This window comes from Ambystoma mexicanum, chromosome 3q, assembly GCF_040938575.1.
Source record: "Ambystoma mexicanum isolate Mex_15411 chromosome 3q, UKY_AmexF1_1, whole genome shotgun sequence".
Classification (NCBI taxonomy): Eukaryota; Metazoa; Chordata; class Amphibia; order Caudata; family Ambystomatidae; genus Ambystoma; species Ambystoma mexicanum.
The window spans coordinates 818,628,569-818,700,657 of NC_090926.1; positions in this window are offsets into that span (position 1 = coordinate 818,628,569).

Below are 72,089 nucleotides of genomic sequence, written 5' to 3' on the forward strand. Positions count from 1 at the left end.
GCATATTGATCTTATTCGTACCTTACCCTTAGCGTTTGATCTTGCAAGAGCAACTCTCAACCAATATCAGGGCTTTTAGAATCGGGGCACGACTCACCTGATCAATTAGTTCATCTCTCAAGACGCAATTCGTCCGTATACAGATGCAACCAGGAATTGTCGTGACTGCATATCTGGCTCAATCTGCTTTGTTTCGGGACCCTCGCCTCAATGCTCTCTGGACACTGCGCGTCGATCAGGGATCGGCTGTGTACAGATCTGCAAAGGAGTCTCTCATCACTTTTACAGGGGTGCCCCGAACACCTTTCGATCCTGGCTCGACGGCCTCGTCCTCGATTCGTTTTCACCCTTCTTCAAATTCAACGTACACAATGGAGCAAAAGGGGGAGGGTCCCTATTCGGGTGCCATTTTTTGCTAGGCCCTGAAGACCCTGCGCATATGGAAACAAGGCATAATCACCATACACTAGTGATACGACAGACACGAAGTTCGATTTCCAAGTACTAGGGTTTATTGCAAAGCAAATATATTCTCAGTCAGCCGACTGGGTCTAACGTCTCGCAACGTGTGTCACCCAGACCTCGTGAGACACAAGAGAGCAAACATTTTACAACAGTCCCATAAATAAGAAAAGACAATCATACAATCTCTTTGTGACACATCAAAACCGCCCATAATGTATCTTCTTGAGCTAGGGTTCGGTGATTGACAATCATGACAAATATGACACATTATGACACACTTATTACCCAATCTATATTACTCGTTTTATCAACAGTTGCAATTTGCAGTAAGCATACATATTTCTTTGTTATGAAGAACACAAGGCACTTGTTCAGCGAGGATACAGTGTTCGTAGGAGAGACACATTCCAAAGCGTGTTATCTACTGGTATCTATTCGTGAACTAAGGGTCAGCCTGATCTAAGGAGAGCCCCAAAAGGGGGCTGCTAGGAAAGTATAATTCATGCTTTACCGGCCTGTTTGTACAGCTTCGGTGAGACTGGCTGGCACCTGGGCCGCTGCTTAAATGCCTCTCTGCTCGCCTTCAAGGACTTGTGAGGGAGGAAAACAATGTATTTCTGTACTGTTTGGCATTTCTGTCTGGGCCGGTCTCTCAACATGTAAAACTGTGGCCTTGCTCCGTGCATGAGCTTTCGAAATAAAATACATTTTGCAAAGCGTTGAACAGAAAGCAAGGGAAAGCAACTGGCGGATGTTACAGCAAAAAATGGATGCCCTCTGGCTATGCTGACGATTCCCTATTGGCGATGTAAGACATATGATGCGATTGGTTTTGGCTAACATAATATACCTTCTATGTTTCTATGCTTTGGTAGGGTAGTTTCTAGACTTACAGTATGGAGGAAAGGGGACGGGACGTAGGAGTAATAATAAGTTACTCACCGTAGTGACTAACATACATCCAACCATCCTCCCCCCTAATAAAACTGGTATTATTAGGCAATGGTAATATTGTTGATGAGTCAATGGTGACTGAGGAGTGGCGCTGATGGGCGGAGTCAGGGGAGCGCATGCTCCCAGTGCCTCGCACCAGCGCGCCTCTAAATTTAAAGGGGAAGAAATGTTTTTCTGGTGAAAAAGGTTCCATCTTCCCTTCCTAGTGAGGGACGCCCTTACAGTATGGAGGAAAGGGCTCTATTGACTAGGAGTATGCTAGTCACAACGGTGAGTAACTTATAATTTCCCTATGATGTACAGTCACCATAGAGCATCTTTTGGAGACTTAGAACATCCCCTTTTCACCCATAGCTCCCTTTCCTCCTGTGGTGCAGCTCCTTACAATTCCATAATCTGAGTATCCAGTAGGCTGTTGTACCCATCCCTCAACACCATGTTTTTCACTCCTCCTGGGGCACCTGGTCTCTTCTTCAGTTCCCCATAGTACACTGCGCAATTTGCCTCATAGTCTGCTGCCTCAGTCCCCTTTGAGATAGGATCTTTCCCTTTTGTGTGGGCCTGGCATTTCACTAGTGTTAGCTCCCTCGGGTATGCAATCAAATCAATCAGTTTGCGTAATAGGAGGGCATGCTGCACCGGGGTCCCATCTGCCCTTCTGAACCCCTTCCTTAGTTCATGCACTCCAAACTATTCCATTCACTCCGTGTTATGCACTCCAACCATTTTGTGCTCTCAAACCATTCTATGCACTCCAACCATTCTGTGCACTCCAACCATTTTGTGCACTTCAACCATTCTATGCACTCCAACCATTCTGTGCATTCCAACCATTCTGTGCATTCCAACCATTCTGTGCACTCTAACCATTCAATGCAGTCCAACCATTCTATGCATTCCAACCATTCTATGCACTCGAACCATTCTTTGCACTCCCACCATTCTATGCACTCCACCATTCTATGCGCTCCAACAATTCTATTCACCGCAACCATTCTATGTACTCCAACCATTCTATGCACTCCAACCATTCTGTGCATTCCAACCATTCTGTGCATTCTAACCATTCTGTGCACTCTAACCATTCAATGCAGTCCAACCATTCCATGCATTCCAAACATTCTATACACTCCAACCATTCTTCGCACTCCCACCATGCTATGCACTCCACCATTCTATGCACTCCACCATTCAATGCACTCTACCATTCAATGCACTCCACCATTCTATGCACTCCACCATTCCATGCACTCCACCATTCTATGCACTCAACCATTCTATGCACTCCAACCATTCTATGCACTCTAACCATTCTATGCACTCTAACCATTATAAGCACTCTAACCGTTCTATGCACTCCAACCCTTCTATGCACTTTGATCATTTTATGCACTTCAGATCACTCCATGCACTGGAATGATTTTTGTAAGTATTCATTCCGTGCCCTCTATCTGTTCTGTGCATTCCATACGTTGCATGTTATGTTATGTTATGTTACTTTGCATTTATATAGCGCTTTGTGTACCGTTGGTATGATCTCAAGGTGCTGGTAGGTTGAACGCCCTCGGGAACCGTAGTTCAACCGACCCATGCATTCCAACCGACCTGTGCACTCCAACCGTTCCGTGCACTCCAATACGTACCTCCGCCCCACACATTCTTCTTTGGCCCTACACATTCTTCCTTGGCCCTACACACTGTTCCTCCGCCCCACACACTGTTCCTCCGCCCCACACACTGTTCCTCCGCCCCACACACTCTTCCTCCACCCAACACCCTCTTCCTCCACCCCGCACACTCTTCCTCTGCCCCACACACTCTTCCTCTGCCCCACACAGTCTTCCTCCGCCCCACACACTCTTCCTCCGCTCCACACTCTTTCTCCGCTCCACACTTTTCCTCCGCTCGACACTCTTCCTCCGCTTCACATTCTTCCTCCGCTCCACACTATTCCACCACTCCTCACTCTTCTTCCGCTCCATGCTCTTCCTCAACCCCACGCTCTTCCTCCGCTCCACATATCAGGTGTGTGGACCAATTATGCGAGTTAGGGGGGCTAGGTAAAGGCGTCATACAGTCACTAGTTATTGGCACCAGTTACTAACTAAGCAAGAGAGCACTTGTGAGCAGAGCAAAGAGAGGATAGCATTTGTCATGTATAGTAATTCACATTTAGTTCTGCAACTTAAGCATTTGAGGGTGTGCATTGATTAAACTAGGGTGGATTTTATAGTACATATGTAGGTGTAAGAAAAACATTAGGGCCGAAAAAACAGATCCATTTCAAACATCAGCGTATTTAGATCAGACAGTATTATGAAACAAAGGTGCAGATGTGTCATGTCTTTACAGGTGTATCAAGTAATTAGAACATGGTGGCACTACAGGAGCCAGAGGAGTGCAGACATCTGGAAGGAGAGTATTTAGTTAGATAAAGTTGAAGATAGTGTCGTCCCTGCACCCAGACCACCTTGTGGAGGATGCATACAGATTTGAATTTTAATCTGAGCAGCAACCAGGAGCCAGTGAAGCCAGTGAAGACTTTGTAGTCCAGGAGAGGTTAACGCTTGGGTCGTAATGACCCCCAGTATGTCTCTTGAAACATGTTTTTTTTTTTTTAAAAGCAGTGGGCCTCATTACAAGTTCGGCGGTAGCCATGCCTGCATTGAAGGCACGGCTACTGCCAAACTCGCATCCGGCACCGCCACCCTCAAATGGGCACTTACCGGCCCATTACGAGTTGAATGTGCCGGTAATTGCCCATTCGTGGGTGGCGGTATTGCGGGGCTCCTCATCCCCATTCTGCCCCTTAGGGCAGAGTGGGGATGAGGAGCATGGATGCACCGGCACCGTTTATAACGGTGCCGATGCATCCATGTGTTTCCCTTGCAGGTGCCGCACAGACCGCCAGGTCAGACCTGGCGGGTTGTCAGGGACCCACGAGGGAAACTCGGAATAAGGTGGTACGTTATGGACAGTGCCGGTGCCATACCAGCACCATCCATACCGTACCGCCAGGGTCGTAATGAGGCCCAGTCTGTCTATCGTGGTTGTTAGGAACTGGTTAGTTCCCAGTAACCATGTACGAGGAGGGAGGAGCAAAGCTTAGAATAAGCTAGGCTGCATCTGCCAGATGAGTCCCAAAGATAACTTCAGGCAGTAAGGGGGGCGGATGGCTGTGCCGCACGCTAACAAGGTATGGAGTGGGGGCAGCATGTGGGTGATTCCACATGCCTGAACCATGACTGACAGGTGCAACCCAGGCAAGGAGTAGAAGTGGTGTTGGCAGGGGGCCTCCACCCACCCACCTAAGCAGGCAAGAGGCAGGTGATTTGGGTGCCTGGGCTGCGTCTGCCAGACCGACTGCAAGGCTGTTAGCCTGGCGCTCCCATGAAGTGAGGGAGAGCCACGCTGAGAGCCCAGGCCGATGTAGCACATGCAAACTTGGCTCTCAGCACGGTGATCCCTCTAATACCCCCACCCCATACCCTTGGCCACCTCCTCTCCCTCTCTCACCTCTGATTGCCTAACTGCCATTCAAGATTGGTGTGCCAGCAATGATCTTTGTCTGAATGCCAGCAAGACAGAGACCCTCCTCATCGGCACACCTTCACCATCCTTTCCCCTCACTCTCTGGACGTCCTCCCTTGGCCCTCCTCCTACCCCCACCTGCGAGGGTCATCTTTAACTCCACACTTTCCTTCTCCGTCCCCATCTCTGAGGTCTCTTAAAAGCCAAACTTCCTACTACACCTCCTCAGAGGTACTCTGCCCTTCCTCTGCTTCCCCCAGAAGCTCACTGTCTCCCAGGGGCGTTGCTAGGGGGGGCTAAGGGGGCTATAGCCCCTGATCTTTTGGTTGTAGCCCCGGATAGAATCTCAGGAGCTACAGCCAAAAGACTAGCTAGCCCCCAGTCCCAACAGTTCCGACATCAGCGTAGCCCCGGGTCTTTTCCAGACCTAGCAACACCCCTGCTGTCTCCCAAGCTCAGGTTCTTTGTATGTTGGACTATTGTAAAAGCCGCTTTCTAAATCTACCTGCCTCTACTCTCCGTCCTCTGCAACTAATACAGAACAGGACTGCAGGACTTGTCCTTGGCCTCAAGCCATGGGATTGTATCTCTCCAGCTCTGAAATCACTCCATTGGCTCACAGTAGATGCAAGGATTAAATTAATAACCCTCTGCATTGTCCACAAGGCTTTCTGGGGCCTGGGTCCAAAATACCTTCAGCTATCCCTCTGCAAATACCTCCCCTCTCGAGCCCTTCGCTCCTCTACCTCAAACTCCATCAAGGTGAGCCGTTTTTCAAAGAAACGAGCTGGGGGTAAATCTCTGTCGGCGGCTGGGGACTCCCTCAAGACCATCCTCTTTGATTCTGCCTTTGCTCCCCCTACCCCTGCTGATTTGTTCTATCTTGACACTGTGCACCTGGCCACCCTCTGTCTTCCCTCCCACACTGCCCCCGGGCTACCCTTTGCACTGGGGTCTGTATCTGTACCCTTTGTTCCCCCCTTTGTTCTTCCTGCACTTATCAGACTTACCCTGCTGCCTTAAACCTAGAACTTGCCACTTGCTGGCTGCACTACCACTCTTGCCTCTTATTTATTTATTTTATTATTATTAATTCTGTTTCTCCTATGCTTCGCACTTTCCATTTTTCCCCCCTTCCATGCCCTTTTCGCCTCTCTCTCTCTCCCATGCACTTATGCGTTTTGAGTGTCACTGGGCCTAGTAAAATCATTGTTTTTTTTGGGGGGTTTTGTTGGTTTGCCTCTGTTCCCCTCCCTTGCCTTGTTGCGCTCTGAAACACCTGTGTATGAGCACGAAATAAATAAAATATCAATTCAATTCAATCATGGGAGTGCAGCGCTGGCAGCATGGATTCCAGAGCGGCGCTACCATCACGAGAGGGAGCACCATGAGGAGAGCCATGCGGCCAGTGCAGATAGCTGTGAAATTGGCCAATGGGGGGAGTGCCACGTCACTCTGCAGGGACATAATACAATATATATATATTTGTATAGACCTGTATTAACAAATGTAACCTAACAAATGTTTGTGCACTTCACAGTTCTCCAAACATAAATGCGTGGCGCCTTATAGTTGAACAGAGTTTCTGTGCTGCATAGTGTTGAAACTGCACCTTTGCTTCCAAATGGATGGAACTATTGAAATCATTTGAAAGCTGACAACAGGGAAGACGGGAAGATTCATATCAAATTTTGGAGCAGGTTCCAGCGCAGAGCCTTAAAATGAGGAGCATCCACAGCCATATAAGGAGGATACAGCACCAACACAGCCAACTAAATGCTCACACCGCACAGCGTACAAAGGACCCTCATCCACAATAATAGCAGTTACTGCAGCGCCAGTGATTTTCCTACTAAAATACAGAGGTTAAACAAGACATCTTTGTCATCTGAATGTTTGTGAAACATGACATGCATTTAAATGTATTAAAATGAGAGGGCAGAATATTATGAGATTCTTATGAATTCATATGAAGAGAAGGAGGGCATGGAGGAAGGGATGAGAGGGACGAGCAACGGAGAGTGTGAACTCATGAACTGGCATCCATCGCTCTCTGGTCTTGGTGTATTTTATTTGGTTTTGATATTTTGGCACATCATGTTAAAAGTACTAGAGCATGAATGGTACATAACGTCAGTTTAACTGGATAATGTTGACACATGGTGGGTTCCTGGAGCCCCCTGCTGCCGCCTCCCACCTCTGCTCCTTTATCCATGTACTCCCTTCCAGTCAGCTCTCTAGCCCATTAGAGCAGCTGTTTTGGACTACACAATCCAGCATCCCTAGCCAGAATAGTAAATGGAAAGGGATCACAGGAGTAGTAATTCAACACAACTGGAGAGCTGCAGGTTGCAGACCCCCGCCTTAGAGCAATAAAGAACATACGCATTGTTCTGGCTTTCAAGGCTTTTATTAAAAAGCCTTAATTCTTTCATTCAGGGCATTAATTCGAGGCTACTATTAAAACGCATTCGGGGCATTCATTCAGGGACGAAGCACACGTGATCTTTAGTGGCATCATCCGCCCCAATCCCCCCACGCAATTGTAAAATACTGTACAGAATGATACCGTGTATTACCTGTCTAATTCCGCCAGTTGCACCCCACCTATAAACGAATCAGAAATGAACTATAGAGAAGCTCCAAGTATTGGGATTGCTCGCCCTGTGGTTCTATTTCTACAGACCTGCTTGACTTCATCTCCAATGAATACAGATCTTTTGCTGCCCGACTGTTTGAATACTGATCAGGGCAGGACTATTGGAGAACAAATATCAATGACTATATTCTTTCCCAAGATCTTTCTCAGCGTGTTTCCCATGCAATGCGCCTGTGCACGCTTTTACCTCACGTGTGCAACCTAGGGTTACGGTAAATATAGAGGGCGAGCTTCTACACTTAATCAACTATGTTAGCTAAATGGCTCTGTTTTAGGGAAGGTTCTGAACGGGTGTTCATGAAATGATGCAATACACATGAGGCACCGTGGGCTACAAACAGCTTGATTCCACTTCAAAAGAAAGCAGAACCATACCCAGCTCAGTATAAAGAAGTTTAAATAAGCTAATTCGTTTGTAGAAGTAAACAAGCAAACACACACCGACTTGCAGTAAAGTGCACATTTGTATGCTACTGAAAACATGGTTGAGCTTGAAAAATGACACCAACGCACAAACTATTGGCTTGTGAAAAGGGTAATAAGAGTACTAAAGAATATGCAAATCAGCATCCAGGTGCCAGATGTGCCAGCAGCATATGCCTCCCAGTATTTATGTTCCAGACCTATACTTTCCATTCAGTTAATGTGGCCCTGAATAGTACATCTGATGTATAAATTATACCCAGAGAGCAGTTTGGAGATTGTAATTGCTGCTAACGACTTACTGTGTCGAGCAAAGCACTCTTAGCATAGAACACCTTCCCATCCGTTCACTGTTCACTGTTCACTGTTCTCTTCCCCCACATCTCCTTCGTGTCCCCTTTCCTTTCTTCTGTTTCCTTCTACTCCGCCATGCTATGGTCTAGTAGCTTTCACACTACTCTCTTTTTCATTGTAGTATGCCTTCCTCTTCATCTTTCTTGCAGTCACCCTCAGCTATGCCTCTGCTCCACTTGCTGTTACTCTAACTTTGTCTCCTTGCTCTTTTCCGTCCCCATACCTTGTCTGCCCTGCCTGCTCGGAAGTCTGAGCTTTTTTTTTAATGTAAAACTGCAGTTACATACAAAATTTGTATTAAACTTTTGTTACAATTTTTCAATTTTGTCAATTTTGTCAAATCCTCTTCATATCCTTGTTTCTTTTGTACATGTCCACTCTTAGCCGGCTCTCTAGTTCATTTCCAAGGTTCCTGGTTTAACAGCATAGCCATGTAATCTACCACTGCACAGACTAGTTGTATGTTTTGACCTGCTAAAAGTTGTTTCCACCAGCCTTCAATGTCATTGTTCAACGGGATAAACTTTGCCAGATTAATTTTGTGCTGAGAGATAGTTCCTATGCACTCTGTTATTAGATGTGTACTGGTTTCGATCTCATTTTTACAAAATCTGCAAAGGCTCTCCTTTACAGCTATGTCTTTCCGTTGCCATAATGTTTCCTTGGTGGTTAGTGCATTCAGTTTTAATCTCAGAAACTGCATGCAATGATGCTTTGATGGACATCGTGTTAAGAATCTTCGTGGCATATTTAGTTTGTTTTCACTGGACTAAAGACTTAATAATGATTTAAATTTGTCTCGTGTTTCTTTATTAACAATCCAAGCCCATCTTTCAAACTTTTTTTCTCGCAATTTGGGGTGTAGTTTGCAGTTCAGATTCTTTAATGTCCGCTGTTTTCAAGATTTCCATTAGTTTTGCGTTCTATTCAGTTAGAAGAGTCGTTTGAGTTCCTGTTTTCTTCTTAAAGATCTCGCATGCTGGAATCGAATGTAACAAGTTCAATGATAATTCGTGTCTCACTGCGGCCACTGGGACATGCCTGGGTAAATTTAGCACTCTGCGCCAGAAAATACCTTCCAGCTTGTGCCAATTTGATTCCACGATGATCCACCCAGCCTCAGCACCAAACGTTATTGTAGGCACTACTTTTTAAACATAAAACAGTAAGACTGGTGCCAATGAAAATTTGCCATATTCTTTCTCTATTTTGGCTCCTTGAAGCACCAACTTTTTCATCCGCTTTTTTAGCTCTTCAACCCATGGGCCTTCACTAATAGAGTTGTTGTAATGAATGCCTAGATATTTTATAGAGGCTATCCTTTCTATCTTTTCACCATTTATTGTCCATTGAAAGGCTTGATCTTTCCTGTTTCCTAAAGGTTCGATCTTTCCTGTTTCCTTTTGAGCCTATTACCAATATCTTCGTTTTTGCTGTGTTTATTTCAAGTTCGTTATTGGCCAAATATTCATACAATTTGCTTAACAGTCGTTGCAACCCCACTTGTGTGCGATCTAGTATTACTAAATCGTCAGCATATGTTATGCAAGAAATTGTTATATTATTCAATTTTGATGGAAATGAGTTGACGTCATTCAAATGAGTTGGCAGACCAGCTATAAACAGTTTGAATAGCTCTGATGCCAAAGGGCATCCTTGTTTTACCCCTTTTTTAGTTTTAATTATTTCAGACATTTCTCCGAGTCGAACACGTATTGATGTGTTGGTGTGTAGAGCTATGATGGGTTCGAGTAGATTTACAGGGCAACCCCAAGATATTAGTTTATGCCATAGCCTGACACGATAAGGCCTGTTTCATATCTATAAAAGCTAGGAGCAACCGTTGACCTGCTTTGATGGTTTCCATTTTTAGAATACTTATGATAGCGAGGTTTACGTCAACTCCTACACCGGCAGTAAATCCCATTTGTCTTGGATCTAAGATCATTTCCGAGGTTGCCCAATTCGCAAGCTTCTTCCTGAGAAAGGATCCACAAACTTTGCCTATGGTATCTAGAAGGCGATCGGTCGATAATTATTTGGATCGTCCCGATCGCCCTTCTTGTAAATCATCACCACCACGGCCTTTAGCCATGATTCTGGCATTAGTTTGGTTGAAGGCTATTCGAGTGAAAAGGATCTCTATAAAGACTGACCATTCTACAACATTTTGTTTTAACATTACGTTTGTGAACAAGTCTGGCCCCGGGGCTCGTGAGTTTTTTAGTTGGATTATTGCTTGAGCAATCTCGTGTGCATCTGTTTTTATGTCCCAATCCATAGTTCCAGATTTAAATAACTGGTTCTTGTTGGGGTCTTTTATATACATTTTCAAAATGTTTGACCCAGATGTTACTTGCTAAATCGTTGGTGATTATTGGTTGACATTTCAGAGTTCCGGCGTTTAATATTGCCAATGTATCTCTGGAATTTTTCTTTATCATAAGTTTCATGATGTTTTCCGCTCGATCTTGCTTGATTATAACATACTGGGATTTGGCCCAGTTCCTATATTGTTGGTGCCGTATTTTGACCCTTCGTTGTGCGTCGTCACTTCTGTAATTTTTCTTCAAAAGTCTCACATCGCGTTTTAGTGCCTTTTTTGCTTCTTGAAGCAACTTGCTGTAGTTGTGCTTGTGTGCTTTATTGAGAACACTCGGGTGGTTTTTTATAAAATTCGTTAACAGTGGCGCGTATTCACATGTTCTCTGATCCTCATTTCCACTGAAATTTGCCATGACTTGCTGTATCTGAGTACCATTTATTCTCAGTCTATTTCCAGCGGAGTTTACTGTTACCATGGAGGTTGTACTTGAATCACTCTTATTCTAGTACAACAACCAATTAAGGCGTATCATCTCGTGATCACTATTTTCTGTTTTTATCACCTCCATGTCAATTGTTTTCTCATACATCTCTCTAGACGTCCAAACGTAGTCCAGTATTTTGACTTTGCCCTTACCAATGCCTCTCCAGGTACTCTTTGCCGGTGTGTCTCCTTTGATGTTTCCATTGATCATACAGAGGCTTCTATTTTCCATCATATCTTGCCAGGTCTTCGCTCTTCTACTCAGCTCGTTTTCTGAGATTTTCTGGTTTGTTACCAAAGTTGGATCACATTTAAACCATGAACAGTTTAGGTCTCCACAGCAGACGATCCAAACGTTCTTATAGCTTAACATGGCATTGTCCATTAGATCCGTCACGGCTTTTATGAAGTTATCACTTGTAACCTTGGCTGGGTTCCAGTAGCAGTTAATTATTAACATAAATTCACAGTCTCCTTTGTTCAGCTGATGACATCTTATTAACGTTCCTTGCACAAAGGGATTTGGATTTTGTGGTTCTACTGGAGTCCACCCTTCGATTAAGGAATATACTGACGCCATCTTTTGATGGTTTTTTACAGAGCCAAGTTTCCAGCAGGCAAATGGCAAGGGAATTTCTGGAAGAGACAGGACATTCTTTAAACAAGTGTGAAAATCCACGGGTGTTCCAGGACAACAGGTCACATTGGCCTTCTTTTCTTCTCAGTCATGGCTAGTGTGATCGTCTTTGTGTTCCTGACTCTGAGTAAGTGTTGGCCATTGAATGGCACAGTGCATTTATTTTGGATTATGTTGATTCAATGGCCAATCCGTCAGATAGAGACCTTCAGTCTTCAGGTCTTTCTGGGGGTTCTACCACAAGGTCAAATCCATATGCCATCAACTCATCTGTTGCATGTAGAATTGTAGTTTGCACCACTTTTGAAGTAATGTGTAGTAGCACCTGATCCATGGTATTTTCAGAAGCAGAGACGGTGCACATTTAAATAGTTTCAACACATTTGATCTGTTTAAGTTCATCTCCAGGTCGTCTGTGTGGATGTTTTGTAGACGTAGCTTTGTAATTTGTGTTGCACATTTCTTCTCCTGATACTGTTGTGTTTTTGACATATAATTGACAGCTTGTTTCCTTTGATTTGTTGTTAGTTTTGGATTTAATTTTGTTGCAGCTTGTGCTCGAATCCTTTCTTTCTCTGTGCTCATGTGTCTCTTCGATTGAAGCTTTCTATCACTTTCATTTGCGTTTGACTTTGGGTTTTGAACGCTAATTGGCTGACTTTGTGTTATTTGAGGCTTTTCTTTCTGTTCACTGTGAAAGGCGACCTCGTCTGGATCTTCTTAACTGTCGTTATTATGTGAATATGTAGACAGATTACAAAGTTCTATTGATGAGGCTGTGATGGATAACACAGAATTTGTATCCAGATAGTCTCGCCTCATTCTTTTCCTGTTTGGTTTCTTAGTTTCAGTAATTTTGCTGGCCATTTGGTTTCCTAGATTTGTCGCTTTTGGATTTAGTTTCACTGTTCGTATGAACATTGCCGGTTGACTTGGTAGTGGCAAATTCCTTATTCATATTTTAGCGTTCGCCGTTCTTTTCCTCTTGTTCTTGCCTGGACTAAGTATGGAAAAGAGGGGTTCTCTTGAGCCCTCGTTCGTTGGACAGACTTTGAGTTTACTTTTTGATGCTCTTAAGTTGTCTGTACTTCCGCCAGTGAAGATTTTAAACGCTGTTTGCTTGCCAACTTCTCCTGAGTTGATTTGGGAGGAAACAAAAGGTGTCTCTACCGTTGTTTCTTCACATCTTCGTTGTTGTTTGTCTGTGGATTGTTTAGGTAATCTTTCTGCCTCATCTCCTTCCACCCTCGTCTGCAGAGGTACTTGTTTATCGATTGAGTCTTGTGTCGTGGCTTGAAACGTTTCTTTTCTCTTTATTTAGTTGCAGATCATTACGCGCATTTTGAATTGGTTCCGGTGTCAGGATTTCCAAACTTAATACACAAGGATTAGGCAAAATCTGATAATTTTTTACTTTTGTTGATTTAGTCTTTCCATGTCTATCATGTGAGTTTATGGATGCGGATTGCCAGCCCTCGTGTCTCATCCATTTCACCGCTTCCAGTAAGCCTGTAGATAGGTTGTCGTTTTCGCAGTGCTACCTAGCGGCTAGATGCATTTGCCAGCTAGCGGATACATCCGCTTCTTTCTCTAGTTGATTCTGAAGAAAAGTGATAAACGTGTCCAGTTTATCCATCTTTTGCGTTAGGTTGCTTAACATCACACCCTGATCTTCAATTGTTTCGTTTAGAGTTTCATACAGTTTGACAAAGGGGATCATAGTCAAGGATGACGCTGCTAAAACATTGTTGTGAATTTACATGGCTGTGGCTGCTGAGAGGCTTGATTTCGTTGCTACCTCACTTGCCCCCTTCCCTGCCAATGTTTGCCGATTTGGTGACTCGTCGCTCATATGGCCCACGGGGTTATTCAATTCAGTGAGTTGTAAATGTTTCGCATGCCATCTTGGTGTAATCACTTTGTTTCCTGAAGACTCACTATTTTCTGGAACAGTTGAGCACCGTTTTGTTTTTAATGACTTTTCATTTGATGTGGAACTCTCCTTGTTTGCTATGTTTTTTAGTCCCGTTAGGCTCAGCCTTTGGGCACTTGTTTTGCCACGACATACTGCATGTTGTGAAGCATCTTCCGATGAAGTTTCATCAATAGTTACTGGTAATTGATCGATACGATTTTGCAAACCACTTTTTTGATGTTTGCCTTCTTGTGTGAGGCTTTCCTTTCCAATAGATTCTGATCAACTTCTAGAATGATTCGCAGATTTTTCAGCTGTGATTTGAATACCGAGATTGGTACATTCTAAATTCGGATTTAGCATGTCAGGTAATTGCACTACTTGTATAGTGTTCGTAGATTGTGTGCGTTCAGTAGGGTGCATTGTTGGGTTAGCGTGTAGTGCTCCTAATGATTCCACATCTGTCAATTCAAAGGGTGTGAAGAATTCCTCCGGACAGTCTGTGCTATGAGCTTTATCTGGCCCACACGTGTCTTGTGGAGTCTGCACCAGGTCTGACAACGAAAAGTAATGCCTTGGAGTTGAGCAATCCTCCCTTTAATGTTTCATGTTCTAAAACATCCTCAGGTTTTGAGCTCTTGTCTTGCATTTCTTGCTCTATTTCTTTATTTTTTTTGCTTTCCTTCTCGTTTGTTTTGGTCTTTGGGGAATCGTCGTGAGACGTAGTGGTTTCAATTGTGGCCATTTCACCTGGCGAGGCAGGATCTATTTGTAATGGCTGAGGTGAAAGCTGAGCACATTCTATATTATCTTCACTGGCCTTCGTGAGATCTATTTCAATATTTGTTACCACCTCGCCTTGCGCTCCGTTCAATTTTGCTTTGTTGCTCTTTCCTTTGCGAACGTCCATGGATTTGATTGGCGTCGTTGTTGTATTGTTTTTGTTCTTGTCTGCGGACCTTGTTTTACTGTGGTCATGATTACCTCCGATATCGCACTCTATGCTTTGTGATGCCGACTGTACTTGGTGTGTGTGCTTCACTGCTATCTTGCTCAGTCTTGCACAAACACTTCTAAGAATATGTTCTCAACGAGTTTTAATGTTTAGCTCTTTTTTACATCCTTTCTTTTAAGTTCTTATGAGTTGCAGCTCTTTTCTAGTGTTTATAATTTTTACTGGTTTCAATAGAATGTATAATGTCCTAAGGTTGTGGTGGCGCACTGAAAAATGTTTGCGAGATCTAAGGTCAGGAGCTCGCTCAATCTCGCGCAAGCTAACACCGGAACACCTCTTATTGCCTTAGTGTGTTCACGTTCGAATACTTGGGCACTTACTTGTAAATTTCTGAGCGGTCGTCTTTGAACATGTCTCCGACCACAGTCCCGGGCAGCCTCCGGACACGCTCTCTCTCTCTGGCAGCCTCCAGCAGCCTGGGTATGGTGACCTACTCCAGGGTAGGGGGAGACGGAAGGAGTGAAGGGGGAAGGGGAAAGGACCCCAAGCCGTCCTCCCACGCTCTCCCACGGGACTCCGAAGAACACCGAAGAACACTTCTGCTCACACTTCCGCGGGTAAACAGTGTTTTTGGAAGGGGGAGGATCAAACACATGGTGCACGGGCTCGGTGCTTAAAGTGAAAGCTCCTTCCTTCTCCTCTCACCGAAGAACACTTCTGCTCGCACTTCCGCTCCGCTTCTGCGGGTAAACAGTGTTTTTGTAAGGGGGAGGATCAAACACACAGTGCACGGGCTCGGTGCTTAAAGTGAAAGCTCCTTCCTTCTCCTCTCACTGAAGAACACTTCTGCTCGCACTTCCGCCGAAGTTTGAGTTTTGCTGAACAATTTGTCTCAGGGCTCTCTCTCTCCAGCCCTCTGTCCAAACGTTCCTACGTGGTGCCTATCAACTCTCTCTTCATTTCTCCAGTTGCAAACACAACTATCACCCAATTTCTGCTTGGGCAAACATATTTCATTAATTGTCAATTGAGCCATGGCTATTGAAATTCGGGTTAAAGAAGAAGAACACGTAGGGAGGGCCCTCAGAAGCATCACAAGCAAAAGCATTTCAACCTGCTGTTTCACTTGTGCTTTTGCACTCTTCCAAAAGAAAACACAAAACTCTCAGCCTAAATGTAGGGGTTTTTTCCCCTAGTTGTCAAGAAAGTTCTCGGGACCACCATCAACATCTCTGGAGGGGCCTGTCAGGCAGAATTATATGCAGTACCCTTTGGGAACACCACACACAATTAAGACTACAAGTGACAGTACAAATTCACCTTTGGTACAAGCCTGTACTACACAGTTAAAGTGGTAGCGATGGCTGAGCAGCCAGACTTATCTGAAGAGTAAGTGAGCAATATCAGATAGTTACACAAAGGACAGCAATAACTAGGATTCAGGCAAACACTAACTCATGGTTGTCAAGTAAATGAATATACATTTATTTCACCCTTCAGTTATATAACAGTACACTATTATAAGCAGTCTAAAAACCACACCCTTAATACACCACAACACTTCCCTTAAATTCCAGACAAGTTAAGCTCACAAAATGAAGTGGGAGCAAAATGGCACTCCAGCAATTTAACAGGGATGGAAAGACAAAGTTAATAGACATTAAATCAAACCAACAGGTATGTTCTCAGGGCAACTGAACAAAAGGAACTACAGAGATAGAATCAGGTAGAAAAGGCTTAGGGCCAAAGTCAATGGGTCAAAGGTCTTTGACCCTCAAGATCACACAGTTCAGGGTGGTTTGCGGTAAAGTTCGTGGCACGGTTTCTGGATGAGGTTGGTTGATACAAAAGTTAGTTCAAAGAGAAGAGAAGGACAAGCCCTCAGTTTGGAGAAAGATTTCAAACACATTCACCATGGTTGAACGAAACGAGCAACCAGATTTGCACAGTACCTTAAAACGGAGAGGAAGCTGTGGCTGAGGTGGATGTTCCTGGTAGTTCCTGCAGGCTCCGGTTCCTGAAGCAACTGTCGGACTGACAAGAAGTAGGAAGACTGGAGGGTCCTGCACTGCCCAGGGAAGAAACCAGCAGCAGAGCAAAGCAACAAATAAAAGGTGCGCTCCTTAAAACCCAAGCAGTGTCCGACCTTCCTGGCTATCCGGCCCACTGTAGCTCTGTACAGCGAATTCGACCAGAGGAGGGGTCCTGGCTTGTAGTTTGGGCGAACCGGTTGGTCCCACCAGCTCAAGGGAAGAAGTTTCCTGGAGGATCTTCTCTGTCGTTGGATTCTGAAGATTCAGACCTGCAGCAGGGCTTCACCGGGTGGTTCAGTCGTTGTAGGGGTCCTCTTCTGTGAGCTCCTCATTGGTTCTTTTGTTCCAGTGGCGACTCTGCCTTTCCAGTCCCAAAGACCTGCTTTTTATGCAGATTTCCCCCATTCATACAGCCTGGCTGTCAATCACACAGCAGGGTGGCTGTCCTGGCAAGGACAGCCCCCCAGCCAATCAAACAGGAGTGTGACTTGGGTTTCCAAGGGAAACCCGGGCACGGGTCCAAAGATCCCTCCCTCACATCCTGCCTACCAAGACTTTCAGGCGCCTTAAGGAGGGCTTCTGTGCAGAAGCCCGCGAAAAGACAGCAAACAAAGGAATCATCCCAGTTTGGCGTGCAGAGAAAAACATGAGAAAGACTTCAACAAAAAGAAATGGCGAATAAACCCAGCCAGAGCAAAAATAAAATGTATTTGGTCAAGCGGGTTTATGTTTGAGGCTAATATAATAGCCTAAAACAATACCATGGTTATATAAGATAACCACGGTAGAAAAGGTAGGGTAGATACTACTGACACCAGCCAAGTCTTGATGTAAAGGGAGCGAAACAATGCTCCAAGAGACATAGACAAAAAGGGATAAGAATAAATCCTTCCCATTACTCCATGTAAGATGGGGTGTACTGGGTCTGTGGTTTAAAGTGACTAAAGTAAAGTTAATGGCAACTTTACCTTTTCTGGGTGACAGTAGTCAGCCCCAGAAAATGGAGTTGGTGGGGAGTCTCAAAGACAACCCTGTGTCACTGCACTGAAGGTGCTGTGTAACACACATGAACATATGAGGCCATGGAGTAGGTGAGGCTCCAGTGCTCAAGATCACACAAAATGTGAAAACACAAGCAGCAGAACACATGTAAGAGTGGGAAAAAGGCTCACACTGTTACCAGGTGAGAAAAATAAATCCTAGAAATCCAGCAGAGCTCCTGAGGGACTCATTAGGTAAGGGAAATCAGCCATGTATTAGAATTGTCCCTAACAGGGCCATATGTAGATTGCTAGGAATTACCACTGTGTCATTTCTAGTGCAGCATACAAACACACCACCATTCACAAGAGAAGAATTTTGCATTCAGTACAAAGGACCTAAACTGCTGTGGTAAGTCCCACAAAAAGACTTTGGATAGAGACAAGGGGGAGGCCTCTACCAACCTGCTGGAAGAAAGAGCATCAGTCTGGGGGCTTGATGGAACTAGGTGGCTGCACATGGGTCTGGCCATCTCCAGGAAGATGTGAACATTGTGGCAAGCCAAACAGAGGTACTCTGCATCCCAGAAAGCTTGGGAGGAAGAAGCAGCTGAGGGACGTTCATCTTCATTTACCCCCTGAAGCAGGCCCCTGGTCCTGGAGATGGCAGAGGTCCATGCACTGTTGGATTGATCAAAAAGAGATCTGAAATCACTAATGTGCAACTTGGCAGATTTGCTTAATGCTTGTAGGGCAGAGGGCAATGTATATCTTGATTGCAAGAATGGTGGAACTCACAGTTTTACCTTTAAGGGTTTGTATAGTTGGACCTTGGTCCCTCTCTTTGATAAAGCTAACAATGTGAATCCTGAGAAGTATCACACTTTAACCCTGCTGGACAAATCTACACATCTCTTCAGGTAACTGGTAGTTACTCACTTTAAGACAGGTGGAGGGGAGTGGCATGGTGACCCATTGCCTAATACATAGTTATGTCAGGGGTGGAATGTGGCCACTCTACCTTGTGTGCATGGATTTCGGTAGTATTTTTGAATATGCCAATAGAATATTAATCTGGGAAACATAGCTTCCATAAGAATGGATCTTGCACTATCCCACTCCTAAATGCTATGAACACTGATTTACATACCAGGGTAAGATGTATGACGAAAATAAGAATCAGTGTCCTTTATTTGTAATGGAAGTGTGAGGCTGAACCGTATCATGCCCCCCATTTTAACTTATGCATTAATAGCTTAGCGTAGGATCTTAGACATTTAATGGCAGATACACCTGGGGTGGGATAGGTGGTACTATCATAGCTTCTGTATATGGATGACAGCTTCTGTATGTTGATTACTGTGTGCTACTTATGTGTATCCCAAATGTGCTGCAGTGGGTGCTAGTAAGTGAAGGGAACCTTTGACATGCTCTGCCCAATTTCTCTTTCAAACAATGCTGCATGGTTGGAGTTTGCATGGTTTTTAAACCCAAACACATAGGAAGAGAGGGGAGATTTCTTGGAAAGCAGAACAGGAAAGCAGCTTGTTTAACAGGAGAATAGCAGGCTAGAAGTAGCAATGGAAATAAGAGCCCATCTGGCATTAGTACCCAGCGAGGGACAATCACATTGTTACGATCAATCTGATTGGCCCTCGTTGGGTCATTACCTGGCCGGGCAGGGGTCACCTGTGCAAGGGACATGTGTCACGTCCCTCGCTGTTCCTTTCCTTTGTCTGTCTGGCCTTCGTGTAGTCCCTTCTCCCTAATCACTGGCAGCCTTTTTTTCTCCCTTTCTTTCTCAAGTTGAGATATGTTCACAATTCCATCTCTCAACTTGCGAGAAATTGCTATTAGTTCACTCGTACAGCATGTCGGAGTACTACTAGCAATAGAACCTTTACGAGGGAGGCATTACCCTAGTGGTTATTCCCCACCCCGCTCAGGGGTTCTATTGCTTCAGTGATGCCTGAAGCTGGTGTATGTCCCTACCTGTCCTAGGCCTTTGAAAAACAAACTAAAAATAAGTACAAACATCCCAGAGCATTTAGCTAAATGTCAAAATAATCAATTAAATCAAAGATAGTTAAACATATTTTCAGGAAACCCTTTTTACAAGCTATATCACTGAAAGGGGGAATACGGTACAAGGTGTAATTTCTTGGTGATTGATAACTAAAATTGAAATCCTGGTTAGCCTTTTGACAATAAGGCTTTTGTCTAGCAATTTGGGATCTCTGGAGGCATTAGAAATCCCAATTTGAAATGTGGAATGACAAGCCTTTGTGATTGTGTCTGCCATATTCAATAAAGTAGTTGAAATATACTTCTTAAAGGCATGGTCTAGTAAAAAATGTTATTGTCCCTACGGGTCGGCCATGTTTTTTTAAGCCTAAGTGGCTTGATTTTAGAAAACTTTCCTATGGACCTTACCCGAGTTTTCGTCCATTAAACGCACGCGAAAACAGGCACCAGGGAGCCGCCATTTTGTGATAATCCTATCACTCGCCGCATCGCCCTGGCTGACCTGCTTCTGTGGCACTAAATCAATTCCCCCGCCCCTGAGCCTGACATTATCCAAACATTCATATTCCCCGCCTCTCTCCGTGACGTTACTGTGCTGCGTAGGCAAACGCGCCCAGTCGTCTTCTACGTGACTCCACACAGAACCCGGAAACCAACACAGACCATCTCACAACACAGCGCGCCACAATTCGGAATATGAAACTGTACATTAAAATCAAACAGCAACAAGGTACATTTGGTAAAGTACATTTATTTGACATTAAATGTTTAGAGAATATTCAGCAATTGACATATGAACTCCGAAAGCCATTTATTTTCTTTTATCTGTATACGCCATGGTACACAGGGTGTTGCTTTTCGTTAAAAGAAGCACTTTAGAAGCACGGTGAACCGCAAGGCTGTTCCATCAACTAGGCACTAGTCCATCGTAAAGGTTGATATGTTGCTTCTAGCCACTAGTATAGCCTAAGGGCATGTGGGCCCTTGGTGATCGTCCCATAATATTGTCAGTGTGCTCCAGTTGTTCACACGAAGCTGCAGGTGTCTACTGTAAAAGCCATCTGCTGGTGTCTCAAACTGATGGCAGTAGCAGAAGGGGAGCAAATACCTGTTATGAAAACAAAAAAATTATAATTAGTCTCGCCAGCCGATCTTCATTAATATTACTCATTTTATTTATTACAGCCGATCAGAAACTATTTGCTTGCAAGGATAGTTCAATAATGTATGTTCGGCTCTAAAATCAATGCAAAAAGTAACGAAATAAATCGAGGCCAACACGCAATGATAAACAACAGTTAGTCTACATGCGTGAGGAATGATATGATATATGATATGGCATTTGTAACGCGCATATACTCAAGTGTTTCAAGGCGCGACGAGGCTGGTGGGAAACAAGGGCAGACAGACAACGATCCTACTAGGCCAGGTGTCTTTCTGATCGCGCATGGGGAAGGGGGGGGAATGGCTGTACATGGTTAGTTGAATACAAATTAAATAATAGGGCCAGCTGGTGGCAAGGGCAAGGTAAATGCCGGGAGAAGGGGCTGAAGGATACAGAGACAGTCCCGTACTGCAGGTAGGCAGTGCAGGGAAAAGTGGCTGGGCCAAGGACCGAGATCGGTGAGACCAGTGGACCTGCATGCCCATGTGCCCACTACAAACACGTTTTCCTTGCTTTTCCTATCTCTTCATTCATTCATTTATTCATGCATCCATTCATTAAATCTTCATTCCGGTATAAAAGCGTGTAAAGATTTACTTACATTATATTTGAAATTTCCATTGTGTCTCCTCGTAATGCAGTCTGTAAAACGGACCGTGCTCTTGACAACAATTTTTCGTATACTGAACTAAAATGAAACTCGGTCTAGTTTCTGAATTTTCAGCCTTATCATCTCTGACGTTATTGCGCACCCCCTTCAAATGTAGTTCTTTGGGCATGGTCCCTGTCTCAAGGTCAAAAAACAATAGACCCTTATACTTCCAGTGCGACTTGTGGGCCTCATCTGGGCGCGAGCTGAAAATCAAAGCTGCTGTCCTTTGCATTCTTTATTTGCAACATCACGTAGTATAGGCATCTGTGAGAACTTGAAGTTTAGAATCCCTCTATGTAGTGCGCCTCAATGTGCAAATGCGAACTGGCTTCTCTCCCAAATGCCACGGCCCGCTTGGCGCGTTCTAAGTGCCCCAATTTTGTCCCCGTTGTCTGCGATCTTTGTAGCCCAAATTGAAACATTTAATTTTTGGCGGCAGGTCAGGGAAAGTATAAAGTACCACAGGAGTTAAGTGAGATTTATTGTTTGTTTGTTTGTTTTATTATTTGCAATATGCAAGCCTCCCCTCCGTTAACAGTGCGCAGCATTTACATTTACATGAGATGAGACATGAGAAAAATATATACATACACATATATGAGGTGAATATAGAGAATTCAAAGATGACACCCAGCTTGTTCGCCACCCATGATGGGGAAGGTAGGGGTTAGGGTTACAGGTACACTTTACAATAACATTTATTTACAAAAAGACAATCGTATAGCAATTATTTAAACCGGGATTTGTACTTCACAACCAGCTGTGCTTCGGGTGGGCATGGCACAGTCGCAATGTTCGGTGGCAATGGATCACTGCTCTGCACAGAAACGTCCAAAATTCCATATCTGTGCTTCTCTAACACAGCAACAATAAGGCCTTTCACAAAGTCGAACTGCATTTCATCATAGACTGGTTTGATCACCCATTGCTTACTTCGTTTCGAAAACACCTTAGTGTAGCGAGGCATCCTTACTTTACCCCTAGTCCTAGATTGTTCACGTCCGACATTGCTGTTATGGGCCAAGACCGCTAGTAGAGAGCGATGTTTCATGCCCCGAAAGCTAAAATGCAAGCGCTTTGGCCTGTACTTTAGGTACATATTGTGGAACACCTCCAAATCTCCTGTGTGACAGAATTCTGTCAGTCCTCTCAAATCTCTTGATAGAGTTTTGTCGAAAACAATCTTCTCAATGGCTTTGTGTGTCGGTGAAGATGGAATCAACCACTTCTTCTTCCGTGCCTCCGCGGGGACAAAGGGCCATGTTCACATTGGTGGAAATGTTGATTTGCTGTCCAGCGGTGAACGTTGGTACAGTGGTGCATCAGTGACAGCCATTTTTCAAGTAGTATTTCCACTGACCCTTCACAATTTTTTGAGCTCCACCAAAGATGGTTGGTGATAGAATGGGACCACTGCAAAATACTTTCAAAACCTTTTTTTTTTCCTGCAGCCGAGATTTTCTTACTGATTAATTTAGCAAGATGCCATACGTCAAATTGATGATTAATATGTGGGAACTGCTCTCTCATTGTCTTGGCAATTGAAACGTGTCTGTCCGTGGCTATGAGGTCGATGTGCATTCCCCTTGATTGTAGATATTCCACTGATTTTATAAATCCTAGTTTCTCCATGGCCACTGACGATGTACATTGTGTTACCTACACGACCACCGAACTCACAATTTTCTTACTATCCATGTCCTGAAAGTGGTAGGTGCAGTACTTGGCAGAAAATCCAGGGCTGTCGCACTGTCCATCGCCGGCTAGCCTGAATCGTTTGCCTTCGAATGTACTTGCTAGAGACAATTGTTCAATTTTCCAAGCATCACTAATGGCCGGAAACAGATAATCACGTTGGTATATGTAGTACAGCGCTTTAGAAATGAAATGGAGTCCCACAAACTGAAAGAAAGCCTCTAACTTTCTAAAACTGGAGCCACTAAAAAGTGATGCAGCTGCACACAGTAGATTGCCTGCTGGCAGTTTCCCCAGCATCAGTTGTGCAGACAATGACAACCTATGATTTAATCTACAGGCGGCATTTATTTTGACGTTACTGCCTTTTATTTGACGAGTCACATTAATCAATGGCTGGTTCATTCTCTGTCATTTAGACATCTATTACTTCAACATTGATGGGAGAACACAACAATGTCGACAGGTTTTTGGGTGGCAAATTTCTGGCGGTGTAGATTGTGTGAATTGATCTGCAACTACTTCAGAGCTATCTTCAATACATTCAATAACATCTTCTTGTGGTGGTGCGGTCGCACTGTAGCAATGGTCCAATGCAACTTTGCTGTAGTCTCCAAACACAGTTAATTAATGTTCTGGCCATTGGACATGAGCATCTCAAGCCTGAACACGCCTCGCCTCAATTAATAGTTCCTCCATAGTGTACATGTTCTGGCAAGCAACATCTCTCATTCGCTTCACTGTCTGTGTATGTATAGTTCTGACACCCAGGGGTAACTGGAGGAGAGATTGGAAAATGGATGTTCAGTTTAAACACAAGATAAAGTGTAGTCCAATTGACTGGAAAAAAACATAAAATATTCCCCAGCACAAACATTTTTTTAAAATTATGAACTGTTTGTAACTAACCTTTTTTTGTTTTTTTTCCTTTGCAACTTTTTTGACTCGACCTTCAACATCTGCACGCTGTAGCTCTGATTCGTTTCCGCATGTCCTCCCTTCCTCTTGCGCTGCAACCACTATATTTTCTGAATCTGCGGAATGAGGCTCCATCGTCTCCCTGAAACATAGTACTTTCATTGCTATGTATCAAAATATTGTTAGCATAAAACACATGTGAGGACGAACACACAGGTACATCTCAATAGCCAAACACGATTTAAACATTGTGTGCAACAATCAAACGACAAGTATTCGACCAGTGATGATCTATTTCGATGGCGCTGTCAGTATCCATACCTCTGGCTCTGCATGAACTGCCATAAATGGTTGTATTGGAGAGGAGACATCCGCATCTCCCTGAAACACAGTACTTGCATTAGTATGGTTTTCAATATTGGAAACATAACACACACTTGGGGTCGACGGCACAGGTACATATAAAGAGATAACCACAAATGATGCATTGTCTAAAACAATCAAGGAAAATATAAGTATGCAGATTACATCGACTTATTTCTCTGATTCCTTTACATCTGCATCATCAAAATGGGATGTTGTGATTGTAGTGGAAGCTCCGTCGTCTCCCTGAAACACAGTACTTGCATTAGTATGGTTTTCAATATTGGAAACATAACACACACTTGGGGTCGAACGCACAGGTACATATAAAGAGATAACCACAAATGATGCATTGTCTAAAAGAATCAAGGAAAATCTAAATATGATCACATTTCACTGATTTATTTCTCCGATTTATTTACATCTGCATCATCTAAATTGGATGTTGTGATTTTAGTGGAAGCTTCGTCGTCTCCCTGAAACACAGCACTTAACGTTAATAGGGAAGAAAGTATAGCAAATGGAATCACGTTATATGATCACGCATGATGGAGCTGTCAGTATCCATACCTCGTGCTGCTGAAGAATATCTATGGATGTTGCAAATGTAGTGCGCACTTCCGAAAGCTGTTGCGCCGATTCGTATACGCATGGTCCCGCTTCCACTTCCCCTGGAATTACTTGAATGTCAGGCTCTGCCTCAAGTGCAGGGGTTGACGCTCCATCAACTGCCTGAAACATAGTACTTGCATTAGTGAGGATTACAATAGTGAAAACATAACACACACCTGGGGTCGACAGCACAGGTACATATCAACGGCTAACCACGAATGAAACATTGTGTAGAACAATCAAACAACAAGAATTCCAGCTCTAATGATGACGCTCGATGGAGCTGTCAGTATCCATACCTCACGCTGGTGAAGAACATCTAGAAATGTTGTAGATGTGGCGGGCGCTTCAGCATCTCCCTGAAAGACAGTACTTGCATTAGTATGGATAACACTAATTATAACTGAAAACAAACACCAGTGGACGATAACTAAGGTGTATATCAATTGGAAAGCACTAACCAAACATTCAGTAAAATAATTACACAATAGAATAAAACTATTACTTGACATGCATAAAACAAGTATGTAGCGGATTAGCCTAGTAAGATTACCTGATACGCGCTAGGAGTGGTTGATAACTGCGACCACGTCAAGGATGTAGAATGTTCTTGCTTCAGATTCAAGGGATAGTCAAGAAGTTGTAAAGGTAAATTAATGATTGATAATGAAATGCCAATATTAAAAATAGCCATGTAAGGCGACAGAATACTTGAAAAATGCTCAATACAGCACAGTTCCCTGTTCCCATATATATATATATATATACATTGCGTTTGTGGGTTATGAAATCGAAAAAGAATATATTGATAAATGTCATTATTCAAAAAACTATACACTCATATCAATATCAAAATTATTACAAGGGATAGAACACCTACAATATCAATTAATCCATTCGGCTACCTACACACTACCGCAAGGCCTAAAGCTAAATCCGGACACTTGACTCACCGGTGGCGGAATGTGGACGAATAGAGGGGGAATAGCGTTTTAGAGCAATTTCCGTGTCGTTCGCCGTTTATTCTTCTTTGTTACCCAAGATGTTGTGTACATGTCCAAGGAAAAGTGCCGGCTGCAGATGCGGTATCGATCACCCCTCTTGTCCTGTAAGACTTGTTGGACTCTACTTTCCAGCTCATCCAGTGGATATCCGCAATGTCTGACCCATTCTCTTATTCGATCAACAGTTTTCGGGAATACATGCATTGTAGTGCCTTCAGATTTCGCATTGGGTCTTCGAAGGGCAACCGCTAATCGAACAGGCAGGCATTGTTGATAAATCTGAAAATTAAATATCGACATTATTATTCCATCTTCAAGAATAAAGATTTGATACAAAAGTAAATTGAATCATACAATGATCAATGCAAGGTTTGTTTTGGTCGCAGGAACTATACCAGTTCATTATGTGCGGCTTAGTATTTGCATAAGTTGCACAAATGTATAAATGATGTGACTAAAATCTGAACATGTGACTCGTCCCTTGGATGTTCTGTCTTGCACGAGAAGGAAACATGCTTACATTATAGACTGGACCCCCGAAGGATGCAATTCGATGACAATAGACACAGATGAAAATAAATAGATCTATTGATAGCATAGCAATGGAAACTCAAGTCAATAGCAATGAGACCAATGAACATAGCACTATTGTGTACTCTACTCGCAAATAGATAGAAATTCAAAAATCTGCGAAATATGACTAGGATACATGGCCTTACCTTGACCAACAAACAGTTGGATTCAGCAAGCAGAGCAGTTTGTTGCAGGAGAATAGGTGGGTGGCCACAGGTAGCACACTGATGGGTTTGCTCTAAGTGGTCACAGAAGTTCACGGATAGCACGACGACGAGCAGATTAGCATAGATCTCAGTGGTTGCCAGGTAGCACGTTCAGGAGTTGACTTGCAAAGCACAAAGATGTTCTCATGAGACATATCAAGTGGTTTATAAAGTATTAGAAACAGGAGTGTGTTTGTGAATGAATGACGTATGTATGTCGTGGTCTTAGGGGGGTGGCCTGCTTGAAGGGGAGGCCTGGCTGGAGACACGGGGTCTGAGGAGGCCATGTGAGCAATGGCCCCTTGGCATGGGATACTGTAGGGTATTTTGTGGAGATTTGGGGCCTGACGGTATTTTATTACCGCCGAAAAATAACTTAGCAATAATCACTCTTTGTATTCAGATTTGGCCATGTGCAACAATAATACAATGGACATGCATTATTTCAGCACCCAGACCTGCATATTTGGTATACGTGTTGGTGGTATAGTGGTGAGCCTAGCTGCCTTCCAAGCAGTTGACCCGGGTTCGTTTCCCGGCCAACGCACCATAATTATGTAGGGTATTTTGTGGAGATTTGGGGCCTGACGGTATTTTATTACCGCCGAAAAATAACTTAGCAATAATCACTCTTTGTATTCAGATTTGGCCATGTGCAACAATAATACAATGGACATGCATTATTTCAGCACCCAGACCTGCATATTTGGTATACGTGGTTGGTGGTATTTTGGTGAGCATAATTCCCTTGTTTTATTTGTGGCCCCAATGTCCAGAATCCCTTATCTTTGCTTAGATTTTTCGTGTGATCACTAGAGAGACCTCAGACCTGCATTCTAGGGATACCACATTTTCCAGTGATAGTGTTGGTGCGCCACCATGGGCAAACTCACTGACTTATTTACGACAGAGAGCTATATGTGGTAGTCTTGTGGTAATTTCCACTACCTTATATACGGTAGGGAGCTATGTTCAGAGAGTCTCTCTTCCCGTTGGCTCATGTACCTCCAACAAGTTATACTACAGTCACTCACAATTATTCATACTGATTCTGACATGCACACATCTGTCTTAAAATGACCATTGCACTGTTTAAAAATCTCCCCACATCAACAGCACTGTAATGATAAACAGTAAGTACACCATCCGTCTGTTTTCAAATATTTTTCTGTATTATAAAAGTTGTATTTAACACGATCACATTCTTTACAGCAATAAAATGGCACAATCAAAGCATTTTCTATGACACACTGCAAATAGAGTGGCGGAGAACAGAACTCAAATTGCAACATTAGCACTTGATTAAGACACGCACGGGACTTTCATTTTTTCTACACTGACTGCATATTTTCGTGCACACACACAGCTCCCCCAGTTATGTAATTACCTTATCTGTTCAGAGGCTTCTCTTTGTGAATGTGGCTCTCTTGGATTAACTCCAGCAAAAAGGAACGCTTGCCTTCTCAAGCCGGGGTCATTGCCTGGAATTCTCAGCTTTTTCAGATAGGACTGCCTCAGCCAGTGGAAAGGTTTTTCTTTCAGCTCTCCCCAATGTCGACTGCAGCAGGACACAGGAATCTGCATTCAGTCAGGACCCCACAGCCAGGTCTTCTCCCCAGTAGTGCAGAAAGATGTCTGCCTGTCTTTTTCCCTGATACTGCCCACTAAAACTTTCCTCTCAGCCCTCTTTATGACGTGTCCCAATGAAATCCATCATCTCTCATCCTCCTACTCTTCAACAATAGCTTCGCTTATACATTTGCAATTGTTGCAAATCTGACTTCCTCCTTCCTGCAGTTACTGTGCACAACAACACGGAGAATCAGGCAGAGAAGAGAAGAGAAAAATCTGCACACTCATTTAAATGGTTTTCAGAGTATGCCTAATTCTGCAGTAGAGAACACATTTTATTAGTGGGTTATATTAAAATAAGGATTTATTAGTCAGGTTAATGGTTAATAGGTTAGCTGTTAATTTTCAAATGTGTCTCTAGCAATATAGGCATTTCAGGTGAAAAATAGTGTGCATTTTTAAATGAACACGTGTGCTTTTAACTGTAAAAATAGATTTGCATCTTATATGTTAAAATCGTTTTTTACTGAATAGTCTGTCTTTCCTTGTTAATCTGCTAACCCATATAGCAATGCACCGCACCCTTGTGGTGGTGGTGCTGCAAAAAAATTGTGCTACTTGTGCAGTATTGCTGTACTGTGTACTGTAACACGCCAAATATCCTTACAATACCTTTTGAAGTGTACATGCAGTTTGGCACCTTGGCCTTTCGCTCACCTGACAGCGCGCATCCCCGGGTGCGAACTGCCTTTGATAGAGGGGCTGGGATGGATGGGCCTGATGCGTGCAGATAAGGCACAGGAAGACTGCTGAATGGAGACGCACTTATGTGGATTGCAGGGGGGCGGCCTGCTTCAAGGGGAGGCCTGGCTGGAGAGACGGGGTCTGAGGAGGCCGTGTGAGCAATGGCCCCTTGGCATGGGATACCTTTTGAAGTGTACATTCAGTTTGGCACCTTGGCCTTTCGCGCCGCTGACAGCGCTCATCCCCGGGTGCGAACCGCCTTTGATAGAGGGGGTGGGATGGATGGGCCTGGGGCGTGCAGATAAGGCACAGGAAGACTGCTGAATGGAGACACACTTATGTGGATTGCAGGGGGGGCAGCCTGCTTCAAGGGGAGGCCTGGCTGGAGACACAGGGTCTGAGGAGGCCGTGTGAGCAATGGCCCCTTGGCATGGGATACCTTTTGAAGTGTACATGCAGCTTGGCACCTTGGCCTTTCGCGCCCCTGACAGTGCTCATCCCCGGGAGTGAACCGCCTTTGATGGGATGGATGGGCCTGGGGCGTGCAGATAAGGCACAGGAAGACTACTGAATGGAGACACACTTATGTGGATTGCAGGGGGGTGGCCTGCTTCAAGGGGAGGCCTGGCTGGAGACACAGGGTCTGAGGAGGCCGTGTGAGCAATGGCCCCTTGGCATGGGATACCTTTTGAAGTGTACATGCAGCTTGGCACCTTGGCCTTTCGCGCCCCTGACAGTGCTCATCCCCGGGAGCGAACCGCCTTTGATGGGATGGATGGGCCTGGGGCGTGCAGATAAGGCACAGGAAGACTACTGAATGGAGACACACTTATGTGGATTGCAGGGGGGCGGCCTGCTTCAAGGGGAGGCCTGGCTGGAGACACAGGGTCTGAGGAGGCCGTGTGAGCAATGGCCCCTTGGCATGGGATACCTTTTGAAGTGTACATTCAGTTTGGCACCTTGGCCTTTCGCGCCCCTGACAGCGCTCATCCCCGGGTGCAAACCGCATTTCATAGAGGGGGTGGGATGGATGGGCCTGGGGCGTGCAGATAAGGCACAGGAAGACTGCTGAATGGAGACACACTCATGTGGATTGCAGGGGGGCGGCCTGCTTCAAGGGGAGGCCTGGCTGGAGACACGGGGTCTGAGGAGGCCGTGTGAGCAATGGCCCCTTGGCATGGGATACCTTTTGAAGTGTACATGCAGTTTGGCACCTTGGCCTTTCGCGCCCCTGACAGCCCCCCATGCCAGCGCTCATCCACTGGCGCGAACCTCCTTTGATAGTATATCGTTGCTTATCAATAACAAATGCCACATACCGGAGATTCTTGTGAGCACAGACCCACACTTCATCCGGTGTATTATAGTGGTCAAGACCATAAGGCCTGTATAATCCAATGGTAATTGTTAGTATAGATATATGTGTGACTTTTATAGAGACATAACCTACTGAAAGACTTTGAATAAGTGTTATTTAGTGCATGCGTTATCGAGAGTATGTTATGTTAGCTTAGATAGATAGTGACCACCCTGCTTCACAGCGACCAGACCTTCACCCATTCGGAGCACAAATGTCTGACGTCCATCCTTGAATGGAGACACACTTGATTCATTAAAAAAATCAAAACAACTGTTGTTAACATATTTGTGGTGTTTTTGTTTGTATCTTATTTTCATGACACAAAAATACAAGACTTTAAAGATTATACAGGTCAGGTTGCAGCACAGCGAGAGAAAATCCCCTGTACTGACCGCTGTCACTCGGGAACGTTTCTCTAATGGCACGAATGGCACAGGCGGGTATCACTCTTCGAACGCGGTGTCCAAGCCTCCCATGGAGCCACCATGTAAAGGAACGATAGGCCACCAGCCTGTACCACCTGTGAAAAGGAATGAAACAAACTGTTTTTAAATGACCAAGATAAGTTTAATAAACGTTTGTTGTCAATGACAATTCTTGTAACTGATGGCATTCTGCACGGACAAATGCTATCTAGACAATGCACACTATTGAACGACTTACATGTGTTACAATCATATGTAGATGTAATTTTGGATATATTAGAAGAACATGAAATAGAAGTGGCATGACAAGCAGAGTATACTTACTCGTTACTCGGATTACGAGGACGAACAGTAGCGCGAAGTTCGTGCATAAGCACCATCATTATCCTCAACACGGCCCGTGTGAGGCAGGCTGCCCTGAAGTCTGGCAGCTCGATGATGCATTGCGGTCCTGGCTCGCCTTCCGAAGTGTAGGCCAGGCATCCCGAGTTTTCTCGGCAGCAGCAGTTCTCCTCCTCGGTTGGCATTAGCTTGCACCGATTGCATGTGCATCAGTTGGAGACGCCGTCCATGTGACTAGGCCCAGGCTCTTCATCTGTTGATTCGTCCTGCCAACTGCCGCCCGAATCCCCATCGTTTTCACGTGCTTCCCTTTCCAGTAGTTCCTCCTCGGTATACTCGGGCTCGTACATGTAGAGCATTATTGTAGCCATTGTGTGGTAAATAAAGTAAAATAATTTACCGAGATGGTACAGGTGTTCACACGGGCTAGAAGCAGCAAAGGTAGCTAACCAGAGCACAGAAACGAGTCACAAAATACTCTCAGTAACACAGAGAGAGGAATGGAATCGAAAATCTGCTGCTGTGTGTTGTGAAACGGTCTGTTTATACTTATTGAGGAAAGAGGCGTCCTGCCATTTACATGGCGACACGTCATTAGCTGAAGCGCAGCGAATGTTGACACAAGACGTGCTTTGGCGTTGGGAAATGGGCGGTACGAGTCTGCTGATGACGGGCTCAGGGGCGGGGGATATGTTTTAGTGCCGCAAAAGCAGGTCAGCCAGGGCGATGGGGGAAATGATAGGATTATCACAAAATGGCAGCTCCCTGGTGCCTGTTTTCGCGTGCGTTAAATGGACGAAAACTCGGGTAAGGTCCATAGGAAAGTTTTCTAAAATCAAGCCACTTAGGCTTAAAAAAACATGGCCGACCCGTTGGGACAATAAACATTTTACTAGACCATGCCTTTAATGAATGCATTGAACTCGGGTGTTGAGAGAATGGAATTGGTACCTGGAGAACAGTGAGTTAGGTGATAATGTCCCAACATGTCAAAAGAAAAAAGAATTCCCAAACCCAAGTAATAATTGTAAGCAAGTCAACCCTAAAAAAACATTTTTGTATCTATGTTCAAGCTCAGAACAAATAGTGTGTCATATATATATCCGTACTAAAATAAAAGAACCATAATGCTGGACCAATATGTTTTCTCTGATGCATAGTAATTTGCTTTGTTTCAAACTTTATTCGAAGAGCAGTTTGATCTTTTTGAATCAAAGAACCAATGTCAAGGTGTGTGTCTACATTGTGGAGTATTTTATTCTATTGCATAATGTTAGGACAGTTTTTCTGAAGTCCAACTAAGGGCTTAGTAAAACCATTCAAATGAGGCAGTATAAAACCCCACTCTTTCTATAAGGCTGTACGACCTGAGTACATGGAAGCGCAGACAGAGCGGCCAGGCGTACCTTAGGAGGGAGAGAGGGCTGCACAATCAGTATAAATGAAATTGTAATACAAATGGTCCAAAGAAACACTGAAACATTATGTATGCAAAATTAAATGATTTATTTAAATACAGGTAGGCCCAGATAAGTCTAGGGGTGAATAAGTACTATCACACATTATGTGTAATCACAATTATCAAAACACAACACTATGCTTGAAGGTGCACAGACCAAAGCGTATAACCTTATTTGGAACACCTGACAGTAGTTCTAGGGAAGTCAAAACCTTTTCATACATATTCAGTATACGTCACAGCTATTCTTGGGGAGTAAAAAGCAATGACTACTTTCACAATTAAATTCAGTAAAGCCGGGGCAGTAGACCCTCCCAGTTATACAATGACTCTCAGTAACAAATGATATAATCAGTCAACTGGACAGTACGTTTTGTGAATAGTGGAACACTTATTCCAGGTACAGTAAAAATGTACAACTACTTTTGTGATAACACACAGTTAGACGAGGTGAGTAAAACTTAAGGATGCAATATTCAATTGCAGGAGATTTTGAAATCAGTGAAAAACACATTGAAACAAGCAGTAACTCTCGTAACGTATTTTTAGATGGCACACAGCTAACTCAAGGTAAGAAAAACTCATGTACTTTTTTATCATCAGAAGTAAATCCAGGTTAGACCTTTCCCAGCAATACAAGTTGCTTGGGTATGACTTATAAGGGACAGTTAGAACCAAAGTCAATGGGTTTAGATAGCACAAGGAAAGTAAACCCTAAAGTTACACTTTACTGAATGACTCAAAGTTATTCTAGGTAGGTAACAACCTAATACATACTTATTCTAGACAGGCTAGCAGCAAATCAGGGGAAGCAAGACCCAGTTGGGGAACGCTCATACAATGATCCTAATAGGCACAATCTGGTGATACCAACAATTGGGGGACACTCATACAATTATCCTAACAGGAATAATCTGGTGAAACCCACACATTACTTTTGGGAAGAGGCACAACCTAATCACAGGTGAGTAATATGCCTTCATATCTACTTTCTATTAGAATGGCAAAAGGCTTTCTAAGGAAAGAAAGATGGTGACCATACTTTTAAGAATAGTGCATCACACATCCAAAATAAGTAAGAGCTTATGTAACTGTTCACTCTTAGAGTTACAGTTACCAACCAACATTTTAAAAGTAAGTAACTTTTAAACACTTATTCTCTTTTCTAGGCAAAAGGCCCAATCCCTTAAAAGCCTTTCCCTTATTCTTGGAGCATGAGTGTTCTCAGTGGCAGAAGGGGGGTCACTAGGATCTAGTGTCCAACAGGCAGTGTCAGGATAGGTTCTTAAGTAGCAAAAGTCAGAGTTCCTTAGGAAGACTGTGCACAGAAGACACCTAGCAGGATTCTAGCAGTGGGACTGGGTTCAATGGATGAGAGGCCTCCCCATCACAAGAAACACCCCACAGCTACACATAAATCCTAACAGACTTAATGTAGGTACATACCCAAGTCAACAAAGTACCTCAGCATTGAACAAGATTTTGCAGCAGGAGGACTTCAGGATCTGCAGCCAAATCCCTGATCAGTGGATTCCTTGTTGTGGTGACTGAAAACAAGACATCAGAAGGAACTTTGCTGCAGGGATCAATGGAGAAACCTCTAGGCAAGGAGTTCCTCACAGCTGAAAGTGGTTCTGCGGATTTGACACCTTTTCAAGGAGCACAGAAGAAGACAGAAAATTGCGGCTGAATTTTTGTCGTTACAAAGGTCCAGCACTCTGTTGAGGGGTATTTTTGCACTTGATTTGTATCGCTGTAGATCCAACAGGATGCCCACGAAGAATCTTTCAGCAAGATTCGGAATTTGGAAGACCATGCAGCGCACAGTGGCTTGAGGTCCCAGGGTATAGGGCTATTGCAGCAACGCAAGGTTGCAGCAATGCGTGGGGTGACTCAAAATGCAGGTCTTCTCGTGTCTAGTGTGTCTCACTAGGCTGTGGGTCAGGGTCCTTGCTTTCGGAATTTCCCAGGTCAATTGGAAGGAAGGGCTACAGCAGGCTCCGGTTATACAGCAGGGTCTCTGGTCGCTGGAAATCATTTCAGCTGCTTTTCCTTCATCATCCTCTTTGGTTTCAGTTCCATTAGTCAACTTGTCTTCAGCTTCCAGGTTTGCAGTATTTAACAGAAACTACAGCACAACTTCTGCATTCTCTCCCTGCATTTTACAACAAGGGGTGGTCTGGTTGTCCTATCAGGATAGCCAGCCACCCACTGGGATGTGTCCCCCTTCAGGCACGGAGGAAGATAAAGAGCTGTGGAGTTTTGGACTCCTCCCTCGCTTCCTGCCTTCACAGACAGACTGGAGCCTGGATGGGGATTCCATGGGACTCCCGCCGAAGATAAAAAATCACACCATTTCCCACCCTGGATGTCAGGGGAATGAACAAGAAAGGACAAGAAACACTAAAATGGTGAAAAAAGAAGAAAGGGGCCATTTTGGTAAAATGAGCACCCTTTGGTGCCTTTACTGCAGCTTTGAACACAGCCCGCGGTAAAGATGCACCAAATTAGTAAAAGGTATCACTGCCACCAGCCATTAAGGGTAAGCTTGTCACTGTAACAGAATTGTTACAGTTTTAATGTGAAAGGGGATACATTGTATCTCCCCTGCACGCCACATAAGGTGGGGTGTGCTGGTTTCACAAAATAAAATGTAAAAGGAATCTAAAGATCCTTTCTACCCTTGGGAACTGTAGTTCTCTCAAGGTTAGTCAGAGGAAGTTAAAAGGGGAGCCCCTAGGGCAACCCAGCAATAACGGGCATGTATTGCAAAAATGTTGCTAAAGAGGATAACTTTGAAAAGGCACGATGTAGAGTCTAAAAAATGACCCCCATAAAAAAAGAGTAAAATATTCTGTGGCTGTGGAAAAAAGGTTACCACTCACAGAGGATTAAGAATAAATATCCTAATAGTAAAGCAAAAAGTTCTGGGGTTGACCCAGTTCAGAAAGATTTAGAATTTTTAAGAAAATATTACCTACCACAACGAGTAGTCATTATTATTATTTTTTTTGCACAGACATGCCTATTGGAATGAAAAAATAAATGCTAGACAATAGCAGTCAGGTTGTGTTTTCTTTTCTGTTCCAAGCTATCTATATTCATGTGGAATATTGTTAATAACTTCACTAACATTGACAGCTTTGATTTCATGATTTACCCGTTTGAATTAAACAGAATATTCTGATTAAAAATAGCCTGTTGGGTTCTTTTCCCAGAAATTATGGTGAGATTGTTGTTATAGCGGGTATTAGGTCAAGGATATTTCTCTGCTATGAATCAGTTATTATAAAATAATTTATATCCTATTGATACAAGTCATTGCATGTCTGATGACACACAACTAGCTCCCCCTCCTTTTCTACCCTACACTGTTTTTTATTATTTTGAAGAGTATTTTGTAATTCAGAAGAAACAGCTAGTTCGAACTTCTTCTGTTTCTCTGCCATAGTTTTGTTGAATTTCCAGAAATGACCAGACCATCCTGCACCATTACTTTCTGGCCTTACGTTTAATGTATGCCGTTCACCATTGTCTTCTGTTCCTTGGAAATGATCTGTATATTCACCAGAACGTCATCTTCTTGCCTTCCCTATAGCTTTTCTGATCTGAATGCTCCAAGGATGTGGTTGATCTGCTCCTCGCCACTTCCCCATATAATGTACATGTCCAAACTGAATTGCAGCAGGCACATTATAAAGAGCAATACATACATAAAATAAATTGGTGAATAATGTCCAGGCAAATAAATGTATGGAACATGGGTTAGCAGAAGGCTGAGTGATGGTGGGGCAGAGCACTGAACGGTGAAGCAACACCAAACCCTTTCATATTTGGGGTAACTGTATTGGTGCTATGCTTTTCCCATCACTACTTGCTCAATTCATTGTTGAATGGCATCAGTTTAAAACAGGTTATTAGTTCTTCCATTCTATGATGGTGCTCAAATGGATGCCAAGGTTCAGCCCCCACTTGTGAATTGTGATTCACCTCCTTGCAGACTGTTCCATGGTCTGGTGCATGTAATGAAGGTGGCGGTTGCATTAGATAATACGCCAGCTGTTGAACGTTTGGCCACAAATTGCTATTTATTTTACACATGTCCCCCGTGAATTTTGTGCTGGTTTCAATAGGCAGTCACACTTGTTGTGCCAATGGGAGAGGTTCCACTGGCCACATTGCCTATCCCTGTGCCTGATGCATTTGTTGCCAATAATTCACTGCAAGGATGAATGGATGACTTAGTAAATGGTGGAGTCCATTATGGAGATACACTGCCTCTTATTTTACTGCGTGGTCTTGTGGCCATTTATTTATTTATGTATTTATTTACATTTATAAAGTGTGCATCAGCCCAGGGGCGTCGTGGCGCTGTTACGGACATCGTTATCAGATAAGATACTGAGGAGAAGTCACTGTACATACTTAGTTGCAAACACAGAGAGAAGATAGGAGGATGGGGGGTCAAGGGAAGGTGTGTTAGTTAAAGAGTGTAGTTTTGAGCTTTTTCCAGAAGGCTGTGAGGGAGGTCTCGGCTCTGAGTGAGTTGGGTAGGGTGTTCCACAGTTTGGGTGCTGGGTGTGTGAAGCTGATCCCGCCTGCTTTGGCTCTTTTGATCGGAGGGATGCACAGTTTATTGATGTGGCAGGTTCTTTTTGGGCGAGATGAGGTATCTCTTGATATTGTTTCAGATAGGTAGGGAGGGGCAGGAGGCTTAGGCATTTGCATGTTAGGGTGAGAGTCTTGAAAGTGATTCTCTCCCTTACGGGAAGCCAGTGGACATCTCGCCTGGCCTGCGTGCTGTGGTCTCTTTTGGGTATTGCAAGGGCTGCTCTGAGAGCGTTATTCTGGACTATTTGGAGTCTATTCATGATTTTTGTGGAGGTTCCAACTAAGATAGTGTTGCAATAATCTAATTTCGCTCCACTGATAGCTCTCGCAATTGATAGGCAGTTCTGGTCGGAGAGGAAGGGTTTGACTGCGTTAATGAGCTTAGTGGTGTGTGAAGATGCAGAGGCGATGGCATTGACCTGACGAGTCATGGATATCATAGATTTATGGTGCTGCATGCTAGCACTCACCATGGTGCTGGCACCACCTTCTGGCACAACATAGGTAGGGTCTTCAAGGCTGCTGTGCATCCTATGGCAATTTCTGCTGCTCCAGTGACTGGGCACCATAGATGCTTTGATCTCCTCCCTATTCTGTCAGGTGACTGGAGGCCCCTGGAGTGACATGGAAGGGAAGCAGAACTGCCTGCACAACAGGACCTGTGGAGAAGATCCGCCTGAATTATACACATTAGGTATTCATTTTATTTCACTGATTGCAAACAGGGATCCATAGTCACTGATAATGGTCTATTACTCCCAACAGCTGTATGTCTACACACGGCACATATGTGCTTGGTCCATCATGCCGCATACATTGCTCAACGTTTCAATCGAGAAGATCGGCAAAACAAGCTGAATGCACATTTGGTGCACATTCGTCATGGTAAAAAAAAGACTGACGTCCATCACACCGAACAAGGGTGCAGGGGGTGTCCCCTGCATACGTTAAATGCACAGCTGGGTAAAAACAACCAAAATCCCAAAAGCTCGAGTTACAAAATGCGAGACGGTGTGCTTCGCAATTTTGTAAGCCAAGCTTTTGGGATTCGTTTTTTCGACGGAGATCCGTTGATCCATAATGTCCTTTTTACAGAGATATGTACAGCTACAACCATCTAGAGGGGATGGTAACCTGTATAGCATGATGTGATGAGAATTGGTTCATGTGGGAATTCCTCACATACACTTCTACTGCGTGTTGCTGCTAAAACGTTCGTAACCATCTACATGTATATTTTTTAAGATATCTTTGCATGCCAATGTGGACCATTCACACCTGCTGCCCAGTCCCTGATTTAGCACCACATCGCAGTGTCTGCTGTGGTGGATCGTATGTGTATCACGAGACTTGAGAGGGGTCACATGCGTGTCGTGTCTGCCCTTGCCACTTGCAGGCTGAGTGCAGCAGCAGTCTCCTGACCTAATAAAGTTATGTTTATAATAAGTGCGCTTCTGTGACTTACACAACATTTCACTCCCCTTATCTGTCAAACAGCAACACATGTACATGATTTTGAAGGGGTTACCACACCTTGTGACTCTGTGCCGATGTCCTGCAACCAACCATCTGCTTTTTCATCATTATTTACGGTGCCAGCTGCTCAGGCTCCCAGGTGTGTATTGTTGATGGACTTCCAATGCTGCTTTTTCACGCGGGAACCTTCTTTTGGACTCGTATTGTTCTCTGCCATGTCATTCATGTATTTTGAAAACAGAGGAGTGATGGATGGGAGGTTTGAATGGCTCGTAGACTCTGGCATTGCCGTGGGCAACCCTCCAGACCATCGTTTGTCAACCTGCCATGCAGCACCAGAGAGGAAGAGCCATGGGCAAATTAAGCTTGCTCTCACCCTACAAAGGGCAGTACAGACAGAACTGCTAGGTCACATACCTTTTCTTCAAGAACACAAGGAACCCCAGAAATGTTTTCGTCTTATTGGGCATCATCAGTCAGGTGTAGCTTGGATCTCTATGCACTGCAGGCTGGCAACTAGGTCTGGGAATACCTGTTGCACTCATGGGGACTTTAGGAAAACAGAGGAGTTATGGCTGGAAAGTACTGACTTAATCATTACCTCTGTCATTACTTTATGCAATCTCCAGATGATCCCTTTCCAGTCGGCCATGCCATCATGGAAGGCCTTCTTCAGCTTCTCGCATAAGAATGAGCGTTCTCCAATGAATGATCTTTAGTAACATAGGAATGACAAGGTCTCTGCTAGGCGCACTCATCAATAGCGCCTGGCACACGGGCCGTACACGCCTTATATGCTTATAATATCACTAGCTTAGCTGTTACCCAACTGCACTGCATAGTGTCCCCGACCCTGACCTATTGATACAGCACAGTGTTCGCCACTAGCCTTATTTAAACCGAGGTACCTACTGAATGGTATTCCTACTCTTCCTAGTGTAGACTTGGTCTCATGCACCTACATGCACATATCTTGATTTGCTGGAAGATGTTGTATCTATTAGTGCACTATAGCATTATAGCTACTCTACTCTCTATGACTCAGGACTACCATACTGAGCCTTCCTCTTCTGTGCCAGACCCTATCTCACATACGCTGCCTAACGTAATGATTAATAATCCCACCACCTCTCAACCCAAACACATTGGTGCCATAGGTGAAATCATCACCTCCCTCCCATGCACCTTATTAGACAGAAATCTTAAACTTCGCGCAAGACTCACAAAATTATACGAACCACTGAGAAGAACCATACCGCCAACTAACCTGAAAACAAATTACCTACAAAAGTCGAATCAGATTGAAATACCAAATGCCACCAAAACTAAAAGACAAAAGTACAAGTCTACGGACACTCACTTAATTACTCCCAGCCAAGTCAACACGTCAAAGGAGGCATTGCCACTTAGAGGAGCACTTCTCAACGTGAGATCCCTTGGTGCCCAAGCCCTTGACATAGCCGATCTAATTACAGAAAATAATCTGGACTTCCTGGCAGTAACCGAGACTTGGTTACATAATGCAGCTGGCCCATCGCTAATGTTAGCCATCCCAGAAGGTTACACCATAACAAGACAAGACCGAGACGGCTCACGAGGTGGCGGAATTGCCATTATCTCAAAATCGAGCCTTTCCCTTAGAACAGCCTCTTCTCAAACTCTACAATCCTGTGAAAACCTCTCTGTTAAACTCCAGATAAATAATACACAAACTCTCACTATCCTATTTTATATATAGACCCCCAGGTCCTCTCGGTACCTTCGAGGAGGACTTGCATAGTCTAATTACTAACACCCTTAAACCAACCACTCAGCTTCTCTTACTCAGAGATTTCAATTTAGGCTTTAATGATCCCATGGACAGACAGGCCTCAGATATTGCCAACATCATCAACACCTCAGGCCTATCTCAGAAAGTCAATAAACCCACTCATTCAAAAGGGAGAATACTGGACTGGATAGCGGACTACAACTGTACAGTCTCTATTTCCTCCATCTCTCCTCAACCATGGACAGATCACTCACTTTTGGCCTTTAACTTATCAACAGTAAGACCTTCTCCTACGGTCTGACTACGAGCGCCACCCTGTCTAACTAGAAACAAAACAAGTATTACAGTGGACAAAGTTATCCCTGCTATTTTACCCACTCTAAATGCTTTGCCTGACAACCCCAGTACTCTAGTCCAGGAATACAATATCATGCTCAACACACTGGACAAAATTGCCCCTCTCAAACTTAGAAAAAGTAAACCCAAAGCGCACCTTAACAAATGGTTCACGCCCCAATTAAGTGACCTACGACTTCTAAAAAGAAAAAGTGAAAACTCCTGGAGACTATGCCCTTCAGCCGAAGGTCTGACTACGAGCGCCACCCTGTCTAACTAGAAACGAAACAAGTATTACAGTGGACAAAGTTATCCCTGCTATTTTACCCACTCTAAATGCTTTGCCTGACAACCCCAGTACTCTAGTCCAGGAATACAATATCATGCTCAACACACTGGACAAAATTGCCCCTCTCAAACTTAGAAAAAGTAAACCCAAAGCGCACCTTAACAAATGGTTCACGCCCCAATTAAGTGACCTACGACTTCTAAAAAGAAAAAGTGAAAACTCCTGGAGACTATGCCCTTCAGCCGAAAACAAAGCCAAACTAACCTCTATTTCCTCACACTTCAAAAATGAAGTGTGCCTTGCCAAAAGGAATTCCTATGATGAACGCATTACCAATTCCAACTCCAGCATGAGGGAACTCTTCTCCATACTGAAAGAATTAGAGTCACCAATAGCTACACCAGACTTAGTTACCAAGGACAAGACTTGGTGTGCAGACATCCAAAATGCGCTAGCAAACAAAATCAATACGCTCCAAATCAAAATACAGCAAAAAAAAAGACATGCTCAACCTTCAGCACATCCCCAATACCTCACCACCCAGAGACTCACTCGAGGCACACAACAACAAATTTCTTTTTTCCAAAACCTCTCCTTTAGAAGTAGAAAAAATCATACTCTCGCTCAAACCGTCCAACTGTAAAGGCGATATCTGCCCAGCACAGTTAATATAAGATGCTGCCAGAGACCTCTCACCATTCATTTCAAAATTGATTAATGCCTCCTTCACATCAGGCACTATCCCAGCTAATTTAAAACCATCCTGGGTGCTCCCACTCCTCAAAACACAGACCTTAGATCTGCTCATGCCGACTAACTACCGCCCCATTACCACGGTACCATTCCTCCTCAAAATACTGGACAAAGCCGCCTATATCCAGATACAAAAACACCTTGATCTGCACAAGCTCCTAGGAGCTAGACAATCTGGCTTCTGCCCATTACACGGACCGGAAACCGCCCTAATCGGTTTAAAGACTCAAATTGATGAGCCGAGAGATAGTGGGAGAACAGCACTCCTGCTTTTACTTGATTTCTCAGCTGCATTTGATTTGGTCGACCATAATGTCCTTTGCAGATACTTGGACTCCGCTGCTCACTTGTCTCCTGAGGCCATCAAATGGTTACAATCATTCCTGAGTGAGAGAACAATGAGAGTATTCTCCCCGTCGGCTGCAGCTGACCCCACCCCCATCGTATGTGGCATTCCCCAAGGCTCTTGCGTCTCACCAACCTTAAACAACATCTTCACCAAACCCTTGTTCGACGATCTAGACCTTCTGGGTACACCTACTCATGGCTTGTGCTTGAACGACAACAAGACAGAGCTGATAATCTTGGGTTCACACATAAACATCAAAAAACTAGGCCAGGAATTCTCCTATTTCAACATTGACAGAAATATTATTAGGGTGTCCAAGGAAGTAAAAATCATTGGCTCCTACCTGGATTCCACTCTGTCATTTGATAAACAGATAAAATCCCTGGCCTCCACCACCCCTATACTTGCAAATTGATAAGAGCTGGCAAGCCATTACTCTCTAACGACAGCTGCATGATCCTGGCCAGAGCACTAATTTTCTCCAGGATCGATTACTGCAATGCCCTCTACAGTGGTGCTAATAAATCGACCATCCAGAAACTACAAACACTACAAAATAATGCCTTGCGAGCAACACTTTAAATAAAAGAGCACATATATCTTCCATCAGACGTCAACATAAATGGTTACCCACAGATAACAAAATACAATAAAAAATGATCTCTTTGACACACAAAGCTCTAAACAATGCCACCCCTAGCTACCTCATGAACAAAATACATAAAAAAACTCTATTAGACCAACTAGAGCTACCAACGCTAACTGCCTAGTAGTACCCAGATTCAAGCTGACCACGATTGGTGGCAACAGCTTCCCTTTGAAGGCTGCTAAAACTTGGAACCTATTACCAAACAATTTGAGAGTAGATCAACCCTACCTACTATTCAGAAGGAACGCCATCCAATATCCCATCTCCAATGAACACAAGTCAACCATCTGCACCTGCCCACCTTATGTCTAGGTTCTGACACCTGATACTGGTCCTATTCTCCTTGCTGAATTATGATATGTTATCTGTACCATGTTTATGTATTTCACCTGCTATTTTATGATTCATGTATATTATTGTATCTTGCATAATTTCTAACCTTGTAAGCTTTGCATTATCCTATTTGCTACACCCTGCTTCCCATGGGTCTGGAGCGCATTAGAAGTTAATAAACAAACAAACAAACAAACAAATAACATTAACCTGTGCTAACTGGGAAGAATTAACAGTTGTGACTGAGTTTACCATTACCTCAGATTTTGAATTTGAACCAATATTTGAGGTAAAGGTCCCTTAATCCAGGTCTCTATAGTGAGTGACAGCCAGAGCCATGTGAATGACTACCCTGTTTCTAAATCCTTATTCAGAATCTTAACCTTTCTTTGATATGAATTTTTGGTAATGTTTAGGACCTGCTGCGATCTTATTAGTGCTGGTGTTAGCAATAACAACATTTTTAAATCAAGTGTTCATTTTGGTTCTGGGAGAGTGTAATTTTAGTATTTTTATATTATTTTATCTAGTTGGTTGATACTCATCAACCAGAGGTGCAGTACATAGCAACTTATTGTGATGAATCTGACACTGTCACCCCCTTCTCCCCTAGGGGGAGACCTTTCCCATGGTGCCTGATGGTGCATCCACAATACAATAGTCCCCCTGGGGGTGGTGCACCAAGGGAGGAGTGAGCGCTGTACCCTCACGGTTTGTGATTGGCAACAGTATCCAAAATAATTCCTTTATATTCATTCATCTTCTGTTTCCCTTTCATTTCTTGCCATCCCTATACTTATTATTACTTATTATTTCTGTGTCATTACTATACCGCGTTCATATGCACAAACCATATAAAAATACCTATAATAAAGGAAGGAATAAAACAGAAACAGACTCATCCTGCATACAACAATATATACATTGCAAAACGTCTTAATCCTGTATGATGGTAGGAAGAAGGTAGGAAGAAGAACAAGTACTGTCATGGAGCCTGCGGGGGAGCCTCTGTTGCAAGAATGTCACTATAAAAGTCACCACATTCATTGTTTAATGTTGATGTTGTTAAGGGCCTGTAGGAGGTGGAACTGTGCCAGTTGCTTTTTGAACACCAGATAGGAGGACTGAATAATGCAATTCTTTGACTCTCACAGCAGATGGAGCGGCATACACCACCTTGAATAGGCTTTGGTACCGGAAGTCATTCCGCTTCCTCACGAAGGACCGCATATATACGAAATCTCTGGGGTAGAGCTGAGACACCTGTACATATGTTGGGTCGACTGTAGGTGTGGCAGATGTTTCTTCTCTTCTGGGTATGAGCTGTTGGTGTTCAGAAGGCCCAAGAAAGTCCCAAATTACCCAGAATACTTGGAGTCAATCCAAACCGTACTCAAAAATGAAGTAGAGAAAGTTCAAGGCAAAAACCAGATTTATTGTCATCCAAATAAAGCTGCAACAGCATACAAGCATTACAATCTTGTTTCTCTGAGCGTGCCCAATATAAACAATGATTTAAGCAGTCCAACTCTGTCATAAATAACATCATCACATGTTATTAGTTTACAAAAACCTACGGGGAATGGAGATTGGTTAGTGGTGGTGGCTACATATACACCCTGTATTGTTCAAACATGTCATTGGGTTATACTTGTCTGATTGATCCTTCTGAGACCACCCCTATAATGATAAATGTTAAACTATGTCATCTCTACAACAGGTAATTGATGGGCACCTTACTTCATGGGCGGCATACCACTGAGGGTGTTGATAGGTTGGTTCCTTGCTAACCAACCATGGACAATTGACAGGTCATCAAGACATGAGCAAGACAAGGGGTAGGGGGAGAGAGGGCCATGGACAGCTCATTGTTCATTAAATAAGTTACCATCCCTTATTCCTAGGCCAAGAGACAAGGCAATCTCTTTGTATTTGACCTTGTGTGGCACATCATGTCTGTGTGCATGTGTAGGGAATATGGCAGGTCTCCTATCTGTGTTTTTTCATAATGAATAGGCAGTGTTCTTCAATTATGCGTCACGTGTAATGGGACCATGCATGAAATTGAATGATTTCCTATTTAATGGGATTTAACGTACTACTAGTGCATGTGCAGTGTTTTCTGTTGCCACCGGACCACACTTGAGTTATTTCTTATGGAGACTTTTGGCTTGACGTGTTACTGCACCTGTCCTGCAAAGGCTGGTTGTGCTCTTATCTATACATATAAAATGCTTAGGTATGTTTCCGTACTCAGCTGATGCAATTTATCAGTGACAGGTTTCCCTCTGCTGTCCAAATGACAAAGTGCACCTCTGTGTGCCATTTCAATTCAACATCAGCTAACATTTTAACAAGCAGAATGAGCATGGTTCTACATGGTCACCATCTCCTTGAACTATCGCAAACATTGGGAATAATTTAAAGTTACTGCTTTCCACCCATACTTCTCTTCGGACAGGGTAAGGCGGTTCCAGTGTCAATGAACAATTAATTACCGGCTCAACATTTCAATCTCTAAAGAGCGAAACGCTGTAGGAAGAATGCCTCCTCATGAGCTAAAATTGAAAGTTGGTGCTGTAATTATGCTACTATTCAATCTTATGCCATCATAGGTACTCTGCTATAGAACAAGGTTGATAATTATGCGTCTAAAAAAGACAAATCATAGAGGTCTGTGTACTCGATTAAACTTAGATACTGTTCTTATACCGCGCATGCCTCTCATTCCATCTGATACAAATATGCCTTTCAAATTCAAAAGAATACAGTTACCAATACATTTAGCTTTTTCAATGACCATTAATAAGTCACAGGGACCTACGCCCGCTTCCTGGAAGTGATTGGTGGTAACCATTAAAACACCACAGGGACCTACGCCCTCTTCCTGGAAGCGATCAGTGGTACTTCTGATATTTTAAAAGGGGGACAGAAGTGACCCTATGAATTACTGTCGGATATTAACCTTTAAGATATGCTAGAATGGCAAATGTTAAGCCGGGAATGGCTAGTACATTTTAATTCATCTGGGAGTATCCAACTAATGGCCTGGGAATTACTATCTTGTGCCTTCATTCTTCTACTACGACGCTCCCTTATTTTCTCATAACCTTGGCACAAGTTGGCAATTCCTGCCTGAGCTCTGCACGGATATGTATTTTTTTTTTATTTAGCGTTTTGAGTTCTCTTGAGCCCATTTGCTTAGTTAAAAGCATGCTGCAGCTTACATTTTAAATAAGATGGCTGCCCTATGATATGATATGATATGGCATTTAAAACGTGCCTACACACAAGTGTTTCAAGGCTCAACGAGGCAAGGGAAGGGGACCAGAGGGAAGACGGATACCGATCTTACTAGGACAGGTGTTATTCAGATCGCGCAAGTGCAGGGGAAGGGGGAAGGGGCAAAGTGCGGGGGAGGGGACAGTGTAGTACATAGGATAGATAGAATAAATAAAAGCAATACGTCAAAAGTACGTCCAACTGATGGCAAGTGCAAGGGTAAGTGCAATGGTAAGTGCAGACATGGCAGGAGAGGGATCTGGGCCTGAGATCAGAGGGTTCAGAGGGTGGTCAGGCAACCCGTGCAGTTTCAGTTATAGTCAGTTATAGTCAGGAGTTCAGCAGAGGAGAGGCGGAGAGAAAGCAGAAGCAAAAAGTAAGGTCTTTAGGTGCTTCCAGAACCGGAGATGGCTCTCCTCAAGTTTCAGGAAGGCAGGGAGGCTGTACCAGAGAGAGGCCCAGTCGAAGAATGAGATCGACCACCAACTCGTTGCTTGGAGAAGCGACTGACCCTGAGGGAGTTGGAGGCGGATGAGCGAAGAGCTCGAGAGGGGAAGGTATTTAGGAAGAGAGTGTTGAAGGACACTCTTCTTACTATGTTAGTGAGCTACATTTGTGTATTTTTTGTTTTATTGACCTTATACATTGGGTATGTTAGATTTCCTCATGTCTTGCAGATGCAATGTTAATTTTCTTCATGTATAAATGCATATTTTACCTAGCGCATATGTTGTTGATGTTGAGTGCACATTTGCTTTGTATCAAATGAAATCACTTGTTACTGTTACAACAGTAGTTAGACTGCTTTTGCCATCTTCAGCCTAAATTGTCTCTATGTTCTGCTGTACCTGCCTGGGATAAGGGCTGTGCGGTTGTGTCAGTGAGTAACGTTTCTCACCTGTGCTCTATTGGGCCAGAGGGGCAGAAGCTACTTATGACGTACCTATCTGTCTCGCAACATAGGGATATTATCTTTATACATTTTGGTAAATCCTTCAAATACCTTGGAAACTCCTCCCCCAATATCTCAGCTGCCCTGTGTGTATCTGATGCAGTGTGTGCAGGTGTGAGTGGTGTGTGTAACCTTCTCCCATCACTATCTCATGCAGGGACAGTGGTGGTTCTTACCTGGCTGTTTCTAAAGGCTGAACATAATCAGTGGAAGACAATGTAGCAAGTTCCTCCCTAGCATATGGCACCCACATTGACAGTTATTGTTTCAATAATCCATTAAGGCTTTACACATTCCTGTTGGATTGTGGGTGGTAAATTGAGCACGATTTATGTTTAATCCCTGGTAGGGATTTAAGCTCTTTAAATAATGAGTTACCAAAGTGAGTCCCGTTGTCTGACTTTAGGACATCACCCCCAGCAAGGAAAGACCACGCATTCTAAAAATGTGGCTGCCAAGTTAGCATCTAGTTGTGTGCACGGGCCCTCCTCAATCCAATGAGAAAATGGACACACAAGAACAATAAGATATCAATAGTTACTGAACCTGTTTACCATGTCCACATAGTCTTTGTGGTGCTCTTGCATGCGTCCTGTTGGACGTGGCAGTGTGCCACGCAAAATCCTCAGTGTGTGTCTGGTGCTGTAGAGGTGGCAGGTAGTGCAGATCTCTATTTTACTTTATAGCTGTTGTTTTTATCTGATTTTACCTTTGCTAAAATTGTGTAATTATTTTTAAATACGTCAGTCTTTTCTGCTCAGAACTCACATTAGGAAGCTCAAGAGCCCTTCACTTGCTGCAATTGGTAGAAGTATTTAACTTCCATATCTCGTAGGCACCGTGCAATTTGAATCAGAGGCTGCTGCCTTCTGCACGCACGTAATCTGGTGTAAAACTACAATCCCCAGCAGGATGGTAGTTCTGGAAGTGCTGCATACATTCAATCCCGGCGCGAACGCGCTGGTGCGGAACGGTAGGTACAGTCTGCAGCACTATTTAAGGATCTCTACTTCCCCGTGCCGGTTAGATCTCTTTTTTGCTTTAAAGCTGTTGTTTTTATCTGATTTTGCCTTTGCTAAAATTGTGTAATTATTTTTAGATACATCAGTCTTTTCTGCTCAGAACTCACATTAGGAATCTCAAGAGCACTTCACTTGCTCCTATTGGTAGAAGTATTTAACTTCTGTATCTCATTGGCACCGTGCGATTTGAATCAGAGGCTCCTCAACACGTAATCTGGTGTAAAACTACAATCCCCAGCAGGATTGTAGCTCCAGAAGCGCCACATACATTCAAACCCGGCGCAAACGCACCGGTGCGGACAGGTAGGCACAGTCTGCAGCAGTCCGTGATCAGTATGCAAGGAATAACACACAGTAGCATCACTATTGGACTTTCTGAAGTCTTGCCAATTATAGAGGAGGAAAGAACTAAATCACTTCTTCACACCGCCAACATCGCATTACTAAACAAGGTGACTCCAGCTCTGAATTTTTCTAAGACACCAAATGTATACTGCGCTCCTAGTCATACACAACTGCTTCACAATGTCTCACTATCGGCGAGTTAGGGTCAAATTAGACAGTCACCTGCACTAGTCAAAAATCTATCGCCCTGACTCAGCCAGCTGACAATTCTGGAGAGAACGCAATACATACGAAAAAATCTCACCAATCACTGAATATGTACAGCACACTGCCAAAGACCAATATGAGCCCTCCTTCACCCCCTCTTATTGCCCTGGTGTCACATTTACGATGTGTACTGCTCAACACACGTTCTTTGGTGAAACACGCAATAGAGGTTTGCAACTATATCGAACATAACTGCATTGCCATCTTTGCAGTATCACATGGATTGAGTTTCGAGGCTGCTGGTCCTAGCTTGAACCTTACAGTCCCTAGGGGATATGTAATGATATGTAAGGACAGACAGGAAGGTAGAGGGGGTGAGCGGGGTAGCCTTTATTCAAAGAGACTCCCTCTCCATATCATATGGGAAGTGCCAGGAGAGATAATTAAAGAAAATGACTCGCTCTACATTGGCATGAATGCAGAGTCCACGGGTAACTCTATATCGACCACCTTTACAGAAGTATAGTTAGATAGAGGCACTTATTGACCTTGTGCTTCCACGGCTCAAACCACTATCGCAATTCATTATCATGGGTGATTTTAACCATTGGCTGGGTGTCCCGGAAGACATCCAGGCTTTAAAGGTACATCAGGCCCTCTCGGAACTAGGTTTGCGGCAACAAGTGACTGAATCCATTCACATTCTAGGGCAAACATTGGACTGGATTGCTGCAACCAATATTTCTTGTCATGACATGAACATCATACCATGTCCTTGGTCAGATCACGCTCTGATACACTTTTCAATAATAGTCCCATTCCCTGTCAATCTCAGAAGTCTTTCGAATGGACACTTGTTGTCACGCAATTTAAAACATCTTACTGCAGACAACATCGAACCGCTACTGGATTTGAAATCAATATTTTCAGCAAAATTCACTCTCCTAGCCATGTCATCAAATCTGCCCGCTAACATGGCAAATATCTCTGAAACCCTTGCCCCTTTAAAGCTCAAGAAACAGAAGAATGTCGAACTGAAAAGCCAACCCTGATTCTCGGCTGACCTCAGAAAGCTCAAGGCCACAGTAATTATGGCCTTCTATTCATGGAAATCTGTGCAGACCTCCTAGCTGAGGCTAATTTATAAAACCCAACTTAAAAGATACAAATTAGCAATTCTAGAGACCAAACAAAATTATTACAATCTAAGAATAGAGCATGCCACCTCAGATGTAAAGGAAATCTTCAAAATATTAAAAGAACAAGAGGCAGTCCCCTGTCCCCCCAACGGACCAACTGGAGATTCGCAATGTTGCCTGGTGCCAGAAAATACAAGAGGGAATGCATAATAAGCTCTTAGGTATTATGGCAGGAATGCAGGAAAAAAAGCAGAATTTACCAGCTGAACCTTTAAAAGCAATTCAGAAGCCACTTAGTTGCCAATTGACTATCCCCCAATTCAACTTCCATCCTATAACAGAGGTGTATCGACAGGAAGTCATTGAGAAAATAAAACCTTCTCGGTGTAAAGGCGACGCTTGTGCTTCTTTGATTATAAAAGCATGTCCCCCTCGCCTAATAAAAGCTATCTGTATATTTGTCAATGAGTCATTGGATAAAGGTCATGTTCCTGACAACCTAAAACAAACTATGGTCACTCCCATCCTAAAGAAAATTGGACTAGCCAGGGATAACCCACTTAACTACTGCTCCATTTCGAACACGCCCTTTCTCCTGAAGATCTTAGATAAGGTAGCATACGGCCAAATATCAGAACATCTAAACTTGTACCCTATCTTGAATGATCATCAATCTGGGTTCAAGAGGGGCTGTGGTACTGAAACCTGTTGAACTCCTGGCTGAAACTGAAACTGCACTGGTCACCTGGGTACCCTCTTCTCTCGGGCCCAGGTACCTCCCCACCAGTTGCACACCTGCACTGCCCCCCTGGCAACCCTTGTACTCTGGGTCTGTTTCTGTATCCCTACATCCACCTACCAGCACTTGACACTTGATGCTTGCACTTATCCTTGCCCCTGCCACCTGCTGGATGCACTTATTATTTATTGTTCCTATTTATTGTTTCTATTTATTACTGTTGTCCTATGTACTGCACTCCCCCCTCGTTCCCCCTCACACTTTCCCTCCCCGACCTACCCTGCACTTGCATGATCTCAATGTCACCTGGCCTAGTAAAATCGTTGTCTCTGTTTTCCCTCTGGTCCCCTCCCTTGCCTCGTCACGCCTTGAAACACTTGTGTATAGGCGCTTTATAAATGCCATATCATATATCATACTTTTAGATCTAAAATCCAATTAGCTTAAGCGTCTAGATAAAGGTGCTCTTTCCCTGCTAGTTTCGCTGGATCAGTCCGCAGAGTTCGACTTAGTCGACCATTCCATTTTGAAGCACAGACTCGTAGAGATGGCAACTTCTCAGCTCTGGCTGTCTCCTGAATAGTCTTGTTCCTGGAGAACAGAGTAAGTAGAGTTTGCTCCGATATTGCGGAAGTCTCGCCAATTCCAGTCCACTTTGGGGTGCCCCAGGGGGCCAGCATGTCACCATGCATCTACAATCTATTTATGACGCTGTGTTTCTCCGAGCTAGAGGCGGAGGGCATAATATTTTGTAAGTATGAGGACGACACACAATGTGTCGTCCCGCTCTCAGGTAGTCACGCTCAGGATGAACTGGAGCTGAATCGAATCTTCACTATCATTAAGAATTAGATGCTCAATAATAACTTGGCCCTCAAAAAAAAAACAGAGCTCATGATAGTAGGGCGTTCATCTACTCTAAAAAAAGGAGACAGTAGCTTTGGTACATTCAGACTAGGAGCTGATTTTATCATTCCGGTCTCTAAACTAAAGATCTTGCTTGTAACGCTTGACCAAACGTTATCTATGCAACCCCATTTCTCTAGCGTTGTGATGATATGATATGATAGGTTATTTATAACGCGCTTAATACCCAGAGGTTTTTAAGCGCGAACCCGGGAATCAAACCTGTTTTGCTCTGTGTTGTCGTGCTTCCAAGGGAAGCACGTTGCCGCTGAGCTATCCTCCCGAGACAATGGCCTCTGCATATTACATCAAACTAATTCACCAACTTAAGCCGCTTATCACCCAGGCTAGTGCAGAGATCATCGCCAGAGCCAGCATTGGCGCTAAGATGGATTACTGCGGGAGCTTACTGGCTGGTATTAGCAAATGTGACCTGCTTAGGCTTCAGACTATGCCTAACAGAGCAGTCAGAGTAGTGTTGGGCATCCCTAGAACAGTCCATGTAATGGGTGCCAGGCGATCTCTCCACTGAAGCATGAATCTCATTCAGTCTCCTTACTATCACATTCAAGTGTAGGTTAGGAACAATGCCATCCTACTTGCAGGACTCCATCATCGATAAATCGATTGGTAGGGGCCTGAGATCCAATGGACAAAATGTACTCATACAACCAAGATGCAGAACGGTTAAAGCTGAGAAGGGAGCCTTTTTTTCATTGGCTCCTAACCTCTGGAATAAGCTTCCTTAAGATCTAAGGTTCCAGAGTTCATTACCTGCATTTAAAAGGGGACTAAAAACCCATTTGTTTGGCTAACATTACAACACTTGTTTAAAATCACCCACACTCAACAATTAAATGTTCTTTGTTGTGTTTGTGTATGTTGTTTTAGTGCCTAAATGCCTGAGGGTCCACAGTGTGCTATATATAGTAATGTAATGTAATGTAATGTAAAGTTTGCCACAAATCTGTCAATGTATTCTTGAAAATTGGGGATAAACCAGTCCTCCTAAATGTTAGCTCCAACATACTTTTTAGACATCTGCATTGGTTGGTTCAGTTGCTCAAGACCAACCATAAGCAATTCTCACGGAATTACTACTTTACCTGTAATGTTTTGTCTCTAGGCACGATCCATCAGAGAGAGGGAGCACGTACATTTGACCCATAAGTCTTTCTCTTCTTGGGGTGCCTGACATTGCAATTCAATTATCTGAGGGAGCGGGACTGCTGTGTAAGGCATTGTTTATTGCAATTGTTGTTGATGTGATGACTAGCTCTTTTAGACACGCTGCTTCTTTGGTGGCTCTAGCTGCAGCATCCTTACTGAGTGAAACAATGTCTCTGTCCCTTGTGCGGGCGGCACATTTCACTAACACTACTACTGATGGGCGGAATAAGGCATAAATTAATCTTTCAAGTAATGCAGCATGTTGCACAGGTGTGCTATCGGACCTCTTAAACCATCTCTCTTGCCATCTGGACAACCCTGAGTTTATTGCAGATGTGATGCATGCCAAATCAGAATATATCATTACTAGACATCCTTGTGATGCTTCTAGGGTTTCAATCACTGCAATGAGTTGTGCACTTGAGCATAATAAAGTGTTGGTCATCTCTTCTTAGTTTCTACTTCATATTCCCCATTTATGAGGCACACCGCCACAGCTCCTGTATGCTTTTGTATGCGACACAGTCATTCATCTCCTCCCCTGGCTGAACTGGTTTTGCAATGGATGTAGCTGGGTTCACTGCGCATAACCTTCAAATATAAATAGAAAGATTGGATACTATGACCTTATAACCTGACATTCTTTGTGTAGTGAGGGTTGATTTGGACTTTTCCAGAATAGTGAAAACTGTGTGCTCCACATATAATATTACAGAGCACATCATGGTTATTGTGGATGATTTTTCATTGCAGCTGCCAGCTCCTGTTCACAAGGGAAATTACACTGCAACTAAGACCCCACTGTAATAAGCTACAGATGTGTGTCATAGAGATGTAATCTGGGTCAACACTGCTGTCATTACTTCCCCATGGGAATGTGAAAACAAATAGTATTTGTTTGTGTTCTCGGGGGCATTACTTATAGCATTCTTGAGATCTTGAAAACACGTGATAATTTCTCCTGTCCATGTGAGTGAACCTTTCTGTTTTTGTGCCTCTTTAAGTCCTTGCAACAAGGGCATTGTGTGGCTAGAGTAGTTAAAATCCATGCTCTATAATAGTTACACAATCCTAGAAACTGAACAGTTGCATCTCTTTCACAGTGGTAGGCTGTGATGTGTTTTGGACTCCAGTTGCTATCTCTCGGAACACCTTTTTTCCTGCTGAGTATATAATTTGCCCTAAACATACCATTTCAGTCTGACAATGATGCCTTTTGTCTTTGCCCACTTTGTACCCCTTTTATGCAAGTAATGTCAACAGTGCCACTGAGTCCTCGCTGAATTGCCCTTCGGCTTTGCTACACACTATGAGGTCATCTATATATCATCCCGACTCTTGGTCTAATGTGTATATGTAGCGCCCTGATGCCTAAGGGCTTTCAGCACTCTATAAATAAATGAATAAATAAATAAATAAATAAAATTAAATCTACATACTGCATGATGATGCTCTGAAAGTGTATTTTACCTAAATCCATATGCAGCACTCTGTCAAAAATATGATGGTACCCCTAAGGACCCTCGTCTGTTGAAATCACTGCCTGCGATACGTAAACATTGTGAGGTACTGAGAATAAGGGCGGAATGGAATGGTGAAAAAAGCATTTTTCAAATCAATGACAGTAAAATATGCAGCGTCAGTGGGTATGTTGAAAAGGATTGTGGTGGAATGTGGTGCTGCAAGGAATTCTGCCTCTACAATGATATTCAAAGGTTGGAGATTATGTATCATTCTCCAATTTGAACACTTCACTTTCTTGACTGGATATATAGCTGTGTTGCAGGGGGATACTGATGGTACTGGGGACATGTGAATGGGAGGAAATATCCAGAATAGCGAAGAGCAAGCGTCTGCTTGATGTGCATGCTTGGAGGGTCTTTCTGAAAAATCCATTTGCCTGCAGGAGAAGCAAAAACTACAGGGGCCACATAATAAGAACTGCCCTGTCACCTTTATTACGATACTAGATGTGACGAATCCCAGAAGGAGCCCTTTGAATAGGAGCGTTATTCTAACGAGTATGAAAGAAATTCCAAACCTACATTTCTTTACTTCATCGGATATTGAATACATCTGCTTTCCCAACGGACCCACGACAGACATGGTGGAACTGGGCCTCAAATCCAGGCTAGGTGTGGATGCTATATGGAAAGCGGGTGCAGACTTGAAAAGGAGGGACTATGAAGTCTCTTCCGATCCACAAACGTCCCTTAAGTCAACTCAAGATTGGGGGTAGAAAAATACAATGGGGCAAATAAAAACATCTCCCACAGAGAAGGTCGACCCTGCCCCTAATGTTTGGGTGTTCGTGCCAGAGATTGTCTCACAAATATTTCTTAAATTGGGTCTGCCCGAGAAGAATCTCTAGTAAAAGAGTCAGTTGATCTGTTAGTCTGGAATACACGGGGCTACCGGTCCTTTGGAACTGAAATTAGAAAGAGATATATTTTTGAGAAATTTTATGCGATAGCATTCCAGGAAACCTGGCTACAAGCGCCCTTCAATTTGGACGGATTCTCAACTTTCCATCAATTGGCAGAAGGGGAGGGGTTGCACCGGCCCTCAGGTGGTCTTTGTGTTGCTTGAAGAAATTACGTCTTGTGCTATTCTGAATTGTTGTCCAATAAGGAGATGGGTATTTTGGCCGTAAAGGCTGAATCGGGGCGGGACAAGAGTGATCAAAAATGGTTTGTTATAAACATTTACTGGAACCTGGAGAGGGTTGGCCTCATAGCTTTTCAGCATTTTCCTGCAGATCTTTTCCTTCTTTGGTCAATTCTCCTGTCATGAATTATTGGTCATGGGAGACCTTAATTTCCAATGTATAGACAGTTATGCCCTGGGGTCCATCTACCACAAGCCCTCCACAGATAATTGGGGTGTTGGACACATTTTTTAACAGGGTGTGACCTTATGATGGCCAATGGTCCTGTTGAAGGGGATATCCCCCAGGCTCTTACTTGGAGGAGGGAAAAAGTTTTTTCTACTATTGATTACCTTTTCTTGTCCAGACCCTGTTTGAAAGCTGTCTCCGTTTTGCGATTACTAATGGTCACACCAGCGACCACGACATCTTGGAGAAAGTGTTAGTTAAAAAAACAAAACCCCAGGTAATACCTCAATGTTTTCCACTAGATGTGACAGTCATCAATGGGGGAAATAGAATGATAATATTCAGAAAAAGTGGACGGGTATTGGTTGATCGTCTGGGGAAGATAGCCCATTTCTTGTCTGAATTAGACCTGGAGAAGATCTGTAAGCCAAATACCTTTGTGGATTTTTTATGGGACATTTATCCCCCGGCTGCGTCTTCCCTGTCTGTACACATTAAACATCCCCACCATTTTGACAACCAGACTTGGGAAAAGAAGAGAGAAATGAGGAGGCAACTTAGAAGCCTGAACGCCGTGACCATAGACAGAACAGAATATGTTCAGCAAGTGAAAATCATAAAAAACACCTTTAGAAATTGGTCCAGAACCCACCGCCCAAAGCGTGCACAACTGGAGGGAGAAATAATGCTGAGGGCTATCTGCAAACAACTCACAGAATGTTTGGTCCATTACTGACTCTATGGGTAATCCGGCTACCTTTGGCCAGGATGGAGTTATCCAGGAGAATGTATGGGCTAATAATGTCTCTAAGTTGTATGGAGTTCCATGCCCAGAAAAGGTGAAGATCGCAAATGACACATTATGGTTGTTGAAGTTTTCACAAAGTTAAATAAAATACCTTATAATGAACAGCTCTTGATCTAGATCTCCCGGACCCAACGGCGTGGGCAACGAGATCCACAAATCTAATCCTGACACATGGGCTTGTGTCTTGGCAGCCCTGTTTAAGTGTATAACTGATTCCAAACAAATACCAAATACATGGAGAAGGGCGATCCTCATCCCCATTTTCAAGAGACGGGACTGTTTAGACACCTCTAATTACTGCCCAATATCCCTCCTGGATGTGGATGGAATTTATTTTGCTGGCCTAGTCCTTAGGAACCTAGAAATATGGGCTAAGGCACAGTGCATTTTTCCAAAACACCAAATTGGTTTCCCTAGGGGACTTTCAACATCTTTGAATAGCCTGGTGTTGCACGCAGCAAGCTCGGAGTCGCTCCCAATGGCAGCCAAACTTTGTGTGGAGCATGGATTGACCTGTCCCAGGCATTTCATACCATAAACATGGACCACCTTTGGGGAAACCTGAGACATTGGGGCTTGCCTGATAATTTGCTGGCCATTCTGATTGAACTCCATACGTACTCAGAGCTGCAAGTCAGACTGAATAGGCTGGGAAATAGCTCAAAAGGGATTGCAACTGGAAGGGGCATGAGACAGGGATGCCTGGTAGCATCGTTCCTGTTCAACCTCTACTTTGCTGACCTAGTGAAATGAATATTGGATTCGGCCTTGGCGAGCCCTAAACTGGGTAGCTTAAAGATCAATTAGCTCAACTACGCCAATGATATTGTTCTATTAGATCGCACACAGATCAGCCTGCAGAGGTTGCTGTACGCATTCCAGAAATATGCAAAACTAAATGACCTAAAGATAAATCCCAATAAATCTAAATTCGTAATTTTTAAACATCCATTGAGAGTAACCAAGGCCTTCAACTGGTGTTTAGATTACCATGTGGTACTGATAGCAAAAGAGACAATCTACTTGGGTTCCAAGGTTAGATCTTTCCCCACTAAGGGGCATGCCACTGACAATCCGGATGCAAAGATACTTCAATTGGGATTGCAAATGAAAAGAATATATAAGAAATGCTGCAAGTTCTCCATTCTCCCATTGTCAAATATTAAACTGGCAAAATTATACCAGCCCTACTCTTTGGCTACGACACATACCCACAATCACATTCCATCGATTGGGAGTAATTAGAGGGTTGCTTGTGGAGAAGAGTCTTGAACTTGCCTAATTGCGTGCCCATTGCAAGCTTGAGATATGAGCTAGGCTTGGAATCGTAAAGAGCACACCTAGAGTGGAAGTGGATTTCTCTGAACAGGAAGATTTTGGTTCCCCCTTGTCTCCCCTGTATGCAGAGGTCTTATCCACTCTCTTCAAGACCAAAAGAGACATACCAGAATAATATAAAGAGGGTCTCTATTAATATCTTAGTTGAATCAGTAAGTCTTGAAGAAACCCTGAACCTATTACCCACTGTGAAAATCCAAAATGTTAGAAATGCTGTAGAAATACCTACCCCCATTTGTCAAAAATGTGACACCCAAGAAATTCAATCACGTAAACATATAATGATTAAATGTTTAGGAACTTTAGACCAAAGAATCCAAAGATTAGCAAGATTTGCCCCCCATGAAAGGTGGTTGGAAACTGATTGCTTTTGAAAAACATTGGCATCAGGCCAGGAAGTCTTCCTCTCTAATGAAGTGGTTAAGCTATTGAAACAGTGAAATCTGCTTAAAGTGTATGAATAACCGAGAGTCTTCATCTGTTTAATTTCCACCAAGGCAAGATGTAATACATTATATTGCTTACTTGTTTCACTCATTTGTTTATCCTTTTGTATGACTAATGTGGTAATTGTGTATCTTATATATTCTGTGTTCTGATTTGATATATAATTTTTATGATGTTTTTGTGCAAATAATACATTGTGAAAAGTTCAATTTTAATATACTTTGACTATGTCACAATGAAAAAACGAATTAAAAGATGGTACTATTATGCCCTGTTGCCATTATGCCACAATGGTGTCATTAATCCCTTCATCTGCCTCTCTGGAAAATGGGTATTGTCGTACTCTGGGTAATACTGCACCCTGCTTCAGCTTTATGTGAATGTCCCCTAAGCTCTTCAATAAACTTACAACGTTGGGTTTGCTAGCCCAGAAGGTGCTGGGTAGTTTTGCCCTGTCTTCCTGTAAATGAAAGGGTACTGGTCTAGCAATACATGTAGTGTGCGGTACGTCTCTGTGCTGCACCATGACCTGACAAGGGAGACATATCTTAAAACCATTTCTCTGTCATTGCCAACATCTTCAAACAACTCCTCATCAGACAACCCCCTTAATGGCTGGTTGGGATCTATACACAAAACCGTGCGCAACTCACATCCTTCCTTGTCAGTACCTAACAATACTACTGTATACTTTTTGATCATCCACGCCTCTAGATCTAGTGCCTGGATAGTACCCGGGGCATGTTCTTGAGGGACTGCTGGCCTAAACAAAAACTCAATTGGCACTCTCCACATTTTTGCCTTCATTCATGGCACCCATCCAACCAACAATTTTACAACATATAGGAACAAATCTAGATCATTAGGCACTCATCTGCAGCGCCATCACTATGAAGTGCTTGTATTATCGCAGCAAACCTGGCATAATGTATTACTAGGGTTGAGCATATTACACCATCCTCAGTAAATGGATAGTCATGTTTAGCTTGCTCAACGGTCGCTACCTAGCAGATTCACTGGGGTATCTTTTGAAAATAATGACAGAGCTACCACCTCTTGGTTATCTACCTTGATGGGTACGTCTTCTCTAGATGGAACCAACATTTTTGCCCAGGGAACCCCTGCATGTCCATGACTTTTCCTGGTAAGGGAAAGTGACCTTCCTTAATACAGAACTTTGTAGCTTCTGTCTCTACCATGAAGGTGAATGTTTCACTACCTATCCTCACACCTAACTGGGGTCCTTTTCCAGGTCAGAAGTGACTGACAGGACTGGGCACATCAGGGCTATCTGTGTGCTGTTTTATTGGGGATAGGTGTTCGATTCTGGAAGTGGAAAAAGGTTCCCACCTATTGCGCGCACCGCAGTGTAATGGGTTACCGTACCATGTGGAAGCGGGTCCTTATCCCAGGGCTGAGTTGGGGTCTTTGGGTTTTGGTGCTGCATATACGCTGGTCCTGAATTTGGACCTGAGTTCTGCATTTGCTATTGTGGAGTTGTTGGATACTGATATTGTGGTGATTGTTCAGGTTTAGGCACTTGTGGGGGGCCTGTGGCAATTGTGGGCATCATCTTTGATGGCAGGTGGTATGTAAGTTCATACGTGGGTCCAGTAGGATAAGCGAGGGGATCATACACATATATTGGTCTGCTTCTACACTCTTACCCAAAGTGTTCTGTCCTGACGCAGGCTCTACATGGTACCGGTCCCCCAAACCTCAGCCTCATTCCCCCGAATCCACCCCTTCGTCCTTCTTGGAAATATCCTCTTCCCGCCTGATAATCTCCCACATCTGTTCTGTTGTCTGGGCACCCTTGGTAATCCTCTGTCCATTCTGGTGCTTGCCTTGTGTCCTGCTACCACTCAGAGGAGCAGGTTACAACGCTCCTTCTACACTTAACTTTGCAAACTTCTTCTGTACTAACTTTGCTTCAGCCTTCCTGTTCTGCCTCCTGCCTTCTCATACAATGTTGCACTATGATTGTCTGAATCTCAGCCCATCCCTTTGATTCAATCCCTACTACCTTATCTAAATCTTTATGCAAATCCTTGGGCAGTCCCTTCTGTAATATATCATAAAATATCACTATATTCTTGTCCCAGTGCTCCCCTGTCTCCTCCCATCACATTTCTTGAATCTGGTTCATGTACAATGCAGATGTCTTCACCTAACTTCATGGTATGGGCTATAATCAGATTAATATCTGGTGTGTCTGGGTATGCTGACCATAACGCGTTCCATACTCCCACTCAACAGTCATTAAACTGTGCTCTATCATGATTGTCTTCATTTATTTGTACCCCTGGGTATCCCGCCTTCCTCCGTATGCCATGTGTCTCTTCTCGTAGCAGTGCAGCGAATAACACTTTTCCTGTCTACTACTGCCAATGTAATCACTTCAGTCTGTTTTTTAATGCATATATCCATTTGCTGGGCCCGCTGTAAGTGAGGGTAATGCCTTCATTACATTGTTTCTGGCCATGTGGGGCCAGGGCACATATTGTGCACTCCCATGTCCTTTGTGTAGTAATGGGAACTGTGTACCTTGCTGTTTAGCCTGTATGGTTCTGCCTCGTCTCTTGCCCTTTGCTACAGCCATTCTACATGGTTGTGTCCTAAACTTTGGCCCCCAAAGGCACTCTCCCCACGGTGTTGGTTCTGGTGGTATCTCATCCTCCCGATTCCCCCCTGCTCCTCATCTGATGCCCCCTAATCTTCCTCCTCTGTGATCTCTGCATCTCTGGACTTTTGAGTTGAGTCATAATCTACACTGCCGCCAGGCAATGGATCTCTGGATGCCCCCCAGCATTGGTGGTATCTTCACATGCAGCTACCTGCACGTTACTTATCACTTTACTATCAATTCAAATCAGAATATCACATGCTCTCCATTCATCTGCACCTATCATCAATTATTTTGGCCCTCCCCCTGCAGGACTTGCACCATCTCCGCCCCTGTCCTGTGGAGAGCTGTTTCTAATTCTTTCTACTCCCTCTTTTCTACTTCCATCACCAATAGGACTCATCTAGCATTAGCCACATAGTCACGTGTGGCAGTCCCACTAGCAGTGGGAGCTGCCTGACATAGTGTGGGTTGGGGTACATACTGCAGGTTGGTATAACCTGCTGCAGGTTGCAAGGGGAAACACCAGTATGGGGGCAGAACGTGGGGATAACCCTAGGTGTAGGTAGTACCAGCTTTTGTCCTTTTTATTCCTCTGGGAAATCTTCTAAATCATTGACCATTCTCCAGAGTTTGCGAATGCCCTGCCCACTTCTCAACTTTCTCCCTTTATACCTCGCAGCCAAATACGTCTACATATGTCCCAACACATCACATTTGAGCCATGGCTTGTACATTTCCCTTTTGTATCTGCAAGCCACTCACAATGATATTTGAGAATCTTTTCCTGGTACCGCGGAAGTGCAGAAACACATATACTCGAGTGGAGGCACTCATAACTTTTCCCACTTCTCTTCTTGCTAAAAAATACTTATTTCTCAGATAGCCGATCCATTGGCACTGTTCTACCCCACCCTCCCAACACGGAGCACACTCCCCCTCGTGAACTTTCCAAATGTCCCCTAAACCCAAACCACCCACCCTTCATACCTTCCCCCCAGACACACACTCACCACCACACACCCTTATTCAAACAACTGGGTAACGATCGCCCCAAATCACAACAATTCTATACACACATTAAACCACAATAACACCATCAACATTAAAAACCTACATATTTAAACAATGGATTAGAACCTTCCTCTGTCTCCTTCCCCCGAGATGAGGGAATTACGCCTCCCATATGCCCCCTTGCACCGGGTAGAGGGATCCTTGGCCCTCTATATAATGAACCACTACTCTACTTGCAGTGCTGCCTTCCCTCTAGTATGAGGGGATACCTTTTTTCTCTCTTCTCTTTTATCACTGTTAAATTATTTCCTCTCAACGAAGGAGATCCCTCTGGCCACTATTATAAAACTAATATATTGACTTGTGGTCTGCTCTCTCCACACACTTGCAAACACTCAACCTCATGTTTCTTCTCCCCCATTGTTTTCTTCTGCAAAGGTGCACTTACATCTATGCGTTCTCCTGAACGCCTCCAATGAGGAATCCCCATCAATTTGCCTGCACAGCTAGGTGCAGCAGCCTGCTCCATGGGACTTTCTGGCAAAATGGCACCTGCAAACCTCTTCAAGTCATGCATGTGGGATTAGTCACTGCAGACAGGTACCACAACCCATGATGCATGGCGGCGGAAGCTTCGGTCTCATGGAGAGTCTGGGATCGCGCCGGGGTCACCAATTTTGAAAGGTGAATGACCCAAAACCCAAAGGATAAAAACAATTTCAAATAGACGAAATAACCTATGGACCATTTGCAAAGATAAAACATTTTATTACATGAAAAAGTATCAGACGGTCCCATTGAACCGAACTAACACAGAGCTCGCCCCACTCAAATAAGTTACATCTTTTTCAGCAGGAAACCGCAAATTAAGAAAACTATGCATAATAAAGATTACAACATGATCCCATTGTCCAACACTGAAATTATAGAATTCTACTTATCCCCTATAGTCCAATTCCCTATTGGTTACACATTATCTAAACACATTCCCATAAGACACGTGACCAACTACATCATCACTAGGAGTTGATTAAATACATGGACATTGTTACAATAATACATATCTTTAAAGAGTAAAATATTCTTGACCATCACAGGATGTGCACCCCTCTTGTGGGATATATTGACCCACTCGACGGCATTGCCCCACATCACTAAACTGCATTTGTGCAAGAAACAGCAACCTGGCTGCACTGGATCTTGTGCGCACCAGTATCTCAAAACTTCGTTTTGGCAGCAACAAATAGATGGCTGCAAAATCCTGCCTAGCACACTTCAGGCAAGATGGAATTAGGGGACACACTGAAAAAGTATGTGAGTGTGTTCTGAAACATTTGAATATAATCAAGTGAAAAGGCAGCACTGTGTGGAAAACCCAAAATTCCCCTTCAAAATGAAACATTTTCACCCTTTAAAAATGCTGCAACCACTGTGATTAAAAAGTACCCTGTCATGCCCAGGATGCCCAGGATATTTTACTGTGCTTCACCAAAGCCAGGCACAATTCCTTAGTGACAGGCCCAGTCAAACCAACTCTGAGAGAAATCAATAAGCAACTTCACTTTCACTCGCACGGGACACACTTTTATTTCTTTCCAAAAGTATCCAGGCTCAGCAGTTCAAAGAGACTTTAACGATCTGAGCCAGTTCAGTGTCAATGTATCTATGGTTTAGATAAAACTCCTGCATTCAAGGAAATGACTATACATGCAAAGACAGTGTGGGCCGTTGAGGGAGCTGCCAAATCGAATTTAATGAAAAAAAATGCTGCCAGTTTTCAACATGTTAACAAATGGGCTTAGCTGAGAGAAGAAAAAAAATGGCCTGTTTAAAAATAAATTGTTGAATAAAAGCCTGCTTACTTAGTAATTTAAAGGGGCTTTTTCTTTCACAGGTTTGTTTAATTCAGGACCCACAAATCAGGAAATGAAGATTTTGAACCAACTGTGCTGAATTTGCAAGCCAAAAAGAAATAAGTTATTCCAGATGGCAGGCTGAAACTTCCCCCAAGGGGAATGGACTATCATAAAAACTCTCATACCGACAACCCCCTGATAATTATGGGGTTGTACAGACATTTGTCTCTGCTGGGACCCAAACAATGAAGCTCCCACGGAAGGAAGCCTGAGGTGTGAAGAGGGCAATATAACTCCAGTCAAGGGAGAAGCCCCCACCCTGCTCCAAAAGAAATGACAGTTGGCAGCAGTTGAAGGACAAGAAAATGGACCCAGGAACAAAGAGACTCCCTTTTGTTCCCCAAGACTATTTCAGGAATGAACTTTAAAGACTTCTGTCTTTGCAGCAGGACTAAATATTTCACTGTTTAGAAGTAATTGTATGGCCTTTCTTTTAAGACATCACAGGTTTCATTGCTGCATAGGGAACAGAAGTAACCAAATATTGCAGATTACTAGAAATGTATACATGTCCCAAATGTAAAATTTTATATTTACATACCTTATGATCAACCTCACATATTTATAAAGTTGTGGAATTTTAGACCGAATCTTTAATGTTAAAAATTACCAAAATATATCAGAAGGGCGAACCAAGGTCCCACAGACTTGAGCATTAGACTGATATATGCTGCACATAATATGTAACCTGTGTATATAATTTACTAAGAGATTGCAATTGTATAAATGTCTGTTTTTGGCAAAATCGGATTTTAAGTAAAGTAAATGTGGGAGTTTTTGGACATTGTAAAACTCACCTCATAAACCTGACATCATTCCCTTAGATATCCAACCAGTTGAGAGCAAGGCAGAGACTAGCACCCCTGCCCAATCCAAGTAGTTTTGGAGCATGCTTAGTTAACCCTGCACAGCCTATTCTTTGATGATGTCACTAGGCATTATTAATAAGGGTCCCTGACAAGACAGATAGACACACTTCCTGATTTCCTGTGCTGCATCCCTGTACTCGTCATCTTCCTGATCCAGTCTCCAACTACAAGGCCAAGCATTGCTGACCCTACTCCAGGGGCCACTGCAAGCCCCAAGCATGGCTGTTCCCATTCCCAGTAAGGCCTCAAATCTTAAAACTACTAAAAATCCCAAATAAACAAAGGGAAGAGCTGTGGTGGTTTTTTGGGAAGCATCCTGTTCCCACTCACTGCATGCTGCAATCCCGCCATCCAGCTAACCTTTAGTATCCAGTGACCAGAATTGCCAGTCCAGAAGTGCTACCCGGTAACCAGAACTGCCCAGCTGATCCTGTCCCGCTGATTTTGTCCGGCTGTCCTTTGTTAGACCAGATCCTTGTGGTGACCAGAACGCTGACTCTCCAAAATACAAAAAATCACAAAGTGGACTGTGAGTATCAATTGTCACCCCACCTAAACCCATAGCCTATCTTGTCTTTTTCCTCATCCCACTCTCTAAGTCACCCTATCCTTATCCTGATACATTGTTCAAACTGGCAACATCATTCTTGCAACCCTGCCATTGATTTCTAGTGCTAGCGCCATCTCTTTAGTAATTTTGTCTCATGAAATCCTAAGCTATTAATCCTATTTCCAGTGATCGGACTGGTTCCGCCAGGGTGGGCACTGGGGAGCTGGGGTTGAACTCACGAATCAACCCCAGAGCTTACTGTGTCCCTCTTTGGTGGCCTAGCCTGAATACTCTAGTGTAGAGTAAAACTGTTCTTGTCAAAACTGATTTCCTTTCCTTTTTCACTGCTCCATTTTACTAAAACTGCACCTTTCTAGATATTGCATAACTCATTCAATTTACCAGCTAGAGACTTAATTTCACTTCCATATTGTACCTGTGATCTATAGCTATCCCCCGCACTCTAAAACAATGTATTTCTCCCTTTTTTATTAAAAACCGTTTGGGTAATTTCAGGCGGGAATTGCAAAGTTGCAAAGTTTCCAACGTGTCATTTGCTGCAATCTGTTTTAAATCTTCCATTCACTTTCTGAACTGTATGATCATGCTAATCCATTGCTTGTGATTGTTAGTACCTTTACATTGTTGCTTTAGTGAAGAACTGTATTTGTTTCAAGGTTTTTAACACACATTCATTATTTTATTCATCCATTTCCAAGTGTAGTTTTTAGCCAGGGTTTGAAATCAGTTTTTCTGTCTTTTTTGGGGAGGGAAGGTCAGATTTCAATTATGTTTCCTGTTTGTCATTCCTGATTATGTGCTGTTTCTGTTTATCCATTTAGAATTGAATATTTGTGGGTTAAGGGAACATTGCAGGGGGAAATTCTAACTTAAGTGGTATTTTATCTGAACCAAAAGTGCTCCTATTCCCTGGTGTTTTGTAGATGTTTCAAAAGAAGGTTAAACTAAGTGCATTGCTTACATTCCTATTGTTGTTATCACCCCATTGGTGATTGCTGCCCCATATTAAAAAGTGTATGATTTATTTTGAATTTTAAAATAAATAAATAAATATTACATTTTATCAACCAGCCTGGTTCATGGTCCATTGTGACCCGGGGTATTTGAAAAGGGGGTGTAATATGAGTGGTGTGCCATCTTACTATTGAATGTAACATATAAACATAAGCATTTCAATCATGTGCTGCATACTAGGCCAAGACTAAGGTGTGCATCACCTGATTGAAATCCTTAACAAATTTGGGGCTCGAGTCCGGGATTGAGTTTGGTTGCCACCCGTGACAGTCTAACATAGCAGACTAACCTGCTGGGTAGTAATACTTTGCGTGGTGTGAATACTGGGTTACACTGTACAAGCGCCTCCCAAAAACCAATACTCTAAGTACCAGGCCTGTGTCTATAAAAGTAAAATTAAATCAATCCCGAAATAATTAATAAAGAAAGAACATTTCCAAAATGGCTGTTCCAGTAGAGGTCAATATGGCCAGGGAGCACTTTCTGCACAAGCTATTTGTCAGAGGTGAGTGGCCAGAAAAGGATGAAGTCTGGCTACAAGAAATAACCCAACAGGTCACACCCATGGACCTGGATACATGGCAGGACGGTAGCCTGTTACCCCAAGCTCTGAGCGAGCTATATATGACCCCAAAAATTAAAGAGGAGCAAATCAAAGTTGCCAGGATCACGGCCTACCTGTTTTTCCACACGGGAGTGATGCGGGAAAAGCAGGAGAAAAATGAAACTCTAGCACAGAATCAGTCTGAACTATTAAATAATATCCAGATTGATTTAAGTTTAGCAGAGCAAACATTACAAAAGAGCCAAGAGTTGGAGGTAGAATCTGCAAACTACATCATAAAATTAAAAGAGGATTTGGCTCTCCAACAGCACAATAATGCATATCAAGAGACCCAATTAGAGGCATTGAAAGAGGAGTTTAAGGAAAAGGTCGACTCGCTGCAAGAGAGTCAACATAAGTTAAATCAACAAACACATTTTAATAGAGCCTGCGCAGAGCAGATAGTTACTCTACAAAATCAGATAGATGAATAGAAAGAGGAAAATAATAAGTTAATCTTGAGAGACCTCCACTCTCAAACAGAATTTGATAAAGAGCGCCAGAAATCCCATGTCATCAAAAACAAAGGGATGACCTGGCTGAACAGAGGGGCACCCTAAATCAACAGAAAGACGCCCTAGGTCAGGAAGTCAGCAAGTTAAAAACCGAGTTACAGGGAAGAGAGTTAGCCCTCCAGAAGCTAAATGAACTGAAAACAGAGTTGGGAAGCTAATGGAGCACGCCAGACGGGTACAAGGCGTTCTGGAAGAGAACACCCAGACCAAACATGCTAAAACTCAGGAGGTGAGTCTCCTGCAGCAGAAATTATCTCAGTATTCCCAGACCATACAGGAAGCGCAGAGAGACAAAGAGGCTCTCTGTGAAAAGAATGATGGGCTCAACAAACAAGTGGCAGCGCAAGAGCAGGTCATGGAGGCCAGTAAAGCCTTGATAGCTGAATGGGGCATTCCCGAATGGGCTCAATGGGGAATGGGGATTAACATTACCGCCAAACTCATGATCCAGCGCTGTTAGTGCCGGGGAGTTCGGCGGTAGGGCTAATACCGCCGGCGGTAATACCGCCGGCATTACCGCCAAAGTCGTGATCAGGCCCATAATCTTAACTGGAGGGACCCCAAAAAGGTAGATCGGGACAGGGTAACCCCTCATGATAGTATAAGGACCTCTATGCTAAGGGACTCCAACCCATTTAATACTATGAACACTGCCAGCTTCATGTCTACCGGTTCACATGAGCCAGAAACCATGAGGCTGGCAGAATTCAATAGACCAAGCATGATGGAACTGACAAGTCAGCGCCCCACAGAAAGTGATGGACGGGCGTACCTGTATAGATACCCAAACATTAAGGTGGATATTTCTGAAAAGGAAGGCTCCTATGAGGGGAGGGTCAGGGAATTAGATCTACCGAAATATTACTTTCCAAGGGACAAGCTGGTCCAATTTAATGAGAAACCCCATAAAATGAGGCCCAAAAAGGGCATCTTAAAGACCTCTACCCAATTAGGACAGTGTGGGAAATACTCTGCTAACCCTGGGATTAGGGAGAAGTCAGCAGACTACCCTCCTGTGCCCCACAGGAGTGGAGAAACTAGGCCCCACCATTCTGTGAGCCCCTGTCAAGCTAACAGAATCCAGGAGAGCCTAGATGATCATGAGAAGTCCTCAACTAGTCACGCCTTTGAGTCTGAGAGCGAGTGTACTCGGGTGACTAATCCAAAGAAGGCAAACAAACTCAAGCGAGTTATGACCAAAGACCCTATTAGGCAGATTAAGGCCCTTAGGAGTGTCATAACCCCCCACCATAGAAATGCAAAATATTCTGTTTGGAACACCTGGAGCTCTATGAGCAGATGATGGACACTTTTCATATGAATGACAACCAAAACTGTATCGAGTATGTAAAATGGACATTCTCCCGTGAATACTCCAGTTTCTTTGCTGGAGTGGAGGACCCGAACCATTCAAGATGGTCCACCAACAGGGCGGCCATCTTGAAACACTTTTCCGCCCACAGAAACCCCCAGGAGGCTCGCAAAGTGGCCTACAATCTGCAGGGCAGAGAATATCAGGCCCCACAAGTTATTTTCTGCAATCTGTTTTAAATCTTCCACTCACTTTTTTCGAACTGTATGTTCTTGCTAATCCATTGCTTGTGATTGTTAGTACCTTTACATTGTTGCTTTAGTGAAGAACTGTATTTGTTTCAAGGTTTTTAACACACATTCATTATTTTATTCATCCATTTCCGAGTGTCATTTTTAGAACTGTCAGGGTTTGAAATCCGTTTTTCTGTTTTATTTGGGGAGGGAAGTTCAGATTTCAATTCTGTTTCCTATTTGTCATTCCTGATTACCTGGTGCTTCTGTTTATCCATTTAGAATTGATTATCTGTGGGTTGAGGGAACATTGCAGGGGAAAATTCTAAGTTAAGTGCTATTTTATCTGAATCAAAAGTGCTAATATTCCCTGGTGTTTTGTAGATGTGTCAATAGAAGGTTGAACTAAGTGTATTGCTTACATTCCTATTGTTATCACCCCATTGGTGATTGCTGCCCCATATTAAAAAGTGTTTGATTTCTTTTGAATTTTAAAATAAATAAATAAATATTACATTTTATCAACCAGCCTGGTTCATGGTCCATTGTGACCCAGGGTATTTGAAAAGGGGGTGTGATATGAGTGGTGTGCCATCTCAATATTGAATCTAACATATAAAAATAAGCATTTTAATTGTGCACTGCATACTAGGCCGAGACTAAGGTGTGCATCACCTGATTGAAATCCTTAACAAATTGTCAGATCCTGATCAAACTGTGATTAGTGAGGTCAACTCTGCTTTGATAATATAATGGGCCTCCTCATTATACAAGACACTGTGGCATGTACAACAAACTTCCTGCCCTTTTAGATACATTCATTTGCATTGCTTCTGCTTCTAACATCCCAAATCACTGTATAGACCTAGCAGATCTCCACCATTATCTCTCCGGGAACACAGGTGCCCATGAGAAGGGCACCACTTTTATTTCTGAATTTCGCTTATTTATTGATCTCTAAAGTGGAGTGCCTGCCATTCAAATAGGATAACGCTCTTTGGGTGAGGGCAAGAGTGCTCCAAATATTCACCAGGCTTCTTGGCATGACAGAACCCCATTCTCTGCTCACATGAATTCAACCTTCAAAAGGCTCATCCCTACCTTTCCTCCCTGGACCCAACATTTCTTTGCCAGCTCCTCTGAGCTCTGAAGCTAAACTTAATTTACTGTTATTGACACAGCGCGGCTCCCTGAGACCTTGATATCATAACTTCTCTCTGGGGGGAAGGAAGGGGCACTTGTCTCAGGATCAAGTGGAGAAAGCCATAGCTCCACATTAGGCACGTTTCTCATACTTTTAGAAATGCTTCCTGTAATGTGTCCTGAAATCCACAATGTCAGAACTCCTTCTTACCTTAGCCCCTGTGTCTCACCTTTACAGCAACTCTTCCCTGACTCCATCTCATACTCCTACCTATGTCAACTACCTACTTGCACACCCTTTAAAACATGACACTGTACACTATAGCTAAATGCAAGATACACCACCTGTGAGAAACCTGAAGGCACTCTCACAACTACTCCACAGGAATCTTCTGTTGAGGGGGCCATGGGAGGGCCATCGCTTTTGGAGCCTAATTCTGGGGGTGGCGTAGCAAGGGAGGATCACCTGGGTGGAGAATCCTTGGGGATTGGGAAAAGGGTATAAACAACAGATGTCCACAACCTTGTGGAACTCTCCCATTCCCTGCACTCCCTATTTGTATTGTATAAACAGTCAATTGTCAGTTGATTAAATTACAAGTAAAGTAGATCAAAATCAAATCATTTCATTCGCACCACTGTTGTTCATAAAAGAGATCAAGTATTTAATTTAATAAATTGTATGTCGATCTATTGTATTAAAGTAATATTTGGTTTTACATTTGTGATTAATTCAAAAAAAATTAAAAAATAAAGGGTTTTTAACATCAAAACATGAACTCTAATCCTAATGGTGCAAACAATTTTAAGTATTGAATAATTCTGACACATCATGTCAATCAATATCCTGTAGTGTATTCAATCCTTGTTTTTTTTTCTCTACGCGTTTCGGGGTGTTTTTATCCCCTTCTTCAGGAGTTGTCTACTCACTTCCTTATTTCAGTATTCCAATCTATAGTAAATAATTAATCATACTCTTAGTTACTCTGTTCTTGATAATCATAATTTACTTAACAATATTTGTTATTCTCTGCCATGATTCAGAATTTCATAATCACCTGCTTTCAATCCTCTCACAGGATTCCTTTTCAGGAATATCTTCTTATCAAGAATATCTTCTAATCAATTGTCCATTCAGCAGACTTAAAAAAGCATCCGGCAAAATCAAAACAATGTAGTTGTAAAAACCACTCTTACTTCGTATATATAAATAAATAACACCTAATCATGTCCAAATTGATTTCATGATTAGCTAAAACTGGGTATCTGAAATAAAAGAGTAGGTCAGACCTGTAGGATATATGGCGGAACGCTCCAATATTCAGAAAGAAAATATAATTTCTTGATTAAGCTTCCTTTTCTGTCACTCGCAGTACCCATCCGGAGATGGTACTATTGTCTATTCCAGAGACTAAGATATGATTATGTTCCTCCAGAGTATCCTGTGATTTAGATCAAAGGGCTATGTATCATACAGTGTTGCCGTTTCCCGCTAATTTAAATATTGTCTGCATGAAATCATTGTTCATGGGTTTCACTTAGTTCTTATTCAGGTGCTTGTATGAGGAACATCAGGGATAACGTTCTCTAGATTGCAATATTGGCACTGGGAGTCCCATGCGGGTGGATCCTGTAGAGTAATATGTAGAGTTATATTTTACCGCCCGGTGTCTAATTTACATGT